This window comes from Spea bombifrons, chromosome 11 (assembly GCF_027358695.1).
Source record: "Spea bombifrons isolate aSpeBom1 chromosome 11, aSpeBom1.2.pri, whole genome shotgun sequence".
In the NCBI taxonomy this organism is placed as follows: domain Eukaryota; kingdom Metazoa; phylum Chordata; class Amphibia; order Anura; family Pelobatidae; genus Spea; species Spea bombifrons.
The window spans coordinates 25,595,874-25,667,962 of NC_071097.1; the positions used below are offsets into that span (position 1 = coordinate 25,595,874).

General features: G+C 35.9%; 1 protein-coding gene across 1 annotated transcript; it reads left to right on the forward strand.

Annotated features, from left to right (window-relative positions):
- The first annotated feature begins 5,587 nt into the window (after positions 1-5,587).
- Positions 5,588-55,847, forward strand: TCERG1L (transcription elongation regulator 1 like). Its single transcript, XM_053450359.1, has 13 exons — positions 5,588-5,888; positions 11,616-11,756; positions 13,798-13,992; positions 19,857-20,043; positions 31,706-31,825; positions 35,241-35,332; positions 35,761-35,840; positions 46,940-47,094; positions 48,905-48,974; positions 51,996-52,128; positions 52,437-52,526; positions 54,075-54,193; positions 55,336-55,847. Exons 1-13 carry the CDS (start codon positions 5,616-5,618, stop codon positions 55,490-55,492), a joined length of 1,812 nt encoding a protein of 603 aa, XP_053306334.1. The 5' UTR covers positions 5,588-5,615; the 3' UTR covers positions 55,493-55,847.
- Positions 55,848-72,089: the final 16,242 nt, after the last annotated feature.

Below are 72,089 nucleotides of genomic sequence, written 5' to 3' on the forward strand. Positions count from 1 at the left end.
AAATATGTGATATTTAATAAGAACTTTATGAATCATACATTAGTTTAACTAAAAAACAAGGACAAGACACCCTCTGTCCCCAACCTAGATTTAGAAGGTTGTAGCACATAATGTAGCTACACAAATGGATAGTAAAAAAAAAATTCTATGAAGAACACTTCCTCTCTTCTTTTTTCATTGCTGCTGTTACATACCTGTAATCCGGGCGCTCCTCTTTGACGTCTTCTCAAGGAAGGGGAGACCCCCTCCTCCTCGCTGTCGTTGCAACCGCCACGAAGAAAGGGGAGACCCCCCTACACCACACAACCGCTCCAGCAGTACCAATGTGGAGAAGAGGGAGACCCTCCTCCACTCCAGGACCGCCTCAGCCACAACCTCCACGGAGAAGAGGGAGATCCCCCTCCACTCCACGACCACTCCAGCAGCAGCCTCTGCGGAGGAGAGAGACCCCCTTCCACTCCACACTCCCTGCTCCAGCCACAGGGAGACCCTCCTCCTTGCAGCAGGTTGGTTTCGGTACCCGCGGTGGTCAACTCCGGAACTACATGACTTTCTACTGGAAGGTTACGCTAAACTAAAGATGGCAGCAGATACTGACACTTGGAAGTGACGTTTTGGCGATAAATGGAAATCCACACCCCTTGCTTCCGGCTTCCAAGACTCATTGCCCTCTGACGGTCGCCTATGTTTATAGTGCTTGTCTTTAGTGCGTGTTATCTCTTGTTGTGTTTTGTGTTTGACCTCGGCTTGCTCCTTGACTACGGTGACTCTCTGGTATCCTGACCTTGGGGTGTTCTCATTGATTCTGATTCCTGGTATCCTGACCTCGGCTTGCTGACTAGGTTTTCGCTTCCCTTGTGTTCTGCCTGACTCCTGTGTCTCCAACCTTGCTGTGCGTGGCAGCTGCCTATAATTTCATCCTTTTTATTGTTCTCGTTTCAACGTGTGGTTTTCTACCACTCTTTCTGTTGTTGTGCACAGACGCTCCTCCCTTTTGTAGAAGTACCTGGATAACTGAACTGATGCTGGCGAGAAGCAGATGAAGAAAAAAGCCAGAGGAAAGAAGACTGAAGACAAAAGAACAAGAAGAGGCAAGAGAAGAAACACAGCTGTGGAAAAGGAGACAGTCACATGGAAAACGGTTGGCGGAGAAAGTTGGGAGACATTGAAGATGTGCGTGACAATGAGTGTGTGAGAGCAACAAACGTAAACAATAATTCTGAGCTTGCTTCTTTTTTTAGCGTCCTCTTCATTATCGGACATTCGTATGAATTAACAAAATTGACAGATTTGAAGTTAAAAGTAAAATTCTTAGGAATCTGAACACGCACGTTTATCCAGGTTCCACTAAGTAGGCTATGATGTTGATAGACATGGCATGAGCAGAATCAGAAAGGGAAAAGCATGCACTTAACAGTTGTTTAGAAACATATAGATCATCAGACACCTGCCAATCACCTAGCTAGAGCTTCCAGTTCAATTAAGTTTTCAGGCATGTTCTAACATGCATAGTTAAGTCAATGAGATAGGACATTGTTCCGACTTACTGTAGCTCACTTAGATGTTTAGCATCATTTGGCTTCCATACCACTCACTAAGTGTCTACTAAAGTTCAGCTTTCTCAACTGGAACTAGATATGGTATATATATACCATCACACAATTTGAATACATATGCAAATATTACAGTTGTGGTCCTCAGGGAATCTGTATTGTCTTCATCTTGTCTGATACACGGATAAACTGTTATTTCTTACAACTGGTATGAATGGGATCAGGCAAACATTAAATTAGCTATAATATTTTACGCCATTAATTATGGGTTTTAGCTTATTGACAAACTGCTTCCAAAATGTAACTTGGCTTTTGCAACCAGCTTTCTTCTACATAATTTTCTAAAGCCACATTTATTACAGATTAGGTATTTAACAGGCATTGGATTTGGGTATTAACATCATGGTTCTAAGAGCATTCATTTCTTCCATAATTGCTGACAGAAGCCATAATTGATTACAGGAATGATAAAAGTATCAACTCAGTCAAGGACTGTATAAAATGTATGCAGTAAAACTTTTTTTTATATTAATTTTTAGAAACAACACAATAATTTTAAATGTATTGTATATTCAAGGTAAAATAAACCATTACACACTGAAAAATCATATCCACACTTCATATGCGCGCAAAACATCTGACAAAGGATTTTCTCTATCGAAAAAATGAGTTAATTACATAAATAAATATAATTTATTTATCAGCTTAAAACACCTTGGCAAGCAACCAAGCTGTGTGAACGCAGTTAGTGTTGTTTTATTACCTGGAAATAGCTCATTAAAATCACTCATAAATCCATATTATCCTTTTTTTATTCAGATGTTTTTTCCCATTTGTAGAACCCCTACCAGACATTGACTGTGTTTTTACATACAACACAGATATATAATAATCAATACGATGGACTGTATCAATAAGAATAAAAATAACAGCACAAACAATAGAAATAAAAAATAAAAGCACAAACAATGTCAACATGGACAAAGTCAGGAGAAGACTGGACAACCTGGTAGTGCCAAGTTTGTGATGATGCTTGTTACTGTTCCAGATTATCATGATGTTCTGTAATCATGAAGACCTACTGTTTGAGCACCAATGCCTTAGAATATAGATATTTTGGTTGCCTCAACTGTTTAGGTTTCCATGTAGATAGTAAAAATGGAAAACATGCTTTAAAATTAAGTGGCAAAGTTATCCCTTTTTATTATTAACTATGAACTACATATCTTGGTACATGCACTGAATGTGGGCATGGTGTGACAAAATCCCTTAGCTGAGGGTTAATAAAAACATTTTAGGGATCCTAAGCATGATCCATTAGTGATATATTTACCCTTGGTGCTAGTCTAGACCTGACCCAGGGAAGTGCCCCCAATTTTCCCATCAACCGCTGCGGTCATCTCTGCAGACAGCCAGGATATGGGTCATTTGCCACCATTCCATCATATCCAAGCTCTCCATCATATCCCGGTACTCCACCTGTGCCAAGCCATGGTGTAAATGGGCACTTTGGGGAGCTCAGAGATCTCCCTTTTAACTGGCCCATTGAGCAGCGGTGCCACGGGGGGGGGGGGGTCAGATTTCCCAGGAGGGTTTTCTGCCTCACAATGTTTTATGGCATAGACCGGAAAATGTCACTGCCTCTAGGACTATAAGTCTCAGGAACAGGAATGTTCTGGCGAACTGTGGTTTTATTTACATGAGCCAGACTAACCAGCCTAAACACTCACTTACTTTCAACAAATAAATTAATCCATATGTTCTGATTTCTGATTCAGCAGAATGGATCACTCCCCCCCCCCTCCTATAGCATCCATGGCGTACTTAACACTGTAATCCTGATCACAGAAAAGTTTGTTTTAGAATAGTTTTTGTTTTTACTTTAAAATGCTTTTAAGGAGCTACAAACAGGGTTTAAAACATGCTTTGGTGCTGAAATGTGTTATTTTACCATGCCCACAACAGATAATAATTTGTCTTCTTATCGTGTTACATGACTACCATCTACAATTAAGTAGGTAATTAAAACATGCTTGTAATACTATTTTTAGCTAGAAGCGTGAGTAGGCGAGATATCACCTTTTAGCACCAAAAACAAATCAATGACCTCTTTTTAAAGGATTGCTCAAGTGACACCAGCTATATACTTAAGGGACCCACTAGTGTATTTAAAGATTCATACCCAAGGGTTATGACACTATTAGATGAGTCTGGAATTCCCTGGGGGAGTCAGATATAGATCTATTGTACCGTTGACAGATATTTAATAGAATTCTTATTCGTGTTTTATCATGACTATGTTTCATCTTTGGGCAGAGTTTTTTTTCCCCAGTGTCGTAATATGTGAAGCAGTACCAATATTGCCCACAAGAAGTCATTCTATACCAGCAGGTGGAATGTATGGAGAAGATTTCTCTTGGGGGCATTTGACACCTTAAGTGCATTGGCTACTCCACAATAGAACCACCTTTTCTAACCTGATCCTAACATCCAGAAGCCACATGCCAATGTCATCCAGACTTTATGGGCAGAACGGTTCTTATCTGCTGTTTAATTCTATGTTTCTATTATATGTTACTGATCAGTCAAATCCTTGAAATCCTCTGAAACATCAATACAGAAACAATTCTGTAAAATGTCTTCTTCCACACCCATGTACAGCAAACGCACTCACTGACAGCAAAAGCACCTTTGATTTCTGGAGTCTTTGTTGGTGAGTTCTTAGGTATACCAATTACATGGCAAAGGTATGGTTATTGTTATCCAAAACACATTGTTATCCAAAACACATTGTTATCCAAAACACATTGTTATCCAAAACACATGTAGGCCCATATTAGACTGGCTCTGGTGGAAACCTGCTAAGGTGACATGGCCTTGCATTTAGCACCTTGGAGCACAGGCATTCTTTACATGATTAGAAGAAGCACAATACAATACAGCACTTATCTGAAGCATAAATGCAATCCGTTCTACTTAAGCTTATGTTTTAATAAAATTTGACTATGCAAGATCCAGAAAATAGATTCACTTTACATTGCAAGCAATAGTAAGTGATATTGCTTAGTGGTCACATTTTATTTTCTGTGAGAAGTGTTGCTTCCTGGCACTGCAATCTGCTTCTGCTTAATGTATCTGAGCTGCACAGCATATAGTACGCTGCTGCAGAGAATAACACCAATGCCCTGCAATTATAAGGATCAAAAGCAAATCCCAATAAAATCCAGATTTTACCCTGATCACACAATGTTCTATAACACATCGCAATGTCCTATTTAGCACATTTGGCACCAGAATTGCTCCAGGTTTATTATCATACATATGTCTCATTGTGCATTACATGTGCCCTTTATGCATATATGTATACGTGTTAATATTTTTATACGTGTACAATAACTATTTCCAAATCTTAATCTTTTTATATACAATTTAGACACACCGATGGCAAGGCACACCAACAAAATCACAGTATATCACCAAGAACATGAAATGAAATTAATCTCCTAAAATTCTTTACCCGCTATCATATATCATAGAAATTAAGTTCTTTCTTTGCAAGCTGGAGTGACAATATTTTAAAACAATATTTGAAATTAAAATTTGTTTAAGCTATAGCGACAAGAACATTTCAGAATGAATTAAGGAACTTGTAATTAATCAGTCTTTTAACCTACTTGGGCAATTTAAGAGAAATGAAACGATAAGGAATATGTGTTTAATATCACTTAGTCAGGATGGATTTTATTGTATGGGATGTGAGAGACACATCAGTAGGTATAATAAGCTGGCTGGGTAGCAGGGGGAGAGGTTTGCTAAGTGAGATGGGGAGGGAGGAGACTGCCTGCCTGGCTACTGAACAGTGAAGTCTCATACATCAGTTTATTCTCGACACAGCAGAACGGCATGCAGCACTCCTGCGTTAACTGGCATCTGGATGTTAGACGCACGATCGCTATTGGAGATTTCTCTTGTAGGATAAAAGGGGAGCTCGGTGGCATCCCCAGTCCAGCCCCATTCTGTGGGAGGCAAAATCTTTAAGCAGTTGGATATATAAGATGTAGGATGCTCCCCATCTCAAGAATCAAGCGACAACCCATTCTCTGGCCAGTGAATGCAGAACCACCTCCCTGGATTTGTATGATCCCAGATACACCTGGTGTCTTTCGGATAGGTGCTGTGCCACCTCCTTTTATTGTGTCCTGTCCTCATCTCCCATCTCCATTGCTACAGGGTGTTCCTCCCTGGCAAGTTTCCTGCGACCCCTTCCTACCTTTGATGTCAGTGCCCTCTGCATCAGATCCTGCTGGGCATCAGTTTCCACTGGCAAATGGGCAGGTAAATTCCCGTAGTCTAAATGTGCATGAACATTTGGTAGAAGAAAATAGGACCTCTATGAACATTTTATATTAAGTGTGCAAAGCTTTGATAAACCTTGTGCCAATGACTGCAACAAATTTACACAATTGGGAGAAATTAGCCAAACAGAACTTTTTGAGATTTTACTTACCGATATTTTGCAATATGTTTTACTTTAAAAAGCAAAATAATTATTAACTTATTTCTTGGACCATATTCGCATGTTTTCTGCGGTAAAGGTTTTATGCTGAATGCATAGTTCAACAATTTCCAATAAATATCCACTTTAATTGAAAGGGTTATTTTTCCTTTTCTATGTAAAAAAAAGTGAAATTTATTGCCACATAGTTTTTCATGTAAGCCTTATCATAAACATAAAAATACAATAAATAACAAAAAAAACATCAGCGGAATGCAAATGAAGTGAATTTGCAGATGAAACAACCGTGACAATTTAAGAAAACAGCAGATACACTCCACTACACTAAACACACCATCATCCCCTAGAGAAATTTAGGTGAAAGCTGCTTCTACATTATTAATGTTACTTTGCATTGATAGTAAATAGTAAAAATATTGGACTAATAATCACAATAAATAATACTGCATCTTGGCACTAAACTATACCCACATAGTGGAGCCTGAAAAAAATATATATATTTCCCTCAGCAGCTCCTTTTTTTTTTTTTTATCAATAGTCATTTCTACAAAATCTTTTATACGCGTATTGAAAAATTATGATATATTCCAAAATTGCTGGGTTTCCCTTAAAACATATGCTTCCAACATGTTTAATGAGAGCTCTTCAGTGTGGTGTCATGATAGGAAACCACCACTAGAGGCACCTGCTGTCCAAAGATCCCATTATTGTTGGCAAACTTATAAACGCCATCCAAGCGTCGTTGCTAAAAGCTAGTGTTTTCATTAGAATTGTACATGTGACTTAGTGTACTTATATATATCTGAAGGTGATAAAAACATGATTTAGTTTTATAAATCTCTCATAGTTGTGTCCAGTTTAACAGTAGAATTGTTCATAGTATTTTACAAGCATTAGCCGGTACATTGCCAGCATTATAAGGAGAACTGTTTTCTTTTTAAGCAATAAACACTTTAAGCAACATTCGTCCTATCCTTATTCCCTTTTAGTGTTTCATATAATTATTTCACCATATGAAACCTATTGATCCTGTTTAACATGATATTTTTGTTGAGACTTTAACGGAAATGAGTACCAATGTAAAGTTATATTTAGTAGACATTAGCATTTCCCTGAACTCTCAGGGTTTCAGGGTATATTGCTGAGTTCTTATAGTTTATGTTGTTCTATCCATTAATGTGTGCACGTACACGGTGGTTATAATATATTATATCTGCCAGTGGCAGATTATATAGCTGGTATGCCCTAATCGAAGTCCCAGGTAGGACACCAGAGAACATTTTTAAATGCTAGTTAGACTGGCCATATGTAATATGAGTGATATTACACATCTGGGTAGTCATCTGAAGGTAATTTAAAGGCTTAGCAATGGGATAGTATTTTGAGGGGTATCAATGTCAGCTTCTATGGCAGTTCCTAGAGAAAACATTTTTTATTACTGGTCCAGACTGTTTTACCAATTTCCTTGTACTGTTACATTTTCATTTTACATACAAAAATACACTATATGTCATTTAGCTTATATTTTACCTAATATGCTTATGCCTATCGGCAGGGGAGAGTTTAGCCAATATTTGGGTTCGGTCTGCTAGGGATTAAAAAGGAGATAAAATGCTTAAAACTGGAGCAGTGTTTCTACAAGAAAAAAACAACATTAAATAACACTGATTTTATGGATATCTTATTTATTACATATACATTTATTACACGTATACAGTATATTAATATGCACTGCAGTCCAGGTAAATTGATTTAGTTATTAGTACCTAATCTAGAGAAGCATACAACAGATGTGCTGGCAAAAAGAACCAAATGGCCTATCCGGCCACGGAAAACCTAGTCTCAAGTGTATTTTGCATATAAATGATGAATCACGGGCATTTGCTGTTATATCAGACTGAGATTCTTAAGCTAGGAAGCTATTCTATATATACCACAGTTTTTGTACAAAATACTTTTACTATTAGCCCTTTAGCACGCATCAAACATTAGCTCATCCTCAAACTATGGCTTGAAGAAATAACCATTTGTAAAAAAAATACCCTCCTATTGTAACCCATTGGATATTAATATGTGCCTTGTGCCTATGTGACTTAGTACCCTTAATATGCTCTTTGAACACTTGCTCTGAAGGAACTGGCTGAAGAAAAAGTGGATAAAGGCAACTATATTACTACATCTTGGATGGCTATGTGCTTTAATTCATATAAACAGCATTCATATAGCTAAATATATCCTATTAGCTCAACATCAATAGAATATACATTTTACAAAATAAATAATTAAAATACAAAGCCACACACAATTTTTATTTTCTTTTTAGGCACTGCATTATGTTTATAAACGCTGTTTCTCCTATTGTTCTACTAAATATTGAATGCAAATTATTACTCCATAAAGTAAAGGGACAGTTTAATGCTGCTGATAAAGAAGAATGCATATACCTTATGAGTATACAATATGCATTTTCTAAAAAGGCTATAAAACAAAACAAATAAAAACACTAAACATAGGGAAAAGCTGCAGTTGCAGCACTGCAGCTCCCCTCTTCCTCCATGAAATCAGTGGGAGCTTCACCACACATGTCCACGAGGGTCTCAATAGACCCCCACCCACAGCGTTTGCAGAGCCAGCATTGGAGCAGACTGGTGTTAAATAGACAAACATACATGGCAAATGCTTTTAGAAAGGGGGACACCAAGTAAATTTAAATGGACCTCTCAGCCATCATGTGTATTGAAGTGCATATGATGGCTGGAGTCTCCCTTCAATGTCTTTGTTACACTGTGGCCAGCTTGAGTGGCTCAGTAAGATTACGTATTAAAATATTTTCTTTAAAGAGGAACGATGATGAAAGAAGTAGAGTTGATATTCCATGGAGATATTGTACCTTAAAGGTCATAGTATTTATGTCAGGTAGTTTGGCTTTGGTGGTTCATTGCACATCCCCATTTGTACATGTGATAATATAGATGAGTAAATATGAAGATCCAAAACTGAAGTAATAATTTGTTCTTTTTATTAAAACTCTTCACAAAAAGCATGAATCAGACTGAACCTCTTAAGATCAGTAATAGGAGACACATTTGTAGGTTGACTTCATTTGTAGGTTGACTTGCAATGTGATAACATCCATTGAGTGACATTAGCCACTTGATTCTCTTACAAGAACCAACTAATAAACCTGTCAGATGGTTTCCAATGTGCGGTTTACTATTCTTTTTTCAATATTAGCTTGTAGTAACGTGACAACATAACACATCTTGTATTACATTTACAGCCATACAACTATGAATCACCACTGAGTTTCTCATTCAATTGAATATAACATACAATAAATTACAATCTTCATTCTGGTTTTAGACCCACAAAAGGCACGTCTAGAAGTAAGTAACAGATACTGTAATTGATGCAGAATAATAATGAAAACAACTACAGGAAATCTCACAGATATACTTTAATACAAATGGTTAAAAGTCCATTAACCCATGGAATCCTTCCAAAAGACTGCCTGCAAGCAATTACAAGCTCCAAAAGCTGTGATTAAAGATGAAATTGTAAAATGTAATGTTATGTGAAAGTGTAGAAATGCCATTCATGAACAATAAATGTGTAAACACAGATTACATAATATGATTATATCCAGCAAACATCCAGCAAATGCCCTAAAATACTCCTCTCTGGAATATGACCCTGTCTCTATACAGGGACGCTAGCAGAGGGGTACAGCCGGTACAGTGGTGTGAGGCCTAGGATGTCGAGAGAGGTCCTTAGGGCCTTACAGTCCTGCACTGGCCACTACCTTACGTAATGTTTCATTGTATCTTGGGGCTGACTTTAATGTACGGTCCCTGGGAAAAAAGTGAATGGGCTTTTTTAACACGGGGAATGTCATTATGAGCTATCATAGTGTGGGGACTCAATTGATACTGGACCTAAAGATTGTAATGGATGCCCAGCTTCCATCCTCCATCCTCAAGGCCTCTGATGTAAATTGATGAGATTGATAAATCGCAGTATGCTGCTAGACTCCGTGAGGTTTACCTTTTTAAAACCCAATGTTAATATTTTTTTGATTTGACATCATCCATTTTATTTATGTTATATGCATCCCAGCTATAGATACACAGGTCTTTACTCTTCTTACTTACTGGCAATTAACAGACGAGAGATGCATAACTACTACTTTAGCACCTGTAAATAACTTTGGCTTTGTTACCCCCCCCTTATACATTGAATATGTGTACATTCTTTTTTTAAAATTGCTCACAAATGAAGATGCCTCTCGTTAAAAATTTAATGAAGTTCAGCACATTTAGTGCCAGAGGGGTATGCAAAGCATTGTATTGTTCACCATCTGGCACATTAATACGTAAAAAAAACCCATAAAGTTTAACCTTTCTAAATAACTCTATTCACTAATCCAGAAGGAGAAAAAGTATAAAAGCATGATATATTTGTCAAGGAAGGACATTTTCAAGCTTAAATAAATTCTAGTTTTTTAGTTTTTCTACAATACTCTATTTTCACAAATGACCACTTCTGCTATAGAAAACCATTTTAAAGATGATTATCAGATCTGCTGTGTTTAGTTAATTTTTAAAATTGAATGTAAAGGAGTAGACACCTCGTTTTTGTTATAGGGATGATCTACTGAAGTTGGAGTCTGTAGGACATTGTGGTTTCCAGTAAATGACACAATAGATTAGGAAATTCAAACCAAGCGAGCTTCTCCTACAAGAAGGGATTGATTAGTCCTGCATACTGCATAGTGCAAAATATAAGAAATGTAAAGTAAAAAAAAATCACTTGACATGTTATACAGGGAAAGCCTTATTTTCCTAGAGGAGCAACCTGCCAGGGATGGCTCTTTGTTAAGCATGGTGAAGTCAGTTTAAGCCACAACTCTACTCATCAGTAGTAAATATAGTTTAATTCACCAATAGCAGAAAAATTACTGTCCCTAAAGTTTGTGCCAAGCAACTCTAGACCCCTAAAACACTTGCAGGTAAGTTGGATGCTTTATGATCTTGAAGTTTTACTACTATAATGCAAATATCGTTTAAATTTAGTAAAAGTAATCAGTGAATGAGAGCTCCAAATTAAAGGGGTACACTGTTTAGCTAAGCAGTCCTTTTAGTAACAAAGGGTCTTCGAGGAGTGGGTCACACTCTGAACAACTAGAGACTGTTTATGTGTAAGCATTGAAGTTAAAGTAGGTTCCATAGAGGCTTGACCCTCTGGTTAACCTTGAACATCTTTTTCCAGTGCTATAGCGGGCAGCTTTGTCTTTGTCAGCCCAGGTTTGCCTTTTTCAGCTTGACTGTCAAGCTCATGCTAGGGTCATAGTACCTGGAGTATCTATGGGAGCTAGTAAAAAACGTTTCCATTGTAGCCCCTGTGCAATAATGATAACCATAAAAGCAGAAAGAAATCTGTAAACATTTCTTCATTGGATTATTCCATTTACTGAACTGCCTAAAGTATTATTTGGGAAAACTGATGTGCTTTGCACCGTTTAACCTTGGATTATTTTCTTCTTTCAGTGGGTTGGAGCTCATTCTCCCGCATTTGGATTTACACCATCTTCAAATGTTGAACTAATTCCTCTATTTCCAAATGTTTATACATCCACGATCCCTCCTGCAGGAAAATGTTGGGTTGGAAAGAAGATACCTAATTGCAAGGTACATTTTAATTAGCATTTTAGTGTGAATCCTAATTATTTTTATAACTTAAAGTTTTACCACCAAATAAAAACCAAAAAGTATATTTGCAAGCAAAACAGATTGAGTTGATAATAAGCACCTTAGCTTTTGATTTTCCAGGGCAGACACACTTGTGTGAAAAAGAAAGAACACCCTCTTTAAATTCTATGGTTTTACATATCAGGACATAATAACAATCGTCTGGTCTAAAAATGAAGTAAATATAACCTCAGATCAACAACAACACATGACACATTGCACTGTGTCATAATTAATTCACATGTCCCGATATGTAAAACCGAGGGTAAGCAAATAATTGCTTTAATATTATGATCTATATATTTTCATAATGAAAAGCTAAGTGAACTAGTGTTGGCCAGTTTCTAAAGCCTTGCTTAGTTAATGGTCAAAAGAGGAGATTTACAGTTGAGTCAAACTTTTCAGCTGTCTGATATAATGGTATTGTCAGGATTCCACCCTGCTAGCCCGGACCATGCATGATGATTTTTGCGTTCTGTCCGGCTGTTACCACTAGTGGCCACCCTCTCCCTCTCTCTGCAGTGCTCAGGATCAGATTACCAGGTCAGCTGGGTCTGATCACCTGAGTGGTACCTGCCTTTATTAACCTGTAGTCAGGGCCTTTGCATTGAAGTGCATGGACTGCTCTGCTTTGGCCCTGTACCGTGAGCTACCCGCCTGTGCCGTGAGCTACCCGCCTGTGCCGTGAGCTACCCGCCTGTACCGTGAGCTACCCGCCTGTACCGTGAGCTACCCGCCTGTACCGTGAGCTACCCGCCTGTACCGTGAGCTACCCGCCTGCACCGTGAGCTACCCGCCTGCACCTGAGCTACCCGCCTGTACCTGAGCTACCCGCCTGTACCTGAGCTACCCGCCTTTACCTGAGCTACCCATGTCTTGTACCTGAGCTTACCTGCCTGTACCTGAGCTAACCGCCTGCCCTGCCAGTGGGCCTCCGTACCCGTCAGCCCTGCCAGTGGGCTTCCTGCCGTCAGCCCACTCAGTGGGCCTCCGTACCCGTCAGCCCTGCCAGTGGGCTTATTTAGAATGCTTTACTATTACTACTATATGTCCTGTGTTGCTTGCAGACAAATGTGGTGCTCCCTTTCTTAAAGCATATTGTAGGTGTGGATCTGTCCAAGCTCACTTGGAGTTGCTAACTCTGCTATATTAAAAGAAAATCACAAAAGAGAAAGCTCCTCTTGGTTGATCAGTATTCTCAGGAAAAGAGGCACAGCATGCTGTCTAAATGGGTCTAAAAGCTTATAGTTAGAAAGCATTTTGTACTCTTCAAGGTTATCTTTTGTTCTGTAACAGCAATGGCAATATGATTGGGCATAAACACTGCATGGGGACAATAGTTTAAAAACTATTATAAAAAGCTACCCCATCTGAGCCCAGTTACAGGCAAAGTCAAACTAACATGTTGGGTTTTGGCAGTATAAAAATAACATGTTTTCAGCAGCAACAGAGATTCATTATAGCACAACATCATAGCAGTATTGTATCACAACTGAATCGCTATGTTGGAGATATATTTAATTGATTTGCTATGTCATTCAAATGTGGTGCTGCTAGATAATAGCAAACTATATTCGGAATGCTATCACTTTAAACAGGTTTCCAGACGGTTTTCTGGACTCAATTTATCGCAGAAAAGGCATATTTGCATCTAAACCTATAATCAAAACATAAATAATTGACATTGACAATGCAATGTGTTGGCTTGATTTAAAGGCATGAATGAGTAAATCCTTAGGATGCTAAATCCCTTGCTTAATACATAGGCTTTTAAATAATCTTTATCTTTGCCAACATAATCCACTTACAATAATTACATATTTTCAAATTAAACATAATGGTTTATCCTGAATGCAATTTAAATATATCATTCAACCTTTTTAGTAGCAGATTGGTGTGTAGTATGAATGACTTGACTCCCCATTGCGCCTAAAAAATAATATTTTATTTAAAAAATGCTTTTTGGTTTTTTATTGTGCAGATTTTCCTTAATAATTCCTTTGCTCTGGAATCTTCCTGGAACCATCCTACTGAGGAAATAGTGTTATTTCAGGGACCTGACAAACTTAACTGCAGAACAGGTCAAGTGACCACAGCTATATCAAGACCCTCCACTGCCTCCAGATGTCTTCACACAGTTATCCTGACCCCTCAACGAATGACAGGTTTGTGCAAAGTATGGGGTGATTAGCTTAACTGTAATATTTTACATGAACTTGTTTTTATTACTACATCATACTGTTTATGGCTTATACAAATCAAAAGCAATTTTTGTTATATCTTGTAAATACTGTTTACAAGATATAACACTATACTGTGTTCTTAAACTTGACCCCTAACAAGGCATGATATCAAAACTATAAAGTATCAAAATATGTATCTGAAGAGGAGGGCATGGGTCAATCAAGAAAAAATCTAAATTGAAATTATGGAGAACAGTGCAAGGTTCCCTACAACAACCACAAAGAGTTTTGGGTCAATGTATAAAGTTAGGGAGGGTAAGTATCTTAACAGAGATCTAAAATCCATATATATCTGACTTGTGCATGAGGCCCAAACTCATTTTGGATGAATTTTTTGTTTTGTTTTTGGCTCATTCGTTTTTAGACCACAAATCTTGTTTCTTGCAGTTTCAGTCTGGAAGACATTTGGAGGGCTTTTTTTATTCTGAAATGTGTTGCCTAAAAATGAGTCTCCTGTGCCATCTGTCCTCTCGTCCAGTCCTGTCTGTGCCTCTTGCACTCTCCCCCTGCTTTGTATCTGCCTCCTCTTGATTACTCACCTTCTTCAGCCTTTGTCTGGTCTCCTCTGATCTCTCTGTGAAGCTGCAGAGACAATATTAACAGGAGAGATAGGAGGGGGGCAAGAGAGCGGATTGGAGCTTCTAAATTAATCAGGGCTAGTAGTGACCACTTCTTGTGTCCCTTCATCCAGGTTCATCAATAGGTGAATCATGACAACCAAAAAAAGCAGAAAAATAAAAGTTCATTGTCATACACTTAAAACATTTAAACAATATTTATAAATAAGCAAGCACAAAGAACTCAGATTAAAGCATTTTTGGGTGTATTTGATATATTTAACATTATGTGCCAATTGTTAAAACAAAATAATACTAAGGGGCAGTGTTGTAGTTATTGTCCCATTCGGAGCAGCAGTCTTTTATGCCTAGTGTCGGGATATGATGTCATATGCTGGTGCTCCACCTTTTAAAGATGTGTCATGCTTGTAGAAGTAAGCTGAGGAGTCATCCATAGTGTTAATGGGCCTGTTGGGGAGATCAGTAATTTTCATTTTAACTGGCCTACTTAACAGCTATGTTACATGAAGCCTGACTGTCCAAAAAGGCAATTGGCTTCCTATTATGCAGCAGAGGGGCATGGACCTGAAGCCTTAGGTAGCCTAGGACATAATACAACAATAATGGTAGCTAAGTGAAAGAGCCTGTCAGCAGAAGTGGCAGAGGCTAATACAGTGAGAGAGTTTAAATATGCATGGGCTAGCTATATGATTATCCTTAATCTAAGTTGAGGCCAAGGACTAATAATAGTTTGCATAGAAGCAGGCAGATATGATTATCTTAACAGTTCTTATCTGTTTTTTTAGAGTTTTAGATAAAACCCTCCTCCAACCACATAGGACCACTGGTTCAAGAGAGTATAATGCCCTTATGTATGCACATACCCTTCTTTGTCCATACCTGCCACTCACCTGCTGCCTATATGAGAGAGGTTAAAACATCTTAAAAACTTTTCAGATTCCCCAGATTAAGTTTATTAACCCCCAAACCACCATGCAGAGGTTGAGAGAAGAGGGCGTGATTGTGTAGCTTCCCAGTTCAGAGTAAGTCCTGGCATCTTTCCTTCACATGGGTCCCCCCATACCACATCTCCCCTCTACATGAGTCCTCATCCCCCTATACCTCATCTCTACGGTAGCCAATTGAAAAACAAAAACTGGCGTCAACATAGCATATTAGTAACAGTGTTCCACTACCCAGCATCACAGCTATGCACCCACCCATCAATTTGGCAATTGCTGACATTGTGACATCACACTCAGAATGTGAATTGAAGGGATTAACTACATACACATAATAAAGTTACACTTCTGAATTGGAGTTGTAAACTACAAATATATAAGGTTTGAAATTCCAGCATTAAAGTGATTAAAAAACACACTGAAAGAGACTAAAAAGGGATAGGTTAATGCTGAGTTAGTTGTCTTGCAAGCTTTAGTTATTGTTAGCTTCATTTCATCCGGTTCATTAATAGAGGGGAGTCTGTCTGCTCCCCAAATTTCAAATGCATATAAGAGTGCCTGTGTAAGCACTGTTACATTGTATCTGTAAGTGAAAAGCCAGATAAGCACATTTCTACCATCAAAGGGGAGACCAGGATACAGCACTTGGCATCCCTATGTCTTCTGAGTACCACAGCTGGGAACTGCATTATTGAATGCTATACTTCATGAATGCTATACTTCAGGAAGAGTTCTGTGTTTTCAGGGGCCCCAAAGAGATATATAAACTAACATTAACACTGACGATTTTCATACACAAGCCAAGATGACAACACATATCAATTGTTGTTTATTGTTTTATGGTACTTACATGGGTTTCCCCAATTGTTCCAGTAAATAATTGGAGCTCCTAGGCAGCTGATTTATTGCCAAGGGTGAGCCTAAGGTTGGTGGCACCTTTGTGCAGTATTTCTTTGGCACCCTCCATAACTAAAGAACATGCTAACACACAAACTTACTCTAACATTATACACTTAATCTTGTTTCTTGCAAAGCTAACCCTAGGCTCATCACTGATACTCTAACACCATACACTGACGTACAAACATGCTGACACCAAATATTAACACTTACAATCATGCTATCACCATATATTGAAATACGGATCCACTCTAACATCATTTGCTGACACATACTGCACTAATATGTTTTCACCAGCACACATACTCACTCTACCACCATATACTTACATATACACTCACCAACACCAGGTGTCTGAGGGATGTGCATCCATGGCACCTACCCTAGCTTGCCACAGTTTATTGTCTTCAACTGTAATACTATGTGCTCATTAAATAGTTATCTATGGAGGAAAAATATTTGGGTGCACCTAGATAGGCCTGGACTGGCCATGTGGCACACCACCCATCTGACTCTCCAGATTATAAAAAAAGAACATAAAATATAGTATTGTCGCGGCAGTTATCATCAGGAGGCCACTGGCTTTAAAGTGCCTGGGTCGTGTTATGATCGCCAGACCATTTGCTGCCATAGTGATAAGGCTACTTTGTCTCATAAACATTTTCTTTTAGATAGAACTCCCTTCTCTTAAATTATATTCACACTGCAATGCTTAATAATATCCCTTACACCATTCTCTGTCTTTAAGATAGCTAAACATACTGGATGTTCCTTGGCTAAAATGTTTGGAAATACTAAAAATTCATAAAGCTATAGCTATTTTATGCTGTCTCATACAAAACAGATATTTCTGTTTTGGTTTGATATTTTGGTTTCATTGAGAATCATACACACAATGGATTTAGTAATACTGCACAAGTTGCCTTATTCTATTTGTGTCACTATTTCTTATTGATTATCCATTGTGTACATTAGGTTTTCTCTAAGGATGTAAGAAGAGAATTCTCTTGTTTTATGGACAATACAGCAACCCTGATTCTTGTAGTGAAAATAGCTTAAGTAAGACTGAACTACAATACATACTTTTAATTTGTTTTCTCTGGCTTAGTGTGCTGTTGTCTGTGTTTTTATTTCCCTGGTTGCACTATGCTTTGATTTATCTGCACATAAAACAGTAGGTTCTACCAGCAAAAGTAAGACTTCTTTAAGTATGGTATATACCATGGAATTTTATCCGATCCCATCCTCATACCACTGTCCCACCCATTTACATACACACACATTCTTTCTCCTGCTCCTCCTCTCCCCTTTCAGGCGCCACTAACCCTAGGCTCACCCTTGACACCCAACACCATATGCCAACATACAAACGCGCAACAACATCATATGCTGACACCCACACACACATGCTAACCCATACACTTACATACTATAACACCATACCGTAACAGATACACACATGCTAACATCATTTGCTCACAAACATTAACATCTTATAGTAACACACACATATGTTAACACTTACTCACAGGCATTCTAACAGCATACACCAATATATACACACTGTAACAATACATACGGATATACACACTCATGCTTATGCCAGTGCCATACAGTAACACACATAACACCATACGCACACACATGCTAAAACCACACTCTTATATACATGCATACGCTATCCAACAACACACACCGACTAAAACAACACACACACACATATATATATATATATATATATATATATAAAGGTATTATAATTTATAACAGTATAATACGTTACATTATAATACATTTTTTTTTTCCTGGTATTTCTCCCTTTTATTTATTTTGTTTCTCTGCAGACTAATTAATATACTGATATTATGTAATTCTTTTGAGTTTCACTGATTTATTTTACTGGCCAATGGCAAAATGGCATATCTATTCAGTTACAAGCCAGACTAGTTGGATTTCTTTAATATATTGCAAAAAAAAAATGCAATATGTTTCCGATGTATAGAAAAATTCATTTAAATTAACGTGCATATTTATAAGAAGGATTTGTGTATACATTTCTGCCAATATCATTTAAAATGTGTTCTTTAGATAATATATGTAAATTGTTTCATTTAATAATGTTCACACTCTGTTAGAGAAATGCTTGCCAGGATATAGAAATCAGCACAGTCACCCACTATGATAGCGCCATTGACCTACATTAGCCTCCCAGTAGTTTCCAATGGATTTGATTAGCAGTTTTTATGTCAATTTGTGGCAGGGTTTCCAAGATTGGTCTGCGTGGCCATGCAGAACTGTCCAGGACTTACTGATACAGACATATGTTCCACTAAGCGCCACTACAGCAATTTTTTAATAGAGTAAGGCTATAGAGCTGTTGTTTGATGTAACGAATCCAAAGGAATGATTTGCTGAAAATCCATATGTTTGCTGTCTGTATCTGCTGCCAAGTTTTATGAACACTAGCTAATTAAAAATCCTCACATGAATTTCAGATTGTGCCTACACAAGCCATGTACTAAAACTCAAATGTTATTTATAGCATAAATTCAACCTGATTTATCTTGATCCTGAGCAATCTTTGTATAAACTTACTTGAGTGGTCCCACCTACTAAATATAATGCTTTTACAACTAAAATCAACATTACAGATACAGTTGCTAGTATTGTATAGTTGAATGCCCAACATGTTGCCAGAAACATTGCCTTATTTGTGATTTGTTAGGGAATGATTAACTGTCATGTGATGCAAAAGCGGGCAATAATAGGTTAGTACCATATAACCAAAAATGAAATGGTGGCAGACAATGTAAAGATAGTTCAGACTATCCATTTTTATGTACTGTAAATTCATATTTAGCCACTGGCTTTGTCTTATGATCAGGATAACTCGATGCTCAGCTCAATGCATATATGGAGCTCTCTGGATTTGCGTTAGGTGGAAAAGCAGGTTATTGTAAGCTCTTCAGAGCAGTCCTTTGCTCAAATGTTTCCCTTCTTCTTGGCCAACTTTGCTTCAACCACTACGGATGCAAATGTGTCTCCTACCGGCTTTGCTGTAAATGAGAAACACTCCCATGTGTGCCTACGGGCAGCGTAACAACTACGAAATTCAGCAACAACTGCTAAACTGAAGTGCTAGCAGAAGTGTACATTGAATCTGTCCCTTACACAGTGCATCCTTATTAATACCCAGTGGCCCCTATGAATAGGTGGCTTGGAGAGGTTGGGGTGATGATTTATGCTTACTGTTCCTTATAATGTTTGTTATGGATCCTTGAGAAACAAAAGCAATTTCTCCAAATAAAATCATTTAAGAAAAGGAGATGATCTGTTATTTTATCTAATATTTATTGTGATTTTGCAGGAAATTGCCAGAGTGGAATGAAACCAGCTAGCGGCACCCAGGCTGTATCCATCACTGGTGCAGTGGCTGCACCTCCAGCTGTATTAATGGGAATAGACTCAGAAACATCGCACAGACTATCCTCAGCATCTGTTCCACCATACCATATGCTGACTTTGCCGCCAATCAAGGTCCCATTTATAACTTCTCATCTGCCCGGTAAGCTTTTTTCCACACCTCTTTAGCAGCAATAAAAAGTGAGGGGAAAAAAAGCATAATTGGATTGTTAAAATCTCTTATTTACTGAACAAATCCCATGCATTTAACGGGAGAATTCATTTACCTTCATCACAATAAATTGAGGAAGTAACTTCAGTAAATTTGCTGGTTAGGTTTTGGTTTTTCCCTTAGGATAGAATGTTGATATTAACAGTTTTTATTCTAAAAAATGAATTTTAGATTAACAATGTTTAAATGGACATTTTTCTTTTTTCAGATGTTACTTTTCCCGGAATGTATTCTTTCTATTCTTAGTGCCAGAATTTGTTCTAATCCAATATATTTTTTCATCTTACACATGATTCTGTAAAGGGGTATTCCATTTTTTTTTACAAGCATGCTCTCATTTCTCTTTTGAGGCTATTGTTTGGGGATAAAAGCCATATTGTTCGCTGCTTTTCATGGAATAGCAATTTATAAAAAATCAATACCGCATTTTGCTTCTTTCATGTACAGATTTTAAATTTAATAATGGTCTGTAAACACAGAGGTGCTTTTTGCTAATCTGCACTATGAATTTATGAGAACCCAAAGAAAAACAAACATATCATCAGTATTTAATATATAAACTGGATTGCTATATATATATCTAAACCTCTTACTTAAACTTTACTTTGGTTTCCATTGTGTGGACTATATATATTACATGCTCCCATGGTGGACTTTCATGTCTTATTAAAGGTAAACCCCCATGGAAAATTCTTTTTTCAACTTGACAAGGAAAAAAATATAATAAGCCAATAGATTATGTCTACCATTATTGAAAAAAATATTGAAAAGTGGAAACTCCCCTACAAACCCCTGCTTTAATGAATGTACCAATATTATTACTTAAGAACAAACCTAAGGAATTCAAAAACAATAACTGATGCATTAATATTGACCCAAAAGAGGAGAAAATGAAACATCAGGAGTCTCTGGATTTGACCCTGGGTCCTTCTCCTCTTTCTCCAAGCGGAGGAAACAATGTTTAGCTATATCCACCCACCAACTCACAGCCAATTGAATGCTAGCTGAGACTAGTACCCCCCTGTCCAACAGCTAGCCCATGGCTCCTGTCTCTTGTCTCTTGTACATAATAACAATAATAACAATAACATAACAGAACATAAATTGGTCCTAATAAATGTAAATTATTCCCATATCATATTTTCCTATTAGAGTGCCCAAATCAATATGATAATAAGGGCAGCTACACTGGTGAGGGAAACAGGATAAAATACTATCCACATATTCATTGAGACCCACTGGACTTTTAATTACAATGCTGAATGATGACAGGAGGAAGGATGCAGAACAAATGGTTTAATGTACGAACCTTGAACAGATTCTGCTCCTAGGTAAGTAAATTAGTACAATGTATTCTGGCCTAGAATGATAGGTCCAGCTGGGCAGCAGTCCTCCCCGACTGGGTACCTTAGTGTGACGCTGCTCAATGGCCCAGTTGCAATGGCCACTTAGACTATGAAAAAAATTACTTAAATATAAAAGTATGGGAACACTTGTACATTTGAGCAATAATAAATAATAATACATACTATCGGCCAATAATTCCTAAACTGAATTTGTGCCTAACAATGAATGATTGCATATTATTTTATATTATTTGGGATACTAAATCAGAACTAATCTGTATTCCCTATACCCATACAGACGAAACGCAAAGCCATCTATTGAACTGTAATTGAAGTTGCCACCTCCATATTTGACTAAAGTTCTTTTCTATCTGTTTGTAAAAATGATTAACTACAGAGGCTGCACTGAATTTGAAATAGAAACTCGAAATACGTAGCAAATACAGCAACGTCTACTTAAAACAGTGTCAGGAATCCTGACAAGGCAAAGAAAAAGACAAAACGAATAACAAATGTGAAATGACCGAAGAAGCAATAAAGTGGCATGCAAATAGACACGCAGGTGTATCCATTAACCCCATGACCTATTTTTATATCCAAATCGAGTCTAATAACTAAAGTAAATAACAGTCATTGACTATAGTGTTTAAAATGTGGAGTGACTATATAGAAATATCAAAAAGCAGCATCTGCTACGTAAACTGTCTGCCACCTGTTCATAAGTCCGCCGAATGATTTAATGCTTTACATGTATTTTTTGTGCTGAAGAACAGCTGGGATGTGCCCAAGTCTAATATCTAACAGAAACACAACAGCCAAGTGTTGGTACTTGCTAGAAAAACAATTCTGTTCTGCGGCCTTTCATGTTTTGTCAGTTTATCTCATTAGTAAAGTCTGTTTATTACAAAACAGATGAAAAATCCAAAATGTGTTAGTGTTTTGCACAGTTTTCTGAGATGGTACAGCATGCTTCAGTTCACATTTAGGATAAGTGTTAGCTAAATAAAGCAGATCATTTTTCTCGTGGCATTGTCTGCAGCCATTCTGCTACATTGGACCAGACTTTTGTATTTTGCTATGCCAATAGGCATTTGTTACTAGATATTACTTAACTGGTTTGGCACTTAATTGGGATTGGTATGAATTGTGCTATGAATTGTCTTCTTTCTGGAATCGTTTAGCCGTTCCAACAAATGAAAGGGACAGAGAGCCCCAGAGGCCCAAATGAACAGAGGGGCTACATGACCGGACTGAGCCGATGTGAACAGCCTGTTAACTCATGTGGAGTAGGTGAGGCAGAGAAGGGGGAACTGGAAGGGGTGGTCCATGTGGACTATTATAAAACCACAAAGTCCCCCCCTTTGGCACTCTCGTTACTTGAGGACGGCAGATGTTTAACAGCATACCTCGCACCCTCCCTGTCAGCTATTGTTATGTTGTGTGGTTGGCCGTTTTTGTGTGGTTCCTGTTAAGGAATTTTTGGGGATGGTTCTTCAATGGTTAGGCGGTGGTATGCCTCAGTACGATGGTGTATTGTTTTTTTCCCCTAGGGCAGGGTTCCTTAGGAAATGTGATGTGATTTATGCCAGTCTGCCTGGTAGTGTAGGGTTATGGCAGGCGGGAGTAATGTCGGCATAGGTAACAATGGCTTGTTTCCCTTTAATTTCAATATCATTTCAAGACGGTCTTATGACCACAAGTTTAAAATGGTGTTTACATTTTTATTGTTGTGAAATACTGTTTACAAGGTGGTATTGCTTGACAGGGATAGTGTCAAGCTGTGTTTGATAAGTAATAACAATCTAATTGCTGTTGTTTCACAGTGTATAAGAAAATAAAGAGCTGTGGCCATACACATTCCAACTGAATACGGCCTCCTATGTGTTTTCTTTATATGAGGTGAACACAATACGCTGGGCATGGTCAAGTATAATGTCCCATATAGATCCAGCAATAAAGGATGCATGTTAAGCTGTGCCATAAGTGGATACAGGTGGCATATAGCAAAAATGTATTACAAAATTAGGAAAGTAAACTATAGATTTTCTCCTGGGAAATACTGAGACCAAAAAGTTGGTCTGAAAAGATGTAAAACATGCACAAAACGCCCAGTCTAGGGACTGGATAGTTCCCTAGACCTCCAAAACACCCCCTTAGGTAGGTAGGATAGGAAGGAGAAGGAAGAGGGATAGGAAACAGAGAATATAGAAACTGAGGGGAGCAGAGAGAGTGAACTGAGGTTGGGTGCGGGCGTGAAGAATGCAAAGGTAACATCCTGAAGGAGGGGATGTTGAAGAGGGTATAAACCCCGTTAGACCCCTCCCATAAATACAGGCTGATAACAGACTTTATACATATATATATAATGTTCTTTTTTAGCCAAACATATTGTAGTGTACTGCTTTAAATGACTGCTGCATTTTTCAATGTAAAATAAGGATCAAGAAACACATTTGTAAGTTAAATATCAGGAAAAGATGTCAAACATCTCTTTCCAATTTAATCTTGCTCGGTGCTCATGGTTCACTTGCTTCCCGGTCCTGTCCTTGATAATCTCTGCACATTCTACATCGTGGACTCAAGTTGTTAAACTGTAGTGCATTTCAGAAAAAGACCTTTACATAGCAAGCTGTTGGAGCATTTAAAAAATCCAGATTTTCATTTGCAAAAACCTTTCATAAGCTTAAATAAACAACGTTTTCTGTGTCCAGAAAGGCCAGTTGTAAAAAATTAATTTTAAGCTTATAGCAGAAAATGGCAACAGTATAGTGCACATATTTATGCTAAATCAAATAACATGCACCTGTGATTAGTAAGTATGTTAGATATTAAGGGACACCAGTTAAAATTTAAAGAATATGGTGAGAAGGAAAAAAAATCAAATCAGCCATTGTCACAAAGGGGTTAATTTTAATAGTTGTTTACTGTTCCAAACACTAATTATGTGATAGATGTATATTTAGTACATACACATTTAAACACAAATGTTCCTATTTATACTCATATTTCCAGGACCCAAAATTACTGATTTGAATAGGTAAAGAATCCAAGCCTAGGATCATTTCTCCTACTATGCTATTTAGTTTAACACTATTCAACAGTTTTTTTTAGATTTTACTTTTAATCAAATCAAACATAATACAGGAAGCATTATTCAATTGCTTTTGCCTTTAGGTTCTCGAAATGGTTATTTATATTGTTGAAACAGTCAGTGTAATTTGTCATGGATGTTATCTGTCAATGGCAGATACAAGGAATTTTGTAAGTTGTATAAGAGTGTATACAGAAAGGTTACTGGAATCCTTAATATCCCAAAGGTGTTCATTGTTGACGGAAAACAAGTAAGATTGTATCATTTGTTATTTATCTCATCAATGACAAGTGTGTGCAACTCAAGAGAAAGTACAAAGGTGATCATCAAAGAAATGATGTGACGATAATCTTGTGCACAATATATTTGGTAAGGTTTGGAGAAAAGAAAGAGAGGAAACAAGGAAGGTGAATGGAAGAAAACAAGAAAGGGAGTAAAGGAGGAAGAAAGAAAGAGCCAAGTGCCTTTTTTAGGCAGCATTAGGCATTACTGTTATGAATGTAAAATATTATCATACAATCAGAAATTATGATAAATCACACATGTCTCCAATTTAAAGTAGTTGAGAATGATTATTTTTACATTGTAATATTCGATATTAAGTTAATGCACACTATATTTGGTAAGGTTTGAAGAACAAGGAGAAGGGAAGAAAGAAAGTAAGAAAAAGGGGATGGAGAGAAAGAGAGGGAGGGAGGAGTGAAGGAAGCTAGCTCTGTCAGTCACAGCCAAGTGCCTCTTTAGGCAGTATTAATGTTATGAATGTCAATTATCTGTTAATAACAAAATAATGATAAATCAAATATTGTTGATACATTATTGTTGCAAATACCACTGCCTTTTTACTTCAAATAATATGAAAAACAAACTTTATATTGTAATATAGAATATTCACATATAAATTCCTTGGAAAATCGGTCACTCATTTAAATATTTCAAAACTATTGGCTCTCTGAAAAATATTTAGGCTTACTGTGCTGAAAAATAAAGAGTACATGTGTATTTTTATATCAGAACAAGTGCACACTATATAAAAATAGTATGCAAAAAATGGGAAAAATATGGAAAAATAATAATGCAACTCGTTGAAATACATTTAAAATGAATGTATTTAAAGGTTTACTTACTGGCATGGTGAAACCCTTGCAATAATATGTTCTATATGAGATTAACAAATAATGTTTGCTTGCATATACAGAATTATTAATCAATTATATCTAGGTAGAGAAGCGGTAGTTTATTTTAGGTATTATAAAGTAGATTTTAATTTTAACTCTACAACCTCTAATTCAGCAACATATTCTGGCCGCCTAGGACAAGAGGTCCAGTAGATCCTCTTGGTGTGCTGCTGCTTAACGATCCACTTAAAAGGGAGATCTCTTTTATTTATTATTATTATTATTATACGTTATTTATAAAGCGCCAACAGATTCCGCAGTGCTGTACAAGGTTAAAAAAATTACACTATTTAGGACTGTAGGGAACCACCACAGCCCCTATAGACTGCATTAAAAGCCTTTAAGACACAGTACACCAGAATGACTTCATAAACTAGAGCTCCACAGCGGGAGCCACGGAGGGCATAAAGGTAAATATGCCCCTGCTCTCATTTAATGCAATTTAAAAAATACTTTGGTCATTTAAATGTATTATTCATGAGTGCTTATTCCTTCAAACCAATTTTTCAAACCACTACTAGGTCTTCAGTCTGATCCTTAAACATGCTGTTTAAATATATTGCTGAAACATCTTCACAGGGACTCTCTAGCTTCTCTCTAGCTTCTTCCTTCCAAAAGTTTTAATTACTTTTCTTACTAATACACTTTTCTTAATTTTGAAATACATGTGTAAGCTAAAAATATGTTCGTAATGGAAACCAGTGCTTTTACATTGTTACATGCAGATTTACGAAGGTAGCCGGAAATATTAAGTAGTTAATATTGTTTTAGAATTGCTGAAAAAGGTATATTTCTGGAAGAATGGTCAGTGAACATTTTGAGCTTTCATTAAATTTAAAATACACAACTAAAGCAAAGTAAATAAGCATCCTTAGAGAAGACACTTGCAAGTGATTATTGTTGGATGCAAATTAACAGAAATACACAGACACAAAACATGTGATAAAGGGGTTTATTCACCAAAGTGGGAGTGTAGTCATTTTACCTTACCGTTTTACTATGTATAATGAATTACCAACACCAGCAAGCTTTCCTAAAAGAAGTGCTTGGTTGGCCCTGTATAATACATCAGTAAGAGATCTTCAGAATCATCTCATTGATTGAACTAAGCATTTTCCAGGGCCAGCTCAGCTCTTCTTGAAAGAGAAACTTGTCAGGGATAGTCAATTATAATGCACAGGAGGGTTGAAGTAGCAAAACTCTTCCCCTTGTCGAATAAACTTCATTGTGATAATAACTATCTGCTCTGATCATTTTGACAACATATACTTATTCTACTTATTTATTCTTATCTTAGTACAGCCTTACCTCTCTTCCATGATTTAATAGGGTGACTTTTACTTATCCAACTAGAAATTTGAAAAGTGATTCCAAGTATCTCTTGTCTTCTTCTGTAAAGTTTAATTCACTCAGTTTCCATTCCTCAGTTTTTATGTTGTGTGTATATATATATATATATATATATATATATATATATATGAAAAATTCACATTGGTTTGGAAACAGATGTGAGGAAACTCATTCTAGCCGGGTTAGGTCAAGTAGTCATATTTTTTTGTTGTCAGGCTACTGCTTTCCCACACAGTGTCATTTCATCTAGCCCTATGTTTATCATTGATATCTTTTCTTCTTCTTTTCACATTGCTACTATAACGCATTATTATAATTTTATATTTCCAGTTGTCACATTTAACATGGAACATCATGATTATATAATTGCATTTGTTTTTACAATTTTTTCCTCCCATATTATTTAACTTAAAAATGCAACCTCTTAGAGTACATAGTACATGTACTGTTCTGGTGCTGCCTATTGGTTGGCTAGCATACTCGAAAAACATGCGAGGATCAGTAATTGTAATTTCATAGCTGCCCTCCGTGAACTTTTGTGGACCATAACTTCCATCACCTTATTCATCATTCTTGTTTCAGCCCCAAACAACTGGTCACTTAGGGGTGAAAATGTATATTTTCTTCCCAAGTAATGTTCCTTAATATATAAGGTAACCCTTGTATTTATATCCTTTTATGTATGCCTTCTCTACATCATCCTCCGGAATATGATACATACAGTAGATAAGTGTAGATATAATTAATACAACAATATTGAATACTTTGAATTATTAATTAAAATATTAATACACGCAATATCATACAATTTCTTACCCTTTCAACCAGTAGTTAAGGCAAACTTAGTCATAATTCGAAAAAATAATTTTGATATTTCTCTTTTTTTACAGTTAGTAAAAAAATAAATTTAGAAAAGTAATGTTCTTTGTTTCTCTATTTAGTTTATTCACAGAAAGCATCCATGTGGTATATAAAGGACACATTTTTTTGCCCGTGTCCCTTTTGTTTGTGGACCTGAGATCCTTGTCACTCAATTTTAGCATAGAAATGCAAACAGCAGAATTGAGTGAATCCATCCTGAAAGAATTTAATTTTACTGTATAAAAAAGTTAATAGGATTTCCAATTTCGTTGTGCGAATGTGCCATGCCGTCTGTAATACAGTTATGACATTTTCTGTCTTGTGATTCCACCTCCTTTTGTTAAGTAATGGATGAAATCAGATGTTCTATTTAGACACCTGGTTCAATTATTTTATTCGAGTGTTTAATCCATTTGTAAAGAGACTGTTAGCTTCTTTTTTAGAATGATGGTTGATTGTACCTTTGTAGCATGCTAAGGTATTCAAAAGGGTTGCCAAGAAAAAAGTACAGATAATATAGCATTTAATTTATAATGACACAATTTGAATACAAAGTAGTGAGTATTTAAAAACTTTAAAATGAACATAAGCATGCATAAATCCATCTTTTATAGTCTTTCAAGGCTTATGATCTATCGTAGCAATTAAAAGATGCAATTAAAAAATAGCTACCTTTAGATACAGGAGTTATTAAATGTAGTCATGATCAGACCATAGAACTAAAAAATTAGCATTTTTATATGAATCTCATGGTCAATTAGCAAAATGGGGTATATCTGATGCTTCTAATTAATCTATGTAATCTAACTGAGGGCAACATAGGGTTTAGTTGAGCAATACTGAGTTGGGTTTAAGGGTATATAATGTGGCATCATATAGGCCAACATTATGTAGATTCCCAGGTACAGATTGGTATCCGCTAAACCAAATCAAAAGTCATATAATATTTGGTAAACAGAAACGTTTTAGAAACTGTGTGGCTAGCCCAGTTAAGGCTCATTATTGTATGGTACATACTTTAAATGTTCAGTACTCCCTAATTAATAGCCCATCACCATCACGCCCTCTCAACTTTCACCACACAGTATAACCTTACTAAGATGTCCAGCTAACCAGCTAGACTAACGCAAACACACTGATAACCACTTGATTCCCGCCTATCACCAGTATTTTCAAACAAATGACACACAAACATACACATCACACATCTCAGCCACACTCAGCTACACACGACAACACTATATTTACATTTTACAGCATTACCAATTATCTCACCTTTTTCTGTGAAAATTCTCTTAGATGACAAATATATGACATTATATTTGGGAATAACATGATCTTCACTGCAATAAAATCCTTCTCGGTCTAGTAGCCCCTCACCACCTGTCTCATTCCTCTTCAACTTCCTAACAGACTGTAAGAACAGAACTTGCAAGGACAGGTCCCGTATCTCCTTCTGTACCAATATGTCTTACCATATGTTAATGCTACAGATGTTATGGTACCAGTTTTCAAAAAGGTATAAAAATCTCAGCCAGGTAACTACAGACTAGTGAGTCAGCCATCTGTGGTGGGGGAATTATTAAAAAGCTTGCTAAGGGATAATATTCAGGAATATATTTTGTCGCATAACATCATTAGTAAGAGTCAACACAGTTTTATGAAGGACAGATTGTATAAGTCTGTTAATTGGATTCTATGAAGCGGTGGTCTTTTAGTAGTTGTGATTTATTTGGATTTTGCTAAAGCATTTGATATAATCCTTAGAAAAAAGGTATTTGTAAAAATGAAAGAAACTAGGCATTACTTCCCTGCAAGGAGATTGGGTCAGCTTGGAGTACCGGATGACCGAGTGGCAGTTACAATTTAGCATTGACTAATGTAAAGTTATTCATTAGGGGAAATAAATAAATGTGTAAATTATATGTTAAATGGGGTTGTTTAGGGGAATCTATAAGTGAAAAATACTTGAAGATAATGGTAGACAATATACATAACAACAAAGTTCAATGTCTGCAAGCTACTGCAAGGGCCAGTAAGATATTATCATGTATAAAAAGAGTTATTGACTAGACATGCAAATGGGCCAAAAATGATTAATTTTTTTCCTTTTTGGGGGGCAACACATTTCATTTCCTGCCCATTCGATATGCCTGGAAATTCGGGGGGCATTTTTAATTTTGGAATAACATTTGTTGCCCACTTTTACTCTCACTCTCTCACACTGGTTCTCATTCTCGTTCACATACTCTCTCAAACTCTCTCATTCTGGTTCACTCCTTCTCACTCTCTCTAAATGTTTCCCTTCCTTCTCAGCTGACCACTTCCACTTCTGCCGGCCACTTCTGCTTCCGTTTCTTCTTCATCTTCTATCTTTTTTTTATCTTCTCTCTTCTATTTTCAATCTTCTCTCGTTGTACGCACCTCCAGACTGTCAGCAATGTCCTCTCCTCGATTAAAGGATTGGGGAGAGGACGTCACCAGACGTGCCACCATATATTGCCCTGATTTCAAGTTAGCCTGAGTTAACTATATCTATAAATTTCTCTACGTCAATTTGAAAGGCAAGTGCTCAGTTATATTAAATATTGTTCAGTGAGTCATTCTTGACATTTGAAATTGCACAGGTAGTTTATCAACCTTTCTAAAAAAAAGGGGAATGCTAGAGCTGAGAGCTACTATTTATTGCACATCCTTGTGTGTAACATATTTTATGTGTATGATGGCATTTCATATAAAACATTTCCAGCAGAATTTGAGGTTATGTATGATTGCATGCACATCTTTTCTGACCAAAAAGCACCCGACCTGACATATATTACATAATTTTATGTAACAAATTATCTAATTAAGCTTACAAAAACAAGGGATGGCCATACTTTTTAATATATAGTTATCAACATTTGCTGTTTATAAAAACATATCTTATTCCCTCTTAAATTACACATCCTACCTCTCACCAGTAGAGGGCAATATATACTCCAAAAATTAAATATGTCTGTGATTGTTTTAATAAAACATATTTTCCTAATAATATAGACTTTGAAGAATACTAATTACATGTTTTTACATTATATATTTTTACAATGCCAGTGAATGTTGTTTTCAATTTATTGAACCCTGATCGTTACAGCTAACATAGAAAGTGTACTAAGCTACAAGTAAAAAACTGGCTAAAGGTATCATATCTGTTCTCGTTCATTTTATGTACATGCTGCCAGTGTATTGCTATTTTGACCTGTTTTAGGATAAGGTAAGTTCTATAAGGCAATGCCTTAAGGGAGTTTAAGAAAACGCCTGAATGGCCATAAGACTGATGAGCTAATATATTTCTCATTTATGCATGTAGTTATTGTTCACAAGTACTTGACCCATCTTGAGGCGGTGGTAGAAATACATGCAGATACTGCACTTTTCTGGCTGTATCCATGCTTGTGAATGCTCTTGTGTATTAATTAAAAAACAATGGTGAGAACACCCATAATAATTTCTACTGCATTTAGAGGTCGATAATATTGTATGTAAAAAAAGGAATTACCCCAGATCTTTAATTGATAATAAATGAGTATGTTTCGCATTTGATTACTAGATCCAGTGACATGCTTTATACATTTAGTGATCTAAAAATAATATCCAAAAATACGATCCTTGAAAATATCTGTACCCATTGAAAATGATACCTTGTAACTAGCAATAAATTATTTTCTTTGTAGGTGCATTATTAATATCACTTCAAAATATTAATTGATTTAAATTGTTATGGTCAGGTGGCCCTTCAAGAATTGAGGCACGAGTCACACCATTTCTACCAGCCCACTTTGCCAGATTCTCCACTTCACCAGCCTTGACCTTCATGACAACTACGTTGATGGATCAAACTTCAAACGGTTGGCAAGCATTTCCCATTTCTATGTTTCTTTTAGAGTATTATAAGCACACCTTTGTATCAACTAATATATTTCCATTTAAATTTAAGTAAATGTTGCGTCTTCACCAGTCCTGGGTGTTGGAATGAATTCATGCTGATTTTAGATATTTACTTCTATGCCTTATAACTGACAATACTGACACTCAATACTGACACTCAATACACTTTAATACTAGTCCATTCCAGATCCATATTATACCCATTAACATCCCTTTTGGCTGACAATTACAATATGCACTTGTCCTCGGAGGGATATGGATAACTGGATAACTAGAAATGGTTAATATTGGATTTATATTGTTAGGGATAAAGGGTTTTTCCAAGAATGGCCATTTGTCATGCATTATCACAATTTGTAACCATTTTACTAGCTATGACTGGTACAATTTCCATGTTTGCTAGTCTTAATTAAATCTGCAATTTAGATTAGCTGTAAACTATTATTCTGACTCATCCAGTCAAAAGAAAATGATCATTTACATTTTTAATGCATATGGAACTTTGAACAAATTTCTGAAAATTGAATTTTCTGTTCTCAGCCACGCAGCAAATGATACCATTTTGATAAAAACCCTCCCGTTTTAATATAATATTTAATGACAATTAACAATAAAGGCATAATCAGTAGCTCTCGACATCTGGTCAATAGTTCTGTATGCTGTGAAAAAATAGATTTTCTTTTATGAGATGCGTCAATCATTTTTACATTGTTGATTATAAACATAAAAATGAATTACATTCGATGATGACCTGCGTGACATTTTGTAAACTATGTGATGTACCTAAGGAGAAACAGAAAACCATTCATTTCAGAATGTCCTAGAGCATAGACACACGGAGAAAGCCTATCATGTTGTAAAACATGATAGACAATCCCTTCTCAGCCAGACAGCATGTGCCCTCTACCAGCTAGACTGCACGGGATGCTTAATTTACCCCAAGTCATGCAATAAAAATATCTACTATAGCTCAAAAGTTGTCTTGGGATCATCAGCATTTTATTTCCTAATGCACTATACATTAAGAAATCCTGACCAAACGGACACAGCACTTTCCAGCAATATTGAGGATTAGAAATGTAGAAATATAGAATTTGACTGCAGATAAGAACCATTTGGCTCATCGAGTCACTTAGACCTTGGTGCTTTATGCCTATCTCATGCATGTTTAAATTTCCTTCATGTATTGGCCTCTAGCATTTATGTTGGGAGGCTGTTCTATTTATCTTCAACCTACTCAGTAAAGTAAAACTTCCTTACATTATATCTAAGCCTCTGACCCTTTAGTTTTAAATTATAGACACTTTTTCTAAAATGTCTACTACTAAAATAATAGTAAAAGTCCTGTATAAGGGGGTTTGGGTTTTTTTCAGTGTGAGTATTCAATTTGTAATGCTGCACCTGCATTCTGCTGCCATGGCCTGATAAAAATCAAGTTTATTTCACTGTTGCTTGCTGAATGTCAATGACCAGCTGCGTCTCTTTGGACAGAGAACTATATACCTACAAGTTTTCTTCTTCTTAAACACATTTACAAATTAAATATTATAAACAAACTTTAATTATTCTTTTAAATTACAAAAATATATATCAACAGATCAAATCCTTGTTAAGCCTTGTCCCAAGGCATGCGTTTCCTCGTACCCACTAGAACAAAAGAGCCCATTTTTTGGCCAACTGTTGTGTTGGGAGGTACAAGACTTCTAACAGAACCAGCTTTGGTAATTTGTACCATGCAAGACATAATAGTATAATTACGTTTGTATTTAAATACTAATTTAGAGTCTAACTGGTATAATTTCATTTTATGTTTTATTTAGATATCCAGTTTAGATTTAATTGCTCCATTGAGCTACTGATCCCAGACAGACCCTTCCTATGTTATTGTTATAAAACAGATGCCTCTGCCATTGACACGACAGTTTGATCTGTTTGCAAATCTGTGCATTGGAGGCGACTCATCCTCTGTACAGAAGACAGTTAGTAGATATGCGGTGCATTCTACTCCAAATTGATTCCATAATGCAGGACACTTTCAATCATTGTTCTTTTATTAGCAGTATTAAAGCTGACACCTTTTAGCCAACTGCAAGCAGCACTTTAATAGCCCATTACCGGGTCAGCACTCTCTCGTAGCTAATTTTATGAAAGAAGATGGTAATTATTGCTACATTAGCCTCATTTAAAATAAACGAAGCAGAATATATTTTTTAGATGGAAAATGTTAACTGCTGGTGATTCAGGTAAGATTTTATAGTCTTCAGTCCAACATTCGTTTTCCCTTTATGGGTGGCTGTAGAAAGCTGAATTTCTGTTATTGCTATTGTTCATATGTATTATATACATGCTATTTTTCTTGTCACATGGATAGTTTGTTTACTTTTTCAGAAGATGAAAAAGAGAATTTTTAGTTTATTGGAATTGAATATGGTGAAGCTAATTTTAATTGGTTGAGCTTTCCTACCGAACAGAAATACCACTTCAATTTTCTGATCCTTACCATTTTTTGTAAATTTATAAAACATACACGCATTTTATATTTTAAAAGTTCCTACTAAGCTCAGGCCATTGTCATTTTTCAGTACTGAAAGCACAGACATGCATTAAAGTATTGCCTATCATTAGATGTTTGAAAGGTGTAATATAAATGTATTATAATTGAAATAATTGTTGTTCTTTTCCAAAACAGCATGGTTTAGCTATTTGAAACCAGGGTTTGAAACTTTTCAAAAAAGTTCACTAAATAACATAAATTAATACTTTTTTGATAGAAGAGAAAGACAGTTTGACAGTCCCCATAATTCTTAATGTTATGTGTGTCAGTAAATATCTGTCTGTGTGATCATGCTTATTAACTCTTGTTTATAAATGATGTGGTAAAATAAAAATTCTCATGCTGTACTCCCTATTCTGTCAGTGTGGGTTCTCAAACTCCCAGGATTCCCGGGTTCAAGGACATATTCAACTGTGTTCAGCCAACCTAAAACATTTCATATAACATCATCTTAATGAAAAATCCCTGTTACTTTATACACAGCCAAAAAAACCCAACATAGTAACCCTTACATCAACATGCCTTCCTCAAACTATTAACCCTTTCGCGTCACAATTCTCTTCCGGGCACTACACCATTCTCATGTGTGTGGCAGGTCTTGAACCCTCACTTAGCCGCTCTTGAAGAAGAGGGAGGACATTTTCCAGGTATGGTGATGAGCAAGTTTAGAACTGCAAAAAAAAAAGTGCATTTCATCAATATATTAAATGTTTTCAAATTGACTGATTGGTGACGGGCTTTCTTATAATGTATAAGTAGCTTCACGAGAATATGTTTTCTTCATATTTGTAGTCAACACAAATTGTTTATTCACTCCTTAGATAACAGCAAAGAACGAAACAGGCCTTCATGCTCAACCGCTTTAATTTTACGTTCTGAAAGGAAGGATACAACAGTGAAAACAGATGAAAAGGTTTGTTTTTCATTTAACACACTTTGCCAAAAGGTTAAATACTAATACAAGTCTTATATAGACTTAAAATGTGTTCCGACATCTCGAATACTAATTTAAAATAGAATCCCCAAAATATTGTAGTCTGCAGTACCTATGTTACTCCCAGAGGGGGCAAATAAGCAGAAATATAGGCTTAAGTCTTTTAGTCTGCCATATTGTGAAAAGTCCATATGCAATGTTTATTAGCCAATCTATATTATTATTGATGTTATTATTATTATTATTATTTATTACCTGTAACAAGTCTCATTATTTCCACGGCTAAAAGGCATAGATATTATCGTTTTTTTTGCATTGGACAACACAGAGTGTACATGGAATGCTTAAATATTCAACTTGCATAAATCTATGGTGATATATTTTCCTTTAACATGTTTCAATTCAAGGATAATTCTGTAAACGAAGAAGACTGCATTACAAAAGGCAACAAACCGGTGGCATCAACACCAGTCCCAGGATCACCCTGGTAAGTTTTCTTCTTATAAGGTTACATTTTGCATTGTTTTCATATTTGTAGATATCTACAGTATTACTAGTGTAGTGGAATAATGAAATGTAACCAGACTTATTTTGTAGAAACTAGTCCTCTTTATGTCACTTATACACTAAATGGGCAGAAATATTGGGACAAACCTCTTCATTGGTAAATTCAGGTGTTTCAATCAGACCAATTGCCACAGATGGATAAAATCAAGCACCTTGCCATGCAGTCTGCATTTACAAACATTTGTGAATTTGTGAAGAAAATGGATTGTTCTGAAGAGCTCAGTGAATTCAAGTGTGGTACTGTGATTTCATAGCTGATGAGTTCCAAACTTCCACTGGCATTATTATCAGCACAAAAACTGTGCAGCGAAAGCTTCATGGAATGGGTTTCCATGGCCGAGCAGCCGCATGCAAACCTCACATCACCAAGTACAATACCAAGTGATGGATCGAGTGGTGTAAAGCACGCCGCCACTGGACTCTGGAGCAGTGAAAACGTGTTCTGGGGAGTGAGAACACTTCTCTGTTGGGCAGTCTTATGGGACAAGTCTGGGTTTGGAGGATGTTAGGAGGATATTACGTGCCTGGCTACATTTTACCAACTGTAAAGTTTGGTGGAGGCCCCTTACTTCCAGGGAAATCTTAATGCTTCAGCATTCCAAGACATTTTGGACAATACTATGCTTCTAACCTTGTGGGAACAGTTTGGGGAAGGTCATTTTCTATTGAAGCAAGGTCCACACAGACATGGTTGTATGAGTTTGGTGTGGAAGAACTTGACTGGCCACACAGAGCCCTGACTGCAACCCCATCGAACACCTTTGTCATAAACTGGAATGTAGATTGTGAGTCATGCCTTCTCGTCCAACAACAGTGCCTGACCTGTCACAAATGATCAACTGGAAGAATTGGCACATATTCCCACAGAAACACCCCAAAATCTTGTGGAAGCTGTTATAGCTGCAAAAGGGGGGGGGGGCAACTGCATATTAATGTCTATATATTTAGAATGCAATGTCATAAAAGTCCCTGTTGGTGTAATGGTCAGGTGGCCCAATACTTTTGTCCATCTAGTGTAAATGCAATTAGATCAGGGTGGTCTAATCACTAAACAGTGAATGCATGAAAGCTGGCAACAACACATGTTTGCAAATTCACTTACGCTAACTTGCAAGTTGATGCAACTCTCATCTGTAATAAAATGGCCGTATCCAATTGTTTTGTAAAAGTTACCATAAGGGGCATGTGACCTCAGTCGAGTTTGGTCAGTAGAATTAACCCTAAACTCAACTTGCCACTTAACCTCTTAGTGTTCAGACACAAATGTGGTGGACAACCAAAGTTACAAAATTAAGAAGCATGGGCCTCCATATATACCTGAAACAATGTTTTGAAAACTTAATATCTAGCATACTCACATTAAATTGTATGGTGATAGTGTGGCTAAAACCTTTACTTTCATGCTATTATTTGTACAGAAATTAGTCCTGCATATAGTGGGCTTCTCAAAGCAAGCTTTTTGACCCCTTATGGACAATGCATTGTTAGGCTTTGTCATTAAGGGGTTAATCATGTTTAGTTTTCATTAGACAGTATACAGTATTTGCAGTTATACTGAATAAATTCAGCTTATATAAATATTTAGTTCCCTCTCTAATCAGGATCCAGACATGGACAGTTTCTGAATACTGTGAATGAATGTCTTACACAATTTGCTTAAGGACTAACATTGATCTTCGAATCTTGTTTAATTGGAATATAATCTCACGCATTGCAGAATGACAGAAAAGCAAAACAATATCTTAATTACATTGTTTCACTTTTATGGTGCATTTATGGTGGTCTCTTGCCAGTTACTTATGGTATATCGAATTCCTTTATGGGAATTAAGTTAGTGAGAACATGCTTTTCAGATTTATAATCTTTGCCAAAGTCTAAAATACTCAATTTAGTTCATCACCATTCCGCAAACACAGCACTTTTAGCCAATGCTATGTCTCCAGTTGTGTACACAATGCTATAGCTCCCCCCCCCCCGGACAATTTAGAATTTTGTAAAAATCTATATATTTTATTTCAAAACCACTAAACCAGTTTTATGACACTTCTGGTAATAAAGCTGGATTTGCATTGAAATTTAATGAGCATCTGACTTTTGTAGCCAAAGATATGTTTTAGTGAAAAATGGCACTGCAGAGACATCATAAAAAATCTGTTCTACAGCTGGGATAATAAATGTACCTCCAACAAGAATTATAAGAAACAACTCTCAAAATTACTTGGTTTTATTAAGTTACTTATTTTGAAAAAAGTAGGAACTTTAGTCCACTGAGATTGTTAAGGTAGCTCGTGCAGCCGCAACTCATATTATTCGTTTTGTTGTCAATTGCTGTATTGTACCGATATATCATAGGCCATAGATAAAGTGATCTTGTGAAAGTTGAATTCGTTGTAAATATAAGGAAACCTCAATAGGTTTTTTTATTATACAATGTTTTTCAAAATACAGCCAATCAGTCCTTTCCTTCTAGATGAAAGTCATTGTGTGGGGTTCTGTACCACTGAGAAAGTATTTGTTTATTCTTGGATTTTATTTGAAAAAGAGCAAAGAGGTCTGTACACAGACAACACTGAGTGTGACAAAGCGTATTGGTGCTTATATATATATATATATATATATATATGAGCCTTTTCATAAAATGCTTACTTAAGAGTATGTGCCCACTAGTGAGGTGTCATGTGGAGTGATCCATATAGTCTCTAATTTGGGTTGTGTAGTTAGAAGAGAGTTTTAGGCCACAAAGACACATGTGTTTCTGTAGTGGCTAAACCGAGGAGAACCAACCAGAAAGGTTTCCTGAAAGGGTGCTGATTGCTTTCTTTATTCTTGTTGCTTATTAAATTTTGGTGACTTGCTGACATGCAAATAAGTATTGTTTAATTAATATGTGAATGAATGAATGAATGAATAGAAAAGAAGTAGTATATTTACGAAAGATAGAGTTAACAGAGCAGGAGGAGCATAAGTTTTTTATGAGCAAGTCCTACAATTCACGCTATATCTTCACAAAAATTCACGCATGGAAATAGTTAAAATATCGGCATTATAAATGCCCATAGGGTGCCTAGTTTAAAAAAATGTATGATTTGATTGAATTGGCCGGCTTCAAAGATGTCCCAAATATGGGATGTGACCACAGACTGACCAGATGTGTAAATGGCAAAAAAAAACACACCTCACAAAGGTGGCCTTTATCTCCCAAATAACCCAACAAACCCATGCATGTGGGGTATCACTGCGCTCAGGAGATGTTGCGGAATTGTTGTTGTTGTTTGACAGGGACATATACCAGGAGCGGTAAATTTATACCTGAAGTACAACCTGTGTGAAAAAATACAAAAAATATTTACTACCATAAAGTTTGACAAAGGCTGGTGGTAGAATTAGTGCATGGAAAGGGTTAAAATACCAGCTTTTGAAATACCTTGGGGTGTCTAGTATTAAAAAATATTTGGTTTGATGGGCCGGCTTCAAAGATACCTGAAATAGCACATGGGGCAGAATGACCAGCTTTGGGGAAAAAATGGTTTTGAAATAGCAAAGCGCTACTGGTACTTATCGCCCCATAACGTGCAGAAAAAAGGCAAAACAAAACATAAAAACATTGGGTATTTCTAAACTCAGGACAAAAAGTAGAATCTATTTAGCAGGTTTTTTTCATTAGTTTTTGCAGATGAGTAAAAGGTTTTTTTTTTTTTTAAAAAAAGTGAGAAAAAGTAATTTTTTTAAACAAAAAATCACCATATTTTATTTTTTATAAAGTAAATAAGATATGATAAAAATAATGGTATCTAAAGAAATCCCTGTTTGTCCTGAAAAAACCCCAATATAAATTACAGCTAAACAGCAACACTGAAAATGTTCTACTTTGTCCCAAAATGTACTACGAGTAAGAAATGACGAGTCTTGTCATTAAGGGGTTAAAGCTCCTGTATCTATTTATATACAGAAGCCTATACCTGCAAGATATCATAAAATTAATTTAGATTTCACATACGATGACCTAGTAAATTACAGATTTGTGTGTGTTGAAATGTTAATTGATTCCTTAATTCACATTGCAGATTGTAGAATGTTTTATATAGTTTACTTTTTTTTTTTTTATGCAGAATCATATTTCGCTTTAAAGAAGCTTTGGTACAAATAAGTGTTCATTATGTAATCAATATATGTAGGAACAAATGTTCTGTTTATGGAAGTTATTATTGTTATTCGCACAGCTTGCATCTAGAGAAAAGTAGCTGCTGAGAAATAAAAAAAAAAAAAGATATTCTATTACTACCTGCGAATTTAGTATGAAAAACTAATCAAAATTATTCAACAAAAGACAGGTTGACAGAGGTACACACAACAGAATTGTGAAGCTATAAATATTTAGGGATAAAACTAACAAACAATATAGAAAGACTCATCGAGATCTGGAGACATGGCGACAATTTTAAATTACTATGAAGCTAGCAGGTTTTTCATATTGCCACGATTCAAACAGAAAAAGCTAAAAGAGAAGGTTGGTTTAAATTTGGAATCAGAAGCTTATTACCTAAAATATGTAACCTGTGTGGAAATCTAAGAAAATTCTTATCTATCTATCTATCTAATCTGTATACTGTATTGCCTATCTATTATAACTTTTCAGAAAGCAAAAGGAAACAAATTACCGTATTTGCTCGATTATAAGACGAGGTTTTTTTCAGAGCAAATGCTCTGAAAAATACCCCTCGTCTTATAATCGGGGTCGTCTTCTAATCAGACCTCAAATAGAGGTCTGATTAGGAGACTAAGATCCAGATCCCCCGCACCGCTGCAGGGGACCTGGATCCTCCTGTCGTCGCCCCCCCCCCCACACACACACTTACCGGTGCTTCCGGAGGTGAAGTTGGCAGCGGGGGTTTGTATGCGTCCGTCGCAAATACCTTCCCCGACTGTCAGAGATCAGAGTTCCAGAGTTCCTGATCTCTGACAGCCGGGGAAGGTATTTGCGACGGACGCATACAAACCCCCGCTGCCAACTCCACCTCCTTCCGGCTGCCGCGGAATGAGACGTCAACCCGCTGCCCCGGCAATACAGCAGGAAATTGGAAGCACCGGTAAGTAAGTAAGTGTGTGTGTGTGTGTGTGTGTGTGTGTGTGTGTGTGTGTAGGGCATTTCTGGAATGCCTTACACCCCTATATGCCACTCTGGCACTTAGGGGGTTAAAAGGCATATTATGGGGCAGAGTGGCATATAGGGAGGTATAAGGCATTTCAGGAGGCAGAGTGGCGTTAAGGGGGCATTTAATAGTGCACTCTGCCTCCTGAAATGCCTTATACCTCCCTATATGCCACTCTGCCCCATAATATGCCTTTTAACCCCCTAAATGCCAGAGTGGCATATAGGGGTATAAGGCATTTCTGGAGGCAGAGTGCTCTATATAATGCCTTTTAACTCCCTTAATGCCACTCTGCCTCCTGGAATGCCTTATACCTCCCTATATGCCACTCTGCCCCATAATATGCATTTTAACCCCCTAAATGCCAGAATGAGATATAGGGGTATAAGGCATTTCTGGAGGCAGAGTGGCACATAGGGGGTCAAAAGGCATACCATGGGGCACAGTGGCATATAGAGGGTTAAAAGGCATATCATGGGCCACAGTGCCATATTGGTGTGGCAAGCCTGGGGGCAGATGTGCGTAACTGGGGGACAGGTTGGAAAATACAAGAAATAAAAACAAAAAAAAAATATTTTTCTCAATCATAGCTTTTATTAAAAAAAATAGTTTACATGAATTAACATTTACTGGTAAAACTTTTTTCCTTTAGGGTCGTCTTATATTCAGGCTTTTTCTTTTTTTCCTAAGTTAATATTCAGATTATGGGGGGTCGTCTTATAATCAGGGTCGTCTTATAATCGAGCAAATACGGTACTAACTAGCTGTATGAAATTAATAAACGTGTCAGCAGTAAAATGAGACCCAACTGTAATTCAAATTTGGGAAAACGAGTTAAATTTGAGGATAAACAACCGGATATGGGGCGACACGTTCGGTAGGGTTAATAAAGAGGTCCATTGCTTGTCCTTAGTATAAACACATTTTAAGCTAATAAACAGATACCCTTTGGGTAGGTTTTTGGTAGGTTTTTTGTACCCTCTAGACTAGCAAAGCTTTACTCTATGAGATATTATCTATGTTGGAGTTGGAACATGGAAGAAGGAAATTACCTATAAATGGTGGCATTGCAAAAAAGTGAACACCCTATGGGATATAACATTGGATGAAAACGTAGCTTAATTGAGCTAAGAATAGGGAATAGACCACTAAGGATTACTTTCTTTATGTTAGGTTACACCAGCAATTTATGTCAAATTGCTTGTTTTTTCTCTCTCTCTCTCTTTTCTGTATAGCTGACAGAAAAAATTTACGTAGAACCCTATGTATCAATCTGAAATAGAAATGTTCTGTTTTCCGACAGTAATCTACATATAAAGAAAAAAGAGAAATGTGAAGCTATAAATAATAATAATATTTACGGGTCTCATATTTTCTATTTACTCTTGTGTATGATGACGGGAAAACAATAGACACAAAATCATATTATTCAGTGCTTTGTGTTCACTTAAAACATTTGAAGTATGCTTGTAATACCATTTTCAATTTGTGTGCCATATTACAATGCCTATGAACCAAATACACAGTAATTAGTGTCCATTCTCTTTTGAGGAAAACTAAGTATGTGCATTAGGTCGTAAGTAGACCTTTAAAAGCACACATTTAAAAAGAGGTGATATATATTTGAAATACATGAGGCTTATGAGACAACCTTTTGTCTTCCCAAATCTGTTTTTCGAACTGAATTATTTGTAGTAGACAATGCTGCCTTAAGCATGGCGTAAAACAATACCTCCCCATCTAGCTAACTCTTTTCACAGCCTGCCTATTACTTATCTGAGTAGTATTTGATAAGACTAAGCTTTTGCTTTTTCTAGAAATGCAAGCATGCCTTTTGAAGAATATAACAAGCTAATTGGTTTCTTGCATCCTGAATTTTCCCATTCCCCAAGTGAAATCATACAATTGAATTGACCAAAACTTCAACATGAATAATAGATTGTTAGAGTTAGACCATCCTTTACACTTGATATGTAACCAAGCATATGTTTTTTAACTTCTAAGAAAGTTGCTGCATATAAAAGCAATCCTCCTCAAACTCTAAGATGCTCTAAGAGCATGATATCCACATACAATACCCATAAAAAGTGATAAATATATTGCATTGAAGAAATATATCATGTATGTACCACTGGGGGATGGTTTTATTGGTAGAAACTAGACTCTACATAATTTGCAGTACATCTTAATTGTTTTCAGCTCTGTATAATAACAAACTTCATATACCCATCTGTTTGCTGGCGCATAAATATATGTTCGCTGTACCAGGTGTTTGGTTTATAGGCAGTGAAGAAGGTGCAGGTGTTACAAATTATCGGTTCTCAGTTTTGCAAGGAAAAAAAACTATTTTACTTGTAGCTATAACAGCAACAAAAATACGCATAGAATCATTTTATGAAAATAACAGGTGATTGTGTTGCAAAGTTACAAAATAAAAGTGAAGCAACCTTTAAAGTTTTTTCCACCTAAAATAGGTAGGTAATGCCATTTTAAGATCTAGTTTATGCAGCAGATATATTAAATATTGATATAAATGATGCTTTAATATAAAGAAAATATTTTAGAACTTTTAGTATTAGACACTTTTCATGGTCATTTTTTATCTCCTAGGCAAAATAATCTGCATTTTTTTCAACTCGTAGATTGAAGTGTATGAATAATTCTACATATTTATATAAAATACTGATTCCCAATCATAGGCAAAAAAATAATAATAATAATAATAAAAAATATATATATAGTATAGTCAGGACTTTTGAATAAACATACAGCTTATTCAGTAAATAGTATACTAAATTTTCTTTTTAAAACTTTAATTTTTGCAACTGGAACAACAGGGCCTGTATATGTGAAGAACATTTCAACTATACATGAGAACAAGTAACCCCCCCTTTCCTTCAAATGCAACAAAATAAATGAAGAAACCATCAACACAAAAAAACAAAAGATCTCCTCTAATCCTCCTACATGAATTGGGCTGGAAGAGCGATCACAATCGCCCAGTCAGATTGGAGAAGTGGAAAAGTTAAGTAACTGGCATTATTTGTGCCAGTCAGATGTGGACCCATTGCATCTTTCATAAAGGTCTTAATGTAATATAGTTTGAGTGCCATATCATAAACATATTATTTATCATTGTAAAGGAAGATATTACACACTCCATTTTGTTTCCATTTTTCTAGAAAAACAAAAACAAAAAATGGTTTTGGATAAAACAGGGAAAAACCCCTGTTTTTTTCCAATTTTTCTGTTTTGTTTTCAGACCTTCTCATCTCTATCTAGGACACACATACACACAACGACAAAGGGTATGTCACCTTTTTAACTTTTACCTATGATTACACGGGCTCTCTAATTTGCATATGCCTGCTGTTTTAGACGTAACCTTTGAGCACAGCATTGGCCTGTAGATTCCACTCATAGGCAGCTTCTTGTGCGTCTTGCTTGCTTAGTTATTTACTTATTTACACCTAGGCAATGAAAAGTTGAGCAGCGTGGTGCTACTTGACATGATGGGCAAACATTTTTTATAATGTTACATATGATCCTGCATTGTTATAGGCTTTAAAAGAAAGCTATAACATATGGGTTGACTCCTTGATTTTGGACATACAACCCTTATCCATTCCCTACTATAATCGAAATCATAACATTTAACAATTCTTAAGGCCTTGCCATATGTGAGCCAGACCATGGTATTTGATTTTTAAGCAACACTCTTAGCTAAATACTCCAGGGATTCTGCTAATCCACAATGATTGTGTTGTTGTTTATGAAACTCTTGGAACATAAAAAAGCATTACAGAGCTGTGAAACAAATCATACTTTTCAATTTAATTCTGTAAAGGTTAAATTTAATCAGGGGTTTGTGTGTGTTGTAAATTCACAGAGCCTGTGAACAGAGCTGAAACGGAAAACCCTATTTTTTTGTGTTGTGTGAGGGATCAGACAACTGAATTTATTTGTCCGTGACTCATTTATTGTGCATTTTGATTGTGGGCTGAGACATTATATTATAGGGGAACGTGTGCTGTCACTTAGCACTATATTCTCGACTCTCGACATCTTACATTCAATACCAGAGGATAAATCATAAAGATAAATGAAGACAGATGCATGGTATACAGTCTTCACCAAAGGGATATTTAATAAACTTGATATGACAAGAAGCAACAAAGAGCAACACGCGGATACCATTTGGTTTGTAGTCCTTGCAGAAACAGATAAACATGAATTAATTCTTAGGTCTTATAATACACGCACTAATACAAAATATTCTTCAAAGAAAGAGACTTTACAACTTGCACTATTGAATTTGTAGTTCAACAGCTTCAACTGGGTGAGACAATGAGTCTCATCAAGAGTGGAGGAATGTGATCCGGCTCAAACTCTTCTCAATAAGTATTTTGAATGCTAGTGAAGCCTTCGTTTTGTTTGGTTGAGTCTGGTTCAGACTCACTCTAAAGTCTCACCCACTTCTAGGCACCAGCTTGGCAAATTGTGTCAATGCCGTGGCTTTTAATTCAAGACTCCTTTAGTGCTGTCCTGTATATAGACATACCTCTGAAATGCCCCTCTTTAACAGATATGTTTTATTCTCTGTCTCTCATTTCTCTTGTGATGTTGACCTTTTTTAAGAGTCCACAATTCATGGTGGTTGCAAAAGCATTACAGTGATCTACAGCTCTAAACCTCATAATAATGCATACATAAATAAAGCATACACTGTAATGTCTTTAAAACTGCCTAAAATGTATTAGTCTTTTAAGTGGCTTGCTAGTCACAAAGTCGCATTATATGCCTGTGCCATCAGCACCTCTATCCACATCCCCTGAAACACACATACAAAAGAGGTTTCTCTCAATTGCACCCTTGCTCTCCTGCTTGTCATCTCTGTTTATATATTCAAGGATCCCTTTTTAACATTATGTCTTACAACTGCATCTGCTGAGGCACAAATCCCTTGAACAGCCTAGAGGCTTGCTGGGAATCCTAGGTTTTGTAGTTGCAGCTGGAGAACAAACTGTTGTTACTGATAATTTATACTTTATGTCTACTCACAAAACTGCATGTATTCTTGAAAGTCCAGGCCCTCACATGCCCTTGCAAACAGCATTTGAAACTTAATGAGTTGTTGTGAGTGTTAGCATACAAAGGTATGCAACCCCAGTCAAGGTCTGTTCAAATGAGTTAACCCTTAGCTTGACCGGCCACTCAAAGTCTAAGTGAATAACGACAGAGCTCTTTAGTGTTATGCTAATTAGACACTAATTCATTTTTTTTTAAAATCGATTTATTTAATATTTTTCATATTGTTTAATATTTTTGAAAAATGCTTTCCTCTTTTTTTGTTATTTTAAAGGCTTATGCACACAGGCAGTTCATTTCTACACAGCTCAAAGAGCTGGTTCGTGAATAATCAAGCATAAAACACATTTTATATAACAAGCAGATATATTTATTGTGTAGACACTGTGTTTTAAATGTAACAAAAGTGACCATTGTTAATTGTCCTTTTAAAGCAATATGTTGCTTGCTTGGATATTTAAAAAAATGATGTTTAACTCTGTAAAACAATAATAAAAAAATATTATTTAGATTCATACACTGAACACCAAAGTAATAACCGAAAAAATCTACCATTGTTTTTGACAACTACCACTCCTTGTATTAATTAGTTGCTTGGTTGCATGATTTAAGACTGCAGGTAAAAGTCGGTCAGTGTTGTTACCAGAGCCCTTGTAAACTCTACCACCTGTAAAATATATTCTTCACCTTATCCCAAACATGACCTGTTGTCTAGCTTTAAAAGTCTCGTACATTCAGGGCAACAGAGAATACACTTATTAGAAATATTTTGTGTTTACAGGTGTGTAGTATGGACTGGCGATGACAGAGTTTTCTTCTTCAACCCTACAATCCAGCTCTCAGTGTGGGATAAACCGACGGACTTAAAAAATCGAGTTGATATAAATAGAATTATTGAGGACCCACCTCATAAGCGCAAATTGGAAACCTCTGCAAGTAACTAAATGCTGTGATTATTTTTTTTTTTAATTCAAGCTATGTAATATGAAAATTAGTCCATGTAGAAATGTGAGTTCAATGCAACATAAAAATATACGCCATTGCTATCAATACATGACTTAAGTTGCAGAATATTTTTCGGATTATGTGAATACCCTGGATACCTAAAATCAAATGTTGCTAGAGATGCTCATTGGGGTTTGGTTATGAATACTTAAATCTGTGCAATGAAACGATTAAGCCTGCAACCCATAGTATGATGAATAAACTCATTGACCATATAATCAGGACACAGGCTTGCCCCAAATTACCATCCCTTATATTCTTTGAAGCACAAAAGATAGCCTAAATTAATAACTTCTTTCAAAGATATTTAAGAAATGTTCACTGGTGTTTGTTGTTCATTCATTTTTTGTCAATAGAGTGATGACAGTAAATGAACCTGTATTTTATATTGTGCTATTCTGTGTTAAGAAGAGTTCTATTAATTGCCCCATGTTTTTCTTGAAAACATTATGTCCTTGATTTTATACATTGAGAAAAGCATATACAAGCATATACTTTTGTTATTTCCCTAACTTCTTGAAGTACTTTCCTTAACATACATAAGAATCATTGCGCAGAAATACAGTTTCTTTAAGAAAATGATCTCTTGATAATAGAAAATGCCTAATGGTACAAAGAATGGATTGGTTTCTGGTGGTGAAAATATTTACATTTTTGTGTGTGTAGAAAAAGTCAACATTTTGTTTAATTTCTAAGTCAAAATAGGCTTTCCGAATATCAAAGTATACATCTGGGCTGTCTACCCTCATTGTTAGGCAGATACAGACATACCGGGATGATGCAAATAGCTCCAAGAATAAACGTAATGATTTGGGGAACGGAAAGGAATGCTTATAAGGAATACCATTTTCAATTTAGTCAGGGATTTGGACAGAAATAGAAAATCATTGGCAGGAGTCGGAATCAATTTAGATAAATAGTTCATTTCCAATCTTTCTAATTAAACGTATGTGGTATAATTGTAATCATAAAATATTAGTTTCTTGGTTTTTATTTTATGAGACCAATGAGGGAGAATTAGTGTTTTATTTGAGATAGAAGAAAATGGAAAATACCACATTTTATTGCTTATTAATATTGTCTTTCAGATGGACTAGTAGATATACCAAAAAGTCATCAGTATTATATTGAATTATAATGTATTTTTTTAGAGTGTAATATTTTTTAAATTCCAGTTTTACTATTTATTAGGATCAGGGCGATTAAAAGCCTGTGAACACTGGTTCCAAATCCCATAGTGCCGTTATTGTGCAGCACGTACTGGCGGGGTCAGCCTTCCTTAATAAATAGTCCGCCACCAAATCATACCAAAAAAAAAAACTCTCAATAAAACGCAATCTCATACTAATCATGCTTTTGCTAACAATGTCTTTTAATGTGGATTCGGTTTCTGAATCTTTTTTTAATATTTGGAAATGGACAAATGTGAATTAGAACATACTTTTTCATTCATTGAATAACAATACTTACATAGATCACAAAGGAAACATTGACACAGTTTCTTTAAATTAATTAATCTGGGCTAATTTATATTTTTTCCATTGCAACTAATATGAGCATTTTTGTCTAATTACTTGTGATTATATGGCAAATAATCCCGTATTCCTATAAACCATCATTTTTTATAATCTATGTTATCTATCTATCTATCTATCTATATATCTATATATCTATTATTTAGTGTTTATTCATAAGCATACAACTTACCCACTTTTATCACAGTATTTGTGTTTTTTATTAGCTTGCAAAAGAGATGGACAACTTCCTGAAGAAATTAACGATGAACATATCACTAAAACAAAAAGAAACAAGTGAGTGTTCCTGGATATTTTTTAACAGAAACACATAACCCTAAATGTCATTCAGTGCCATAATGGTAGAATGCTTATGTAAGTCTTCCTAACAATTCAACTTGGTGGTCCTCATATATAGATTGTATATGACAGGGGTGTCCAAATTTTTTCTGCAGTGGGCCACTTAATCAGAAATGTATGTGCGCATGAAAATATGGCTTTATAATGCATATTAATACAGGGTTAATTTGGCGATAATGAAAAAAGCAGTGGACAGTTTTTTTTATCAACTTTTATATGTCATCCTAGCAATACTAAATTCATTTATTATATAATAATGACCTTTTGCCTCTATATCCACTTAATACATTATTGTTGACCTTATTTGCATGCACCTACCCAGAATCCCTTGTGGCAGCACCTTGAGAATTCTGAGGGAAAATGAGCCTTCTGGCTTGTCTGGTGTCTGTAGATGAGTGTTTAATAATAATTCTACTACCCCCTTAATTTTAAGTGGAAGGTTTTTCATCACCTTTACCCACCATAACTTATGTAATGGTAAAAAATAATAATAAAAGTAATAATAATAATAATAATAATAATAACAATAATAATCTTCAGTTGTTAGAAGAGCAGTTTTCCTCTTTTTTTTTTAGTAAATTCATTAGAATGTTGCTGTCATTTAGTTACTTAATTTAAGGTCATTGAGATTAATTGCTTGCTTCAACATAAATGTTAAATGCCAAAGAGAAATCTAGCATACAATAAAAAATAATATATATTTATGTGATAGTAACATTTTATGTATCATTTCATCAAAAGTATAAAAGTACACATTTTTTTAAAATACATCCACATTCATGGGATCTCTTAAGTGTTCCATATATTGGATAGAGACTTTTCATTAGCTACTTCAATAAACAGTGTTCAGGGATATTTCACAAACACACATTTGCATTTAAAACAGTGTTTAACTTTACAAATCTACCAGTGGGGGTTTCTTGAAGTTCTTTCCTTTCTCCTTACCCCACTTGTATAATAGTTGTCAAGCAACTCAATAATTAGGGTGACCACATGTCCAGGATTGCCCAAGTCAGTTCCGCAATGGGACTTTAAGTCCCGGGTCACAGGCAGCCTCAATTGTCCTGGAATGAGAAGTCTGAGTGAAGGAGGTCTCAGCCAATCAGGATAGACTTCTTTTGGACATCAAATCAATTTTTCATTTCAGTTTGGACGAAATTCAAAGGGCTTTTTCTGTTTATAAAGAAATTTTGTTGGCGCTGACCCTCACCCACACTCTGTCACCTTCTGTCTTGTTCTCTGCCTCTTCTCCTCCCTGTCTTCATTTTTTCTTCTCTTGTAATCTGCTTCTCCCGGTGATACGCTACATTACCCTGGACTCCTAGAACAGATTTCACCAGTCTTTACCATATTTAGTACATATAATAATCTGCTTGCGGATTAATGTTTACATAAACCATAAACTGTTCTTGGTGCTGTGTCTCAAATAGTAAAACAAATCTAATACATTATTGTCATGTATGACTTTTTGAGTGACCTATATAACTTTTTACAGCAAAGCCATTTATAAGCAAGGAGCATGTCCAGCTATGTTTAGAAGTAGAGAACTCGACTTTCAGTACCAATAAAATTCTTAAAAACACAACAAGTTATTGATTTATTGTTTTTCGGATGTATCAGAAACATTAGTTTGTTCCTTTGAATATGTAATGCATCTTTTCAAGAGCCAAGCCCTGTAGATCACGCCGTATCTTTTGTTTGATGGCTACAAATATATGAATAATATATGGAACGCAAACCTGAAGTGAAATCTCATCTTTATTCAAGAAAACCAAACAAGGAAGGCTGTTCTAGATCTCTAGAGCACAATAAACCTGTTTATAGTACATTTGATGGATCACATAAAATATCAGGATCTTTTCACTACATGAAACTTTACAGAAGCACAGTGTGTTTTCACTGAACAGAATTGCTTTATGGTGCAGATTGATTTAAAATGAAAAAATAAAAATGTTTTTTAAAAATAATCTTTGTTTCCATTGTGACTGAACATTCTTTAGGAACCTTCTAGGGTAAAATAAAAGCCCATTCCAGATCCAGTTCCAATTGAAGTATTTAAATTTATCAACAATAAAGGAAAAATACAAAATACAAAATAAACAAAAATCTTTGTTTCTGATCATTAACTAAACACTGAATTTGCTGTCAAGGTCGGGTTGGCTTCCCACTTCCTGTACGGGACAGCATTTAGACAAAACTCGGGAAGTGGTGCAATAGCAAGATCAAGGGATCCATGTATAAAGTGGATAAAGAGGCAAAAGGTGATAATTGTTAACCTTATTTGCATGCGCCTACCCAGAATCCCTTGTGGTTGTGGCAGCACCATGAGATTTCTGAGGGAACCACAAGCCTTCTGGCTTGTCTGGTGTCTGTAGATGAGTGTTTAAAAATGCTTCTACATACCCTCAAATAATACAAAATCACAACAGTAAACATAAGTATTTAGCTTAATGGTATATAGAACACTATGCAATTTTGCATTCCTAACAAACATATTATATATGATAGCAGGGTTTTGGTCAACATCTTTAAAGGTTACTGCTTTGATTACTGTGTCTGTTAAAGACAGAAGGTAGAACTTTATAAATTACTTAACTAAGTTCAATTGAAGATCTTCCTGCATGGAAGAAAATGACCGACTTATTCCTAGTTCCTACTAATTACACTTATTTTGGTATTTACTAAGAGGTCAATATGCTTACCCTTTTTACAAGCACTACCAGCATTCTGTATTTTTAACTTTTTAGTCTTTTAGTCTTGCTAAAATCAGTGCATTAATTTGTGCGCTTTGTTTAAGAATATATATATGTTGTTGTCTGTTCATGCATGGAGATGTCCAAATGTTGCTGTGGTTGGATATTTAATCCTAGATTTGACTGGTTTTATTTATTAAATGTGTGTAAACTGTTGAATTTAATTTTGATTTGATCTATTCTATCATAATATACAATGTTATAGGACTGAAGATCCCGCTGTTGACCAAGAGGATGTCAGCACCGAAGAAAGTACCGGAAAGCCAGCTGTCTTGGATTCATTGCCTCCGTTGGAAGAACGTATGAAGTGCTTTAGAAATATGCTTCTTGAAAGAGGGGTAGGCAGCTCACTTTCAATGTATTTTGTTACATAATATATTACATAATATAAGTGATTGCAAGCAGATATGGTGTGCAGATTGTTATCTCCGTTTAATGGAAATACTTTTACATTTCTGTAATGTGGGAATTCAAAATGATTTATCTTTTTGTCTGTAATATGATTCATTTTGATTTAAGGTAATCATGCGCTTTCAGCAAATATATATACCGTAAATAGTATAAATATATGGCAAAGCTAAATTATGTATGTTACAATTGCATATTAATCCATTTTCATAGTGCTAACTTATTCAGTATTCTTCAGGTGTCAGCATTCTCCACATGGGAAAAAGAATTGCACAAAATAGTTTTTGACCCTCGATATCTTTTGCTTAATTCAGAGGAACGAAAACAGGTGAGTTGTTTCGAATGGGCTCATTGTTGAATTTAAAACATTACTATGCAGTGGTGAAAACCCAGTTATATGTCTGTTTTTAAATACTATGTCTAAATTTATATAGATGTTACTTAATGTGACTTTTTAAACTATGGTACCTAGAGTGTGTTATTGTCCCACTATGACGTGCTGCATAAAGTTCTGAAGGATAACCTTTAAGATGGTGGCTATGCCAGCTAATCAAAATGAACTAATTTTAATTATAAAATTCTAATATCGATAATATACACATTGGTCATTTACACTTCTGAAATGTCAATGTCTTATAGTATTATAAAGATGCTTCTGGAGGGGGGGGGGTACAGCCAGTCTGAGTGTATGGGGCCTTGGGCTGCTTGGGGGCACCTGGTGTTCCTGATCTGTCATGGGTCTCCCCATTGGCCTGCAAGACCCACTAACCAGAACTGTGCTATTGCAGGCTTTGAGGCCCAGTGGCACCTTTCTGGATTTTGTAGATTAGTGGCTCTGTTCTGAGCATTGGAGCCCCTTAATGGGGATTGGGTCCTAAAGTAGGCCCCGGAGACACCACAAAATAGCAGGAGGGGCCCCATGATCCGGCCTTGATTATTGTAAGGGTCAGGCTTGACCTCAGATTGGCCCTAGGCAAATCAAGTGGGCGTGTGGCCACTTGGGTATTTAAGGAAGCCCAGGGGTCGTGGCCTTCCACTTTTTAACATTTTGGAAGCAGTGAAGAAGTTTTTCCCTCCCGCCCGCCCTATTGTTAGTGTGTTGTTTCTGGTTTGTGTCCTTGGGGTGGGGGCACGGGGTGCAGGTTGACTTCATTGGTGGGGAACTGAGGTTCCGGTTGGCTGTTTTTAGGATACTTATTCGTGGTACCTGGTTATAATTGGGTGGTTTCTCATCCAAGGTATGGGAACCGTGTTTATTTGTCACGTTTTGTGGGCGTTTCCCACGGGCACGGTCCCAAGGGAATGAGGGGGCCGTTGTGCTTATGCCACGTGCTAGTGCGGTTTACGGCTCGTGGTAGGGGTGCACGGCAAAAGTTGGTGGCAGCTTCCGGACGGAGGTGGAGCTGTCTGGAAAGGATGTCGGTTTATCCTTAAGGGGTGTGGTAGTAACCTCCATGGAGTGAAGTGTGGTAGTAGGGGTGGAGGGACCCTAAGTCATGGAGGTTACAATGTTACAAAGTTGTGTACGTTTTAAAATTCAAATAAAGTTTTATGTGTCACAGTGCTTTTACAATAAATAAAGCTGTGGCCTTTTCAAAATCCAGTTGGTTGTCCGTCTCATTTATTTTATGGTACATTACATTATGTTTAAACCCGTTAGCATGACCCACAAGCTGTCAAGTGCTCGGATCATGGTCCCTTTACAAGCATGTGACAGGATGGCAGTGGAATCATGGGTTGGGGTAGTTGGAGGAGCATGGAGTGGGATGGGGCTGGGTGTTCTTGTCTTTAGGTTTTTACTGGGCTTGGAGACTGATGGTGGCACCGTTATTATGGTTATCTTGACTAAAAATGTATGGCTCTTTCTCATATTTAGATGTTTGAACAATTTGTAAAGACCCGGATTAAAGAAGAATACAAAGAAAAGCGGAGTAAATTACTGCTCGCTAAAGAAGAATTTAAAAAACTTCTAGAAGAATCAAAGTTGTCCCCAAGGTATAAGCAATAGCAGAATCACGTCGGAAAAATAAAAATTAGATTTAACTAGTTAGTACTGTAAATGGTTTTCTTTAAAGAGCATAAATGGCCTCTTCTAGCTATGGCTAAAAAAAGAGATCAGTTCTACTTTTCCAATATCATAATTTATTTATGAAGTACCAGCAATTTGCAGAAAGCCGCATAATGTGCCCAACGATATAAAACAAAATATTGTTATTCTGCACAGAGAAATTATTTCCATATCTTCAAGGCAACTATGCAAATCGGTATGGTAAATCATTTGTTTAAAAAGGAAGTTCTAGTTTGGCTGGTTATGGGACTTTCTTTGACGTTATGGCAACTCTGAATAAGATGCTTAAAAAGGAACCCCCTTTATCAGTTTTAACTGAGTTTAGTGGCAACAGGTGCCAGAACTGGTTTATTCCATATTCCTTGTTCTTAATACGGGAGGAGTAACTGAATCGAATATAACAGCAGCCCATCTAGTCTGCTAATTTTTCCTCTTGTAAAGACTCAAACCTAAATCAGCGTTCGAGTCAGCATAGCTGTATGCCATGCATGTTTAAATGCCGGTATTAGCCTTTTTATGTAGATTAATGCTATAATCCTGAGAATTGGAAGTTAAGATTACTGCTCCAATATTTATATACATACAGTAGTTTTCTTATAAATCTAGCATTGTGTTTTCTAGTGGAGAACACCATTACATTTCATACAGTATGTATAAGCAACTCTAAAATGCAGGTTTAATAAATTGTACAATCCAATGCTTCATGTACAGGCTCAAAATGCATTGTTTTCAATGGGTTTTGGGACCGCCCATTGTCCTTAAGGGGTTAAATTGGTTCCTGTCATTGTAGTGTATATGGCTACCACCTGGCTCTATTAACTGCTGGTCAATACCTCTTTAAGAGTTAATCTAAAATATCTAAATATCTAGAACATTTTGTCTAGAATAGTGCTGCAGAACCTTTGTGCTAAATTAGAAAACAATTGATCCTTTTTAAAGAAGATGAAAAACAAGCCAATGACGCTCTAAAAATTCTTAGTCATTGCCAGATACAAATGAATTTCATAACACTTTTATGTTATGCCTTTTGGAACAAAATGAAATTAAAACTGACATATTTTTGTTTTAGGACCACCTTTAAAGAATTTGCAGAAAAATATGGAAGAGACCAACGTTTTCGTGTTGTACAAAAAAGGAAAGACCAGGAACATTTTTTCAATCAATTTATTAATTTGCTCAAGAAGAGGGATAAAGAAAACCGTCTGAGGCTGAGAAAAATGAGATAAAAGTACATAGAGTACTGTGAAAAATTTTAGGCAGGTGTGAAAACATGTAAGAGTCCTTTAAAAATAGACATGTCAATTGTTTATTTTTATCATTTAGCAAAATGCAAACAGAAGAAAAATGTAAATCGAGTCAATATTTGGTGTGGTCACCCTTTATCTTCAAAAGAGCATAAATTCTTTTGGGTACACTTGCACAAAGTTTTTGTAGGTATATAGTTAGGTTTCCGATTAATCAATTATATTAAACAGGTGTTACTGATCACCAATTTAATCTGTAGGTTGAAACTCAATCATTAAGTAAACAGAAACTGCTGTGTAGGAGAACTGAAACTGGGCTAGGAACAGCCAAACTCACTAACAAGGTCATGGCAACACTGAGCACAGCAACAAGACGAAAGGTAGTTTATACAACAGTGCCATCAACTCAGAGTTTGCAGAAAACAGTGAGACCCATCTATTGTACAAGGAAGTCTGATCAGAAGTGGTCTTTGTGGAAGAATTGTAGCCAAAATGCCATACCTCCGACGTGGAAACAAGGCCAATTGACTCAACTATTCACGAAAACACAGGAACTGGGACACAGAAAAATGGCAGCAGGTGCTCTGGACAAATGAGTCAAATTTTTTAATATTGCAATAGGCAGTTTGTTTGCCAAAGGGCTGGAGAGCAGTACAAGGATGAGGCATCGGGTTATCAGGCAACAGTGAAGCATGGTGGAGGTTCCTTCCAAGTTTGCAAATTAATTTGAGGGTTTTCGTCAGAATTAATGGTCTCCTCAATGCTGGTGAGTGCAAGAAGATACTTATCAATCATGGAATACCATCAGGGAGCCATCTTATTGGCCCCAAATGTATTCTGCATCTTGACAACCCAAACAGACAGCCAAAGTCATCAAAAACTATCTTCAGCATAAAGAAGCGATGGTATGGTCCCCAGGGAGTCCTGATCTCAACATCATTGAGTTTGTCTAAGATTACGTGAAGAGAGAGAAGCAACTGCTTCAGGCTTCCTGAATCCACAGAAGAACTGTGCTTAGTTCTCCAATTATTGATCTGATTTAGACATTTCATCTGTTCGCTCACTTTGCATTTTGTTAAATCCTAAATATAAACTGTTAACGTGACAAAAGTATTGTGACACCTGACCATTACAAGGACTTTTATGAATTCACATTTACTCAGACATTAATATATAGTTGCAGCTTTAACTGTTTCCACTCTTCTAGGAATCCACACATTTTGGGGAGTTTCTGTGGGAATTTTTACCCATTCATCCAGTAGAGCATGTGTGAGGCCATTCACTGATATTAAACAAGAAGGACCCGCTTGCAATCGTTGTTACCCAAAGGTATTCAATGGATGTGCACAAAGCAAGGTCTAAAGACATGGTTGGATGAGTTTGCTGTGGCAGAGCCCTGACCTCAGAAATACTCTAAAATCTTATGTAAAGCTTCCCAGAAGCATGAAAGCTGTTTAAGCTGCAAAGGGGACCAACTACATATTAATGTCTATGTATTTGGCATTTGACATCATAAAACTCCCTCTTGGTGAAATGTTCAGGTGTCCCAATACTTTTGTCCATATAGTGTATATGCAATAAGCAGATTGTATAGTGTGACTGCCAGAGTAAAGGGGACATACTGTTTCCCAACATGCGTTAACATTTATTAAAGGAAAATATATTAAAGAAGAAGTCTGTAAAATGTTCTTATGATTATGTTTTATTTATAATTGGTTTCTCTGGAGAAGAAATGTCATTCTGTAATAAGAATAATGTTTCATATTGAAGCTATTTTATAACATTCAGAGTTTATTGTGTCTCTGTCATTACGATCTGTCATAATGAGTTGCTACAATTATGCAAATGACTTGTCCGATGCGCAGTGTATAAATTCAGAGTGAAAGGACATTAAAGGTATACGCCATTTGAGAAAAATCGTGGCTAAAATGCATTTACTGGAAGAGCATTTTGTAAAAATATAATTTCTAGGTATTTTCATATGTTTATCAAATGTAGACATTTTCAAACATTTTTTCATGTTATTTAGGAAAACACAACTCTATAGAATGTGTTCCTTATTCTTTCTTTTAAAGCAGTCTCATGCTCTAGAGGTTTTCTTGACTCAAACAATATGTATTTGCACTAGATATCAAGAAAACATCCACAGCAGGAGGTTTTTATGAGGCAGCCAAAATAAATTACTGTAAAATGGCTTCCTACTGAAAAACAATCCCATGCTTTAACATGATCTTTATCGGAATGGTTGCATACATGTTTGGGTGATAGGATGCTCTGCTATAAAAAAGCATACAATTTCCCACTCTATTAATATTTTTCCTTCCATGGTTTTCCTAAGTTCCAATTCTCTTAAATCAACCTAATGAACCATTGCTAGATCACTATTCACACCGTTGATTGAGTGGTTAACCAATATTGGGCAAAGTCTTAGTGGATGTGTGAATATCTTAAAAATGTTAACTATTAATACAAAAGTAGATACTAATATCACCTTGTATTTCCTCTGAAGGATGCACTTGGTATAAGTAACTTATTCATTAAAGTTGCTGTAACATATTTTTTGTAAAGCCGTCCAATGTAAACTTCAGTTATTTTCTATTGTATGCCAACAGTATGCATGGGATTTTTCTCATCTACTTTGTATACACAGATATTTTAACTTTTTTTAATTAATAAATATTCTAAGCAAGCACATTTTTCATGTCCACCATTTAATGTGTTTCTGAAATTCTACAGAAAAATATTTGTATTGTGGCCAAAAACACAAATAGTACCAAGTACTAATTTTTGATCAGCTGCTTCCTTAAAAAAACAAGCCGATTTAAGTGAAATGTATCACTTTATTTTGCATTTTTTTCTTTGCTGTGTTATAAAACAATCTTTAAAGACATCCCTTGGTGGAGGACTCATCGTCACCTCACCTTATAAAAGGTGGAATGGACTGATGATCCTTTTCCAATGTCTGTCACGTGTGTGTGTATATACTGTACATATAATATATAGGTTTTTCCCCCAAAAAATTAAATGATGAAAAACGTAATGATTTACTTAGGATGAAAAGTGTGAGATATTTAATAAAGTGTTATGACGTTAACGAGACCTGGACAAGATTTCATGTTAAGCTCCTGGCTTCAGATATGTATAGTAGAGGATCTTCTAAAAGAGTTCACAAATGTAGTCCAAAATATCTTGTATTTTTAAAAACCAATCTAAAGTAGTAAAGGAGTAGATTAATAGACTAGCACAAATTCAAAGATAGTAATCAAAACTTGCAATTATTGGAATGTCGGCCAACTGGTTTGATTAAATAGTGACCTAGGCTTTCGTTAGAGAACAATGCAGGGAGCACACAAAGGATTAGTAGTCCATTAAGAATTATTGTGGGAAATGGTGAAATCATCAATATGCCAAATTATATACAAATCCATGTGGCCTAAATTTTACTGAAATCGTAGCAGGTTAATAGACATTATTTGTTTATTATCTGATTCAAATAAGTGTTTGCCTCCTTCGCTCCTGCGCCAATGATTAATTGGAAACATCTTAAATCAATTTTACCATAACTTATAGTATCGAATATTCTTTAAAATTTTAACTTAAAACATAATTATAATTTGTTTTGTTTTTTGTAATGATGCATTAAAATGATATCACTGAAATAACACGTTGGAGGGATCCTTATATTTGCTCAGCTTTTTACTATGCATGGGATTTTCATTATATGGGCTCGTAGAAAAAGCTGTATCATACACATAGGAAACAACATTCTATGGCAGATAAAAACTATTTGGCCCACCTAGCTGTCCCATAAGTTGCGAGGTGGGGCTTCCATGGATGCATCCTGGTGCCATGTATTCTCCAGATAAGCAGCCATCCAGATAATGTAAAACAAAACATGATTCATCAGACCAGGCCACCGTCTTCCATTGCTCTGTGGTCGGGTTCTTATGCTAACGTGGCCACGGCAATGGACAGGGGTCAGCATGGTCTGTGAATATGCAGCCCCATTTGCAACAAACTGTGTTGCTCTGTGTGTTCTGACACCTTTCTATCAGAAGTATGTGCAAAAGGTGGGAAAACCAGTATAAAGAGTGAGGAGGTAAATAAAAGAAATAATTAGTCGTAATGACTTTCCTTTTGTGTATGGAAACACAGCTGCAGCCCTTAGGCAACACTCTCCAGGTGTTGAAATGTTTTGGCTGAAACCTTTCTATCAGAACCAGTATTAACCTTTTCAGCAACATCTGTTGGATTTGACCAGAAGGGCCAGCCTTTGCTCCCCACATACATCAATGAGCCTTGGTCGCCCGTGACCCTGTTGCCGGTTCACCGCTTTTCCTTCCTTGAACCACTTTTGATCGGTAATGATCACTGCAGACCGGGAATACCCCACAAGAGTTGAAGTTTTGGAGATGCTCTGACCCAACCATCTAGCCCTCACAATGTGGCCCTTGTTAAAATTGCTCAGATCCATATGCTTGCTCATCTGTCACCTTGGCTTTTGTGCAGTCCTAGAATGTAGGGAATAGTCTAAGGTAGGTATAGGTGGACTTACATGTTCATCTTTGTAAACACCTTACTGTCCATTTTCCACCTAAAATGTAATAATTTCTCACTGGAAAATGTCTTAAAATTAGACCTTTTTCAAATTGCTGTTGATCTTAATTGAGCTTTCATCCCCACTCTGTCCTGTGTCAGTATTAGTGTTTGGAGCCAGATCCCCAATCCATCTTTTGGTTTTGCCTGTGGATATGTTTCTGTTTTTCTAATCCAAAAAGACAACAGTGTAAAGGTATATGAACATCTTTGCCCTTCAGTGGCCCATTCAGAAAAGTTCAGCGTCCATGCAACCTTCCAGATTAGCGAATTTACCCTAGTATTCTATGAACTAAATAGTTTTTTGTGCATTTATTTATAGCAAATATTTTAACATTTCCTGATTTTACAACTTAATGCCAAGATTAATTAATAGCACTTATGCTCTTTGACAAAACGTTTCTAAGAAGCATTCATATGAATGTCTACTTAAACTCATAAATTTGAATTTGGTTGTTGTAAAAATAATAATAAAGACAAACAACTTTAGAAAACGCAGAATATCTTAGAGATTAAAATAGATCAGGCCATGGTACATTGTGTGGGATCTAGTTCCTGGCTTCTAGTATGAAGCAACAAAGTGTATGAGATGCTATTGATGTGATTGTGATGTACATGTATGTATGTATGTATGTACTGTATGTGTGTGTGACCACAATATCAGTTCTAAAGCCACATGTTTATTGAAATTATATAGTTGTAGGTTTGAATTTGAGCTCTGGAAATGTGTTCTTTTTACACGTGTGCTTGTTGCCATGTATACCTGTGTGTGTATATGTATGTATGTACATCCATTACGAAAAAATTACTGCAGTTTTTCTGAAGTAATACTGCAGCTTTTTGGACATGAAAAAACTGCAATACTGCACTTTTACTGCAGTATTACTACACATTTACTGCAGTCTTATTGCATTTGTACTTCACTGTACTGCAGTTTTACTGCAGTTATTTTTGTAAGGAAGTACAAATGCAATAAAGCTGCGGTACATTGAAGTACAACTGCAGGTTTGCAATATAAAAAAAAGTGCAGTAAATGTGCAGTAAAACTGCAGTACAGTGAAGTACAAATGCAGTAAAACTGCAGTAAATATGCAGTAATACTGCAGTAAAAGTGCAGTATTGCAGTTTTTTCATGTCCAAAAAACTGCAGTATTACTTCAGAAAAACTGCAGTAATTTTTCGTAAGGGATATGTGGGAGAGTGTTTGTATGTGTAGATATGTGCTGTCACCACAACATGGTTGTGGCTGCATTGGCACCACAAAAAAATTGACAAAACCACTAATTCATATACTTAATTATATTGATGTAAAAATGTTTAACTATTGATATGTTTGTGTCTCTAGAAATGCACATTCACAGGGAATAGATTTTTCAGCAAGAACAGATAACATGTAAATACATCTTCTATAATATTGATACTTTGTATACCAGACAATAAAATACATTTATTAAAGAAAAGAGATGGCACTGAAGTTGATACCAATATATTTACGATTAATGAGGTTGTAATTTGGTGTTTTGGAGAACCATTTTAGTTCGGTTCTCATTATTTTAGCTGTCTGCAATTGAAAAAGCTGTGTCCTCGTGAACAAAATGCACTGATTACAGGTTTCCCATTGCCAAACATGTATGTTCCGATCTAAGATAATTTACTTCAAAGTCTTAAACTCATAAAGCCAAGGACGAGAGAGCACTCACGGGCCAGATGCTTGTACAACTGTGTTTATTCCTTTGCACTTGAGATTTGTTTTTTTTTATGATAACATTACAGCATCTGGTGGTAGAAATTATTTTATATGGATATATTATTTATGTATTAGTAGGCTTTAGAGAGGAATCATATTGAGGCCTGAGTCTTTCTGTGCTTAAGTTTTGGAAAAGCTGTATACATTTAGCTGAATGCTGAATATCTGCTTTAACATATGTGCCAGGTGTGCAAAACTTACATGGGATTTGGTATTTAGAAGTGACAGAGAATGCACATCATGTCCACAGGGCGAAAGCATCACATACAAATGGGTTAAATACTTGCACATTCAGATAAACAATATACATTACCCATGATCTGCACCGTGTTGCTAATAACAGAAGAAAAGGAATGGAGATTTTGTACGTTAATGAAATGACCAATAAAACTGAAATGTAATTTCCAAAATGCATTTTGGAAAAAAAATGTTTCCAATGCCATTGGCTTAATGAAAAACATTAAAGTGACTTTATTCTGCCCTGCAGCATCTTTGTTTAATTCATACAAATTTAGTTTGTGAACATCAGTTCAGTGCGGACGATCTTTTGGGGAAGCTTCAGAGTTGCTTTGCTCATAGTGTGAAGTTCTTGCAGAAACAAGTGGTAAACAGCAAGCATTATGCATATAATATTTGCATCCCATGAAGCTGATTTTTCCCAAAGATAGTAAAAACAGGGTTGGTTCTGGGTTTTATAGAGCCTAAGTTGTCTAACATGCCTATTGATGGACTAAACTATATACAGGAATGTCATATAAAGTTATTATAAGCATTAGATTCCCTTCTGTGAGATGCAATCAGTGCCTTTCAAAAGGGTTTATGGATAATTTGTCCCCATCCTAATGAGCACTAAAGCGCATGTGAAATCTAGCCCACTTTTCAAATGTATTAAGGTAATTGTGTATTAACAAAATTTTAATATATCCCGCATTGTTTTAAATGAACAAAATAGTTCGATCAGGGTTGCCATCAAGGGGATATGACCAATACTGTTGTACCGCACTCTGCCCGGGCAGGGAGGTCTGAATGCTCTTCTCTCACACCTAAAAGAGCAGAGAGAGCAGGCCCCCATGCTTGGACCCATATATATATATATATATATATATATATATATATATATAGATATATATATCTATATATATATATATCTATATCTATATCTATATCTATCTATATATAGATATATATAGATATAGATATATATGTATAGCTTTAGAGTCAATGGGTGTGTTAGTGCATGTTGTTGGATAGTGTGTGCATGGTGTTAGTGTGTGTGCATATGGTATTGTGTGTTACTGTGTGGCATCAGTATGTATAGTAAGAGTGTGTGTATTGGTGTTTGGGGTTAGCACGTCTCTGCATAAGCGTATGTGTTATCATATGTGTGCGGTCGTCAGTGTATGATGTTAACGTGAGTTAGGGGGTCAGTGTATGTTCTTTGAGTGTCAGGACTGAGCCTAGAGTTAGTGGCGCAGTTGAGGAGGAGCAGTGTTTGTTTATGTAAATATACAGTCGTAGAGTGAGTGGATGTTAAAGTGTGTTTTTGTGTGTTAGTATGTATGCGTGAAATACTGCACCCAGATGCCACTAACCCTGTTCTCATAAGGTGTGCTTATGGGAGGATCTTAAGGTGGGTTAATGGGTGGGATAGTCGGAAGCATGGGGTGGGCTGATAAGAGAGGAATGGGGGCACAGGCATGTACCGGACCCCAAGGTTTCTGATGGCAGCCTTGAGTTCTGTCATAGTTCTTCATACTGAAGAAATGTTCTTTATAAGTGAACTGCTATCTCCTGAAATGTTACTAATAACAACCTGAATTTTTTGTTTTTTTTTTTCTTAAAGAAACTAGAAATTATTTGCCTGGCAACAATACTTTAGATGCTTATTTGTTAGAATTATCAGTTTCATAAGATATTATTTTGATGTATTATTACTTACATTTTCAGTAATCTTAGAACTAGCTATAACACGCAGGTTTCCTTTTGCTATTAGTGGTAAAGTACTTTAAATTTACATTCTAAAATTTTCCATCTCTAATGCAGCGCATATCCATTACAAATAGTTATAGCGTGGAGTAAATTACCTGCTAAGTATACTTTCAAAGTGCCATTTCACTGAAATGCAGAAATTCTAATTTATCTTGATGCCATGATCTGAAAACTATTTTAAAATGACTTACTTTTCTTAACAAAAGGTTGCAATTTACGATCATAAAATAAACTATATTGCTGAGAAATGGAATACCTTCTATAAATGTACAGAAAATGTTAAAAGTATTTCAATATTTAATCCAGAGCACAATAATAATATTACAATGTTTGTAGCAATATAAATGGCCCACTAATTCAAGTCTGTAAGCCTTCTGAGCATAGAGCATGCCAATCTATGTTTAAGTTGGTCGGATCTTTTTTTTTTTTTTTAAGACATATAGATCGATCCAACTGGTTGTGGCAAGCAGAGAGAACAATGAAGACCTAACCTGTTGGGTGGATCTTGAGGGCTAGTGTTGGGTATCAAAGACTGTAATGAAGAAAGAAGAAATAAAAATGAATAGAGAACAGAGAGTGAAAGAAAGAAAGAAAGAAAGAAAAAAATAATAATTAAAACATTTTATTTATGGGCACATAAGGTAGTTAAACATAAAGTTTTAGTAGGAGAAAATATGTCAGGGGTGTCAAACATATGGCCTGTGGGCCTAATGAGGCCTGCCAGACATTGAGGTGTGACCTGCCTGAAATTGGCAGCTGACATTTTTTGTGGTTGGGGAAGAAGGCAGCAGGGAGCAGGCTTCCTCAAGATGGCGGAGCATCCGAGCAAAGCTTATTCCCCAATTAGAGAAATAGGAGCACACCCACCATTTCCAGAGATGTATGGGGCAAATTGGAACAGGGTGGATATTTGTGGAACAGTCCTCCTCGCCTTCGGTGCTTGTAATTAAAACCCCTTAAAGATGAATATATATATCCTACAAAACATGGCCTATGGGAACCATGCAGACATATACAGTATATACTATATGACCTGTGTTAAAATGTAGCAGGCACTCCTGAGAGGCAGAGGCTACCTTGGACCAGCTCCAAAACTCCCCATTTTAGGGGTTAACATTTGTACCTTCAGTAACAACAAGCTTGTGGGGACCAAAGCACAGTCCATACTGTGCTCCTAAAGAGCACCAACATTGAAAGAGTAAAACCTAGATGTCAAATGTACTCCGATCATTATAACAGCCACTTTATGTCCCCCTCCGATAAGTGACAGCTATCACAGAGACAGGGGTCTTCCAAGGTAAAGGGAAAAAAAAACACACACACACACACACATTTTGAATAAACAACCCAAACATTGTATTTTTGAATACATAATCATTGCAACCTGATCAATTATAAGTGACACTTTAGGTTACTTATTATTGATCAGTCTCACCGATCAATGTCACCGACCTAAACATGTAGCTTACAAGTAATTTTATATATATATATAGATATATTTTTTAATTTACAATTTTATTATACACTCTGCATATTAATAATACTGCATATTATTGTCAATTTCAGGCAGGTTGGGGACATATTTTCTTTCAATAAAAAATTAATGTGACCCACGCACACATACATTTCTGATGAAGTGGCCCACTCCAGCTCTTCTCTAAGGCCTAGTGTGGTACTGAGAGGAGAAATAACAACAATTAATCCTAAAAGTCATGGAGTCTGCCTCTCAGGAATACCACCCCAGATGCAAGCACAGTTTTCTGGCAACTGGAAACATGGATGGCATTTTAGAATCTGGCTGATTCTACGGGGTCTATTCACTACATACAGTTTGGGGGCAAAAGAGGCCACTGGCTTCATGAATAGGTGGATCCAGGGAACTTTAATGTTTCTTTATTACGCTTTTTAGGGTAATTTAGGGTTTTTTCAGCGTTAGAGTTCAGTAGATGCGAGTTAGGTTGCTGTTGAGTATGCAGAGCAGTTAGCACTAGTAAATATGTAAAGAATTTTGGAATACGTGGCTGTCATAACAATGTATTACGTGTAATTATAGTTCTTTTTGAAACACAACACAGTATTTTTCAGTTGTATTAGTGATAACAAAAATGACAGCAGGACTGCCGTAGAAACTTTCAGAAACAGGGAGGAAACCAAAATGATATATTGCTCGGGACTCAGAAAACGACTTTATTGATAAGATAATAAAATAAACTATGGAAACAGAAATCATTTCAGCTTCAGTTATAGTATCACACTTTAATAAATATATAGAAAAGATGGAAAATGTAAATGTGCATGTAACCAGTAACCCTTTTTAACATTTTCCTTTCAGTTTTATTGTGGATATGACACAGAAAATCAGCCCTTTTCTATGAAAATTATGGAAACCATTAGCGATAATGCTTCATGCAGTTCAGATGTCAAATCGCATTAGGTGAAGCATGTAGCTGATTTCATAGTAACGCAGAAGATTGACATTTTCTCGTTTTTTGAAGTAGATAAAATAAATAACATCCACTTTTTTCTATAAGCACAAAATATTTAACACTGTGAGAGCCAGGTGAACAGGATTTTTTTTTCAGTGGTTAAAGAGGACTGTTTTGCCAAATTCTACATTATATTGGTGATTACAAATTACACTAAGGAATAGATAACATTAGACAGCCTGTTGAGTAGATAATTTGTGTATTTGAGTATTTAGTAGTAAACCTCCTTCTGAATCCATTTTGTCTCTGCTTTGATGATGTTCGAAGTAATAATTATTGTGAAAAGCTCCTGTAAAAATTATTATAGTCACAGTATCAATGAATGATAATAGCTTAGAATAATAATAATATTATATATAATTATATATATATATATAATTATATACTATCCCATGATGTAATAATCAGGATGGCTCATCTCCTGTTTGATCCCTTCTTTATTTATTACCGTTTTTTTATTACTGAGATAAATCTTAGTGACAATGAATACCTGGCTGAATCTGAGCATTTTAGTGTTTCAGAAAAATGCTTTGCACAATACTTAATCCATGTAAGAAATTTCCAGAATGTAATTATTGTACAAGATAATAAGTTTGTTGTGAATAGTAACTAAGGCTATTAAATGTCTAGAAAGAGGTTGGTAGGCAGAGGGAGATAAAGCATCTCCCAGCACCATCTGTTTAAGTGTGAGGATCCCTCATAAAAAGCCAGGTTCAATGTACCACACTGTGTTTAGTACTTATTAGCTTAAAATGTATGACACCCATAATTTACAATTATATACTATCAGGGGCAGGGGAGGGTTGGCACCTTCTGGCCCAGAAGCCCAGAAGCAGGTAAAGCCAAATCAGCACATTACCCTCTCCCCCGGTAATTAATATATGCACTGGTTTACACATACTTACACACACACATACAGACTCATGCTAACACTCATTTTCATATATACACTCATGCTAACACATACACACAGATATACACATCTGCTGACACAGATACTTACACACTAATGCTAACACACACTTACAAAATAAACTCTCATGTTAACATACATACCCTCTAACATACACGTACATAAACACACTCATGCTAACACACCTTGTAACACAAACTTAAACACACGCATGTTCACAAACACCTAACCCCCTCTATCCCTCATTCCACTCACTCTCCCTCCTCTCACGTCTTTACCTTCCTAAAGCCTTCTTTGTAGCTGCTCACGAGCACTGTGCATACAGCTGCACTTTTACCGCAGGGTTACTTAACATTGCATTATGTGACCCACCTGAGTTCCCACCTTCATAAGTAGGCCAGTCCAAGCTGGATCAGCACTCAAGTCCTCAATTTCAGCCAAAGGAAAAGCCTGAACATTAAAACGTACTTTATTTTTTATTTGTTTCGGGCAGTGGTAACTCGCATGCCCCTAGACAAACTAGCATTTTTGCCAAACAATTTAGTGAATAAACCTGATTATGTTTTAATTGTTCCCTTTTAACCGTTGCTTTTTGTGATGCGTATGTTTGTGCATTTAAAAAGCAAAATGTGTAATGTGGCTTATCACTTTGGTTTTCCAATTCTTGTCTTTGTTACTATGACCCAGTAATAAAAGTTTTGTATCCTAATACATTTAGCCAAAATCATGTGCAATATTACTCTCTAATAGCTACACATTGCTGACGTTCCCTTACATGGCAGGTCTTACAATCACATACCCCTGGCCAAACAATAAATAGTTTTTAGAATGCCATCACATTCTTTCAGATAACACAAATGTCTAAAAAATGAAAAATATTTTGAGACAAACAAGAAAATGATTTTAATGATTGGTTTATGCTTGGTTTCAGATGGTGGTTTGCAGAGGGCTCGAGATGTTTCAGGTACAAGAGGGGGAAAGAGAGAAATGAAAAAGAGAGGATTTTAGGTTAAAAAAGGGACAGGATGGGGGTGTTCTCTATGTCCATCTAGGCTATTTGACCTTTCTTAATTATATGGTACATTTATTAATCAGTAAATATGTTAGTGGCCATTTCATCCTATTTTTGTCGCATTTATTCATAATTAGAGGTTCATGGTTCATATAGAATATCTTGAATAGCTACAAATGTAAACTATATAAATATATATATATATATATATATATATATATATATATATATATATAGCCCTTCTCACCTGTTGTCTCTTTAAGTCAAATTGTTATGTTACATACTACTTGTGTCCTGTCCACCCATTGTTCAGCACTACAGAATATGATGGCGCTATATAAAACAATAAATAATAATAATAATATAATATATATATATAGGGAGAGAGACAGTATTTAATTTGTATTTTTTTATGTCCAGTTCATCCATTTGGTTCTTTGTTTCTTTGTAAGATTTTATTGAGGTTTTGTAGCTTTATCAAGGTCAAGATAAGTACATAAATACAATATTTCTTGTTTTTATCAGTTAACAGAGGCAGCTAAGTCATTTTATAACTCGTTATGTATATAGCAGGCTGTATTTACAGGAAAGTAATAACAAGGGCATGTAAAATATGCCAAAGAAATCTTCTATTGATCGAGGATTCATATTTCAGTCAAAACGGTCTTAAAATAATATAAACATTGTATATGACTCAAATGCTCCTCTTATTCACACTGTAAACGGAACACATATCAAATAAATTTACCACCTATCCTGACGGAAATACGACTGAAAATAAATAAGCATTTCCAAGTAAACATGACTAATGTTTAAATAGGCAGGTTTTATTTTGCCATTCCTCTTTCTACAAGATTTGAAATGCTAGGGGAACTGGCTATAATTTGAAGTGAAGTGGGTAGTGGCCCAAAAGTTCCCTTTGCATGACCTTTCTCATGTCTCCCATCCAGGCAAAATATTACTGTGGGTCTTGCCAAAGAAGAGACCAGCATTTTGATGATTGGTTAGTTTCTGAATGTATATCTCTACATTAAATAATTAGGCTGGAATTGCAAAAAGCAATCATCACGATGCAGAATATATTCTGACCAATCCAGTCTTGGATGTTCACCATAAACTAATGGACATTCAAAGAGGCATAGCTATAAATATGTTAAAACCAAAAGAGGCTTAGCTGTGAAATATATAATACTGATCTGTGTTGTGTATGGATTCAATGATTTTCTTCCGCTTAATTCTTCTGATGTGGCAGAGAGGATTTCAGAGTGAGGGCAGGAACAATATATACATAAATGTCTTTTATCTTTAAATATGTTAGTTCTAATCATTCAACAAGCTCACAATGGGAGAGACAGGGGAACAGAGGAGTAGGTACTCACTGGATACAAGTGTATCTCCATCAATAATAAATATGGGAAAAAAATGAAAAAAAAGAAAAAAAAATATGAAAAAAAGCAGAAGACTCAGCCCGGATAATGGTGAAAAACAGTTCTCTTCTTTATTTATGGAAACACCGACCGGTTTCGGCGTGCACAAACGCCCTTATCAAGGTGAAACATACAGATGGTATTCACAGGTAACCTTAAGTACCCTCCCTATAAGGTCATGTGACCTAAATGCTGCAGTAGTAACAAGCAATCACTTAATTGGTTAACAACACCCTGAACAATGTATAAGAAATACAAAGAAATACAAAACAATACAAAACATTTACAAAAATCTATCACTTCCATTCCCATTATTTATACACCATAGAATAGTAAAGATGTGTAAATATATCCATGTTACTGAAGATAGCAGTTCTTTAAGTATTAACCCTTTCTTTATATTTTTCATTTCATTTTTATTTTAAATAAAATTTCAGTAACGTCTTCTTTTTTTTTTTCTTATTTATTATTGATGGTGAGTACCTACTCCTCTGTTCCCCTTGTCTCTCCCATTGAGAGCTTTTTGAATATTTATTGTTGCTACCTACAGAGTGGCGTTCATATTTATAGGCAGCTCCAGTGATCCTTTGCTATATTGTATATTAGTTCCAGCATTACCAGCAAACACAAGTACAATGTAATGCAACACAGGCAGTTGAACCCAAAAGGCAAGGCAAAATAATTATAACAAAATAATTAAAAGCTCAATAAAATGAAATCACATTCTTATATATACAAGGATGTTCAAAGAAGGTTGACATAAAGTTAACTTACAAACCCTCTTCATGTTTCCATAATTATTTTTGATGCAATGTAATCAGTTATAAAGATATGAATATGAACTTTTGAACTTGTTTTTCGTTCATGCGATCCAATTACATCCACATAACATTGAGTGTAATTACAGAATGCATTTATGAAACCTTTATGCTTTTCCTTGTGTTTTATGGTTATTTTTCGATTCTTTGTAATTATGAAATAAATTATACTTTCATCCGTCGCTGATTACAAATGTTCTATGGAAATACCTTAACCAGACTATTTCACCCTTCTTAATATGTATATCCACCTAAGAAAATAATTTTCTTATTTATTAATTCAATTTTGGTGTTAAAATCCCTTTCAGAGTAATTTCTTTACACAGCACTGTAATTCTGAGGAAGCCCTGGATAGATTGTAGTGGCCCTGTCACTTTAAGCCTAGTGGCCACCTGATAACATAAGTGCGGCCGACGACTGAATATGCGTGGCTGCATGTTATGTTTTTATGGAGTGGCAGACTGGGTGAGTATGGGGCGCTATCAGGTGTATGGGAAAAAAATGATGGTAATTTAATGTTTTTCAAGATGATGGTGTTGATGGCACATTATTTAAGGTGATCCGATTAAGTTAGTTGCATCTCCTGAAGGCATAACATTACTGAAGAACATTTGACACAAGTTGTAAGTTTTGTTGATATGAAATACATTAAAAATCTTATATTTTAAGTGGAGCTCAATCAGATCTCTGTATACACATAGTTAGCTGACTAAAACATTTACCATTAATCAATAGTAAATTGTACCTATAGAGTATTAAAAAGGCATATTGCTAATGCTTATTGTCAGAGAAATGGTAATATTGTATTATAATAAGATACAAATTATAAACATATATAGAGGTTGATATAATAACATAGCTTAAAATTCTTTAACTATATTCTGTTATTCTGTATTGTTAAATATGTTATTTTTCCCAAACCCTGCATTTTACAGTTACATACACTGAATAAGCCTATGCGTTCATGTTTACAGAATAAAATAAGCCTCTTATATTACTGTGTATATTGTTGGAGCAGCCATCTGAACTTCCTATTCTCCGGATCGTTATTATTATTCTTCCTTTATAAAGTTACCGCTGCATTATTGTTAAGCCGCTGATTGTTGTTGATTGGTTCATGCAGCCTTTAAAGCTTTCATATAATGCTGGCCCTTCAATAGTGGAACAGAGACCTCAGCTTCCACGAGATGAGCTATTAAAATAAAAATCACCAAACAATTCCACTGATTGACACAATTTACAAGCTATAGGTAGGCTTAATAAATTAATTTAGACTAGCTTGTAGCTTTTTTCTCTATTGAAATGACTTTGTTAAAGGAAAAATGAAATAACTCCGTACTTACCATAGTATAGTATAAAACAGCTTTGCATTTTGGGTTATTTTGAACAATATAAACTGAACTTAAGTGAAGTATAACATATTGATCATCGTGGATGCTCTGTTGGTTATTGAACTTTACAGAGACAGTCAATCAGCAGTTAATGTTCCTACTGAATAACAGAAATCAAGACCTCGCATCCATAACAAAAGCCATTAACTCATATTACTGTATAGAGCTGACCTATCACTATTTGAAAATTCACAGTAACT

Excerpts from the sequence above, each read along its gene's own strand:
- TCERG1L (XM_053450359.1), top strand. The coding sequence starts at position 5,616 with ATGCTCCCCATCTCAAGAATCAAGCGACAACCCATTCTCTGGCCAGTG. Across the intron at positions 13,993-19,856 it reads GAATGACAGGTTTGTGCAAA|AGTGGAATGAAACCAGCTAG; the intron begins GTATGGGGTGAT and ends GGAAATTGCCAG. Across the intron at positions 35,333-35,760 it reads CAGTGAAAACAGATGAAAAG|GATAATTCTGTAAACGAAGA; the intron begins GTTTGTTTTTCA and ends TTTCAATTCAAG.